This window comes from Staurois parvus, unplaced genomic scaffold, assembly GCF_062004578.1.
Source record: "Staurois parvus isolate SC_StPar_1 unplaced genomic scaffold, SC_StPar_1.0 ptg000137l, whole genome shotgun sequence".
Classification (NCBI taxonomy): Eukaryota; Metazoa; Chordata; class Amphibia; order Anura; family Ranidae; genus Staurois; species Staurois parvus.
The window spans coordinates 10,842,681-10,914,769 of record NW_028317933.1 but is presented as its reverse complement, the minus strand read 5'-3'; the positions used below and the strand labels follow the sequence as shown (position 1 = coordinate 10,914,769).

The 72,089-nt window shown below is 42.8% G+C and overlaps 1 protein-coding gene across 1 annotated transcript; it reads right to left on the bottom strand.

The window, feature by feature from the left end:
- Positions 1–50,709: 50,709 nt before the first annotated feature.
- Positions 50,710–69,752, bottom strand: AAR2 (AAR2 splicing factor). The gene is made up of 5 exons (XM_089673345.1): positions 69,717–69,752; positions 64,488–65,031; positions 60,424–60,641; positions 53,550–53,779; positions 50,710–51,257 (listed from the first exon to the last, which is right to left on the bottom strand). Exons 2-5 carry the CDS (start codon positions 65,027–65,029, stop codon positions 51,036–51,038), a joined length of 1,212 nt encoding a protein of 403 aa, XP_089529471.1. The 5' UTR covers positions 65,030–65,031; positions 69,717–69,752; the 3' UTR covers positions 50,710–51,035.
- Positions 69,753–72,089: the final 2,337 nt, after the last annotated feature.

The following is a 72,089-nucleotide window of genomic DNA, read 5'->3' as shown; positions in this document are numbered from 1 at the left end:
TCAGTTCCCCCACCCAGTGTCAGAATGCCCGCCGCAGTCCTGCTATAAGTCGCTGATCGCTGCCATTACTAGTATAAAAAAAATTTAAATTCCAGTATATATACCGCTGTACAGAAATGCAATATGTACAATTTTTTTCAGTGCTGAAAATAAGCAGCATGTGCTATTTTATTCAATGCTGCATACAAATGCCATATGTGCTATTTTGTCAGCACTGCACAAAAAATGCAATGTTTCTTCTATTTTTTTAAAATTGCTTTGCAACATGCAACATATTTTTTTAAAGCTCACAGTGAACTGAAGCACTAGAGCATAAAGCAAATTGCATTGGGGTAGTGTTGGGCAATGCAAATAACAGGCCGGGCAAGAAAGCAGACGGGAAGAGACTGTGAATGGAGTGGTGGGGAGCACCCAGTGAGTGCTGGAGTATGGGGAGCACTAGAAGGAAGCCTTAGTGATTACCAGAGTTTAAAGTGATTGTAAACCCTGATTTTGTAAAACAACTCATTCAGTTTAAAATAGAAATGAAAGGCAAACATTTGTGTATAGATATAAAAAACATTATAACCGCTTCCCGTCTACCCTATAGCAAAAATACTGCTACAGGGCGGCATGGGTGCGCAAAATCACGTATATATATATATATATATATATATATATATGTGATTTTGCATTTCCGGGTAGGGGGCGTGCACAAGCCGCGCGCTCGCCCTATCCGTGCCACCATTCGCAGTCGCAGCTGTCAATCACCGGGTCCCGGCTGCTGATCACTTACCGGCGCCCGGTGATTTCCGAAATCTCTGACGGGGGTTGGAGAACTGTTTTGTTTACTAACAGTTCTCCTCCCTGGCAGCTCACGTACACTGCTTTGGATGGCTGTACACAGCCATCCAAAGCAGTGTGCTTACAGTGAAGCACACTGACAGGGTCCCCTATGTAAAACACTCCCAACACACAGTTAACCCTTTGATCGCCCCTCATGTTAACCCCATCCTGCCCAGTGCCATTAGTACAGTGTCAGTGGGTTTTTTTTTAGCAGTGACACCAAGGGAATGTCAGTGACACCAAGTCAGTTCCCCCCAGTTTCAGAATGTCCACCGCAGTTCTGCTATAAGTCGCTGATCGCCGCCATTACTAGTAAAAATTTTAAAAAATTTAAAAATTCCAGTATCTATACCGCCAGTTGTAAACGCTAAAACTTTCATGTAAACCAATTAATTTACACGTATTGGGATTTTTTTTTAGCAAAGACATGTCGCAGAATACATTTTGGCCTAAATTTATGACGAAATGTAATTTTTAAAAATATTTTACTGGACACAGTCAAAAATACTGTTTTTTTCTCAAAATTGTCGGACTTTTTTTTTGTTATAGTGCAAAAAATTAAAAACGCACAGGCGATCAAATACCACCGAAAGAAAGCTCAATTAGTGGGAAAAAGGAACATAAATTATATTTGGGTGCAGCGTTACATGACCGCGCAATTGTCAGTTAAAGTAAAGCAGCACCGTGACTTAAAAAATGGCCTGGTCAGGTAGGGGGGTAAATATTCAGAAGGGAAAGTGGATAAATACTTTTACCCCTTTATTATAAGTGATCACATTCTCTCTGTTCTCAGCTGCACAAGGACAAGAGCGTGGAGAAACAGCAGCACACTGCTCTTCCCAGTAAAAGGCTGTGCAAAGGGGGACGTTTCAGGACCAGTCTGATCATTCTCAGAGAGCTAAACAACTGACCATGCTGTGCTCTCCCACCTGGTGTGGTCAGATTTTAATAGGAAAGCAGAGGGACTGGCAGGAACGCCAGGGATTTCACACAAAGAAAGCAATACAGAGAGAACAGGATACTTTTTTTTATACAAGTACATGGCGCAGCAGACACATATCAGAAATATGGAATGTTTGGTTTACATATACTTTAAGGCAGGGCTACTAGCCAAGACTTAAGAGTTACTCGCCACCAGTTGCCCCACCCAACCCCTACCCTGCCCCATCCCTAAACACGTACTCGTAAATTATCTCATGAAATGGCACTGTTAAATGTTTTATGCAGAATAAAGGGAGGGAAGGGAGGAAAGAGGATAGAAAAGGAAGAAAGGGAGGAAGGAGGGAAGGAAGGAAGGAAGAAAGGAAGGAAGGAAGGAAGGGAGGGAGGGAGGGAGGGAAAGGAGTGGAGGAAGGAAGGAAAGAAAGGGAAGGGAAGGAAAAGGAAGGAAGCTAGTTAAGGAAAGAAGGAAGGAAAAGAAGGGAAGAAAGACATGGAGGGAAGGAGGGAGGGGACTAAGAAAGGAAGGGAGGGAGGAAAATAAGGGAAGGAGTGAAGGAAGGGAGGGAAGGAAGGAAGGGAGGGGAGGAAAGAAGGAAAGTTAGACTCACATAAATTGTTCCCGGCTCACATGCTCAGTCAGAAGCATTATAGAGCTGTTGGCTGCTCTGTGTACAATTTCACACCCACACATCCTCTTCTGAGGTCATGGGGTCAATTACAAGCACCGATCTTCCTGTATGGCTTTCAGTGAAGCAGCTGGAAGCTGCCTCTCCTTCTCTCCCTCCCGCCGCTTTCAGCTGCTTCATTGAAAGCCATAAGGAAGATCAGTGCTTGTAACTGCTCCTCCAACCCACCCCTAGTCCCGGCGCTGCTCGCCCCCATGTTATTTCCACTTACCCAATGCAAGCGGGCGAGTGGAAATATTGAGGGCTGCTTTAAGGCTCATCAGAGGCTAAATGCTGTTCTGTATCAATGAAACACAGTAACACTCTTTGCTGTTGTTTTGACTGAAAGTATTCTTTTTAATGTTGCCATTAGAGATGAGCGAATCGAACTTGGCGAAGTGGAATTCGTTTCGAATATTAGGAAAAATTCGATTCGCACCGAATCCGAAAATTAGCAAACTTCGGATGCACGAATCGAATTTTTCCCGATCGGCCGATTTTCATCCCTTCTACAGCCGGCAAAAAGTGTCCCTGCAGAGAGCTCCGCTATTTCTGACAGTTCTCTGACAGTTCCTTCACATTTACAGCGGTTGAAACATTGTATCTATTTGTTTCCATTTAGGATACAGATGTTTTTATTCGGAAACAAATAGATACAATGTTTCAACCGCTGTAAATGTGAAGGAACTGTCAGAGAACTGTCAGAAATAGCGGAGCTCTCTGCAGATACACTTTTTGCTGTACTGGAATTCTTCTTATTTTCATCCTACTTCTTCTTCTTCTTCTTCTTCATCCTCATCCTCTTCTTCTTCTTCTTCATCCTCATCCTCTTCTTCTTCTTCTTCTTCTTCATCCTCATCCTCTTCCTCTTCTTCTTCTTCTTCTTCTTCATCCTCATCCTCTTCTTCATCCTCATTCTCTTCTTCTTCTTCTTCTTCTTCTTCATCATCCTCATCTTCTTCATCCTCATCTTCTTCTTCTTCTCCTTCTTCATCCTCATCTTCTTCTTCTTCATCCTCATCTTCTTCTTCTTCATCCTCATCTTCTTCTTCTTCATCATCCTCATCCTCATCTTCTTCTTCTTCTTCTTCATCTTCTTCTTCATCTTCTTCTTCTTCTTCTTCATCTTCTTCTTCATCTTCTTCTTCTTCTTCTTCATCTTCTTCTTCTTCATCATCTTCTTCTTCATCATCTTCTTCATCATCATCTTCTTCATCATCTTCTTTTTCATCCTCATCTTCTTCTTCTTCTTCTTCTTCATCCTCATCCTCTTCTTCTTCTTCCTCATCCTCTTCTTCTTCTTCTTCTTCTTCTTCATCTTCTTCTTCTTCATCTTCTTCTTCTTCTTCTTCTTCTTCTTCATCCTCATCTTCTTCTTCTTCTTCTTCTTCATCCTCATCTTCTTCTTCTTCTTCATCTTCTTCTTCATCTTCTTCTTCTTCTTCATCTTCTTCTTCATCTTCTTCGTCGTGCCCCGTGACTGCCCAAATGAGTGAAGTGTGCGGTGATTCTAAGATCGACGGCACTCATCTGCATGTCATACTGACTGACAGTATTATTTCTCTTCCCCAGCAGACTCCAAGGGCATTTAAATTAAAGGTACAGTGTTCTGCACTAATATAAAGGCTCTCTGAAGCCTAGAAACCCTTTTAATAAGTTAAATTCGCAGCGAATAAATTCGCATTGAATCAAATTTATTCCGCAAATTCGGCGAATCAGCCGAATCGAATTTTTGAATAATTCGCTCATCTCTAGTTGCCATATTTTATGCTAGCCAGAAAATAATAGCGAATAACTTTTAAGCTGTATGCACAAAATATCTGATGCCACCAGACTGCCTATCACGAAAAATGCCCAAAGGAATCTATAATCCTCTTTTTTTCCTTCAGTATAGGAGAATCGTTCTTGATGAAGAGATTTAAAAGTATTTAGGGAATCGTAAGTGGCAGAACAAGCGAAAAGAAGGAATTCTGGGTAAGAAATTAACTCTGAGAGATGTAAATCTCTACCTGGCCACGACCGTGCCATCATTTCCCATAATTATAAAAAGGATCTTATATGCTAAAGCTAATTAATACTATATTAATAAGTATAATTCTTATGGATATCCAGCTCTGAGGAACACTTTGGGGCATATTTATAAAACAGTGAATGTGACAATCATTGAATATGCATAGTTGGTAATCATTCTCTATCATTTTATACACATGCATCAGGAAGATTCAGCTGCAGTGAATTTTTGGAGAATGTCACATCCGCTGCTTTATAAATATTCATCTGTACATGTATGTATAGCTCTCATACATACAGCGTGTGTTTGTATATATATAAATATATATATATATATATACATATATATACACACTATATTGCCAAAAGTATTGGGACACCTGCCTTTACGTCAACTTTAATGGCATCCCAGTCTTAGTCCATAGGGTTCAATATTGAGTTGGCTCACCCTTTGCAGCTATAACAGCTTCAACTCTTCTTGGAAGGCTGTCTACAAGGTATAGGAGGGTGTCTATGGGAATGTTTGACCATTCTTCCAGAAGTACATTTGTGAGGTCAGGCACTGATGTCGGAAGAGAAGGCCTGGCTCACAGTCTCCACTCTAATTCACCCCAAAGGTGTTCTATTGGGTTGAGGTCAGGACTCTGACCTGGTGCAGGCCAGCCAAGTTCCTCCACCCCAGACTTGCTCATCCATGTCTTTATGGACTTTGCTTTGTACACTGGTGCGCAGTCATGTTGGAAAAATAAAGGGCAATCCCCAAACTGTTCCCACAAAGTTGGGAGCATGAAATTGTCCAAAATGTCTTTGTATGCTGATGCCTTAAGAGTTCCCTTCACCTGAAAAAAAAAACCCACACTATAATCCCCCCTCCACCAAACCTTACACCTGGTACAATGCAGTCAGGCAAGTACCGCTCTCCTGGCAACCGCCAAACCCAGACACATTCATCAGATCGTCAGGCAGAGAAGCATGATTGGTCACTCCAGAGAACACATTTCCATTGCTCTAGAGTCCAGTGGCGGTGTGCTTTACACCACTGCATCCGACGCTTTGCATTGTACTTGGTGATGTTAATCTTGGATGCAGCTGCTTGGCCATGGAAACCCATTCCATGAAGCTCTCTATGCAATGATGTTGTGCTAATCTGAAGGCCACACAAAGTTTGGAGGTCTTTAGCTATTGACTCTGCAGACAGTTGGCGACTTATGTGTACTGTGAGCTGTGCATGCGCTGACCCCGCTCAATCATTTTACGTTGCCTACCACTATGTGGCTGAGTTGCTGTTGTTCCCAGTTGCTTCCATTTTGTTATAATCCCATTAACAGTTGACCGTGGAATATTTAGTAGCAAGGAAATTTCACGGATGGACTTATTGCACAGGTGACAACCTATCACGGTACCACGCTTGAATTCCTGAGCTCCTAAGAGCGACCCATTCTTTCACAAATGTTTGCAGAAGCAGTCTGCATGCCTAGGTGCTTGATTGTAGACACCTGTGGCCATGGAGGTGATTGGAACACCTGAATCCAAAGATTTGGAGGGGTGTCCCAATAATTATGGCAATATAGTGTATATATATATATATATGTGTGTGTGTGTGTGTGTGTGTGTGTGTGTGTGTGTGTGTGTGTTTGTGAATATAATCTCTCTCTCTCTGTGCATATATATATTTTTCTATTTCTGCAAACATAAGATGAAGTCAAAAGCATCAATAGACCACAAAGCTAAAGTTGAGTTACTCATAGGTCAAGAAGCAGGAGAATGTGTTAAAAAATAACAATTGATTGCATCCAACGGGTGGTTTGACGAGGCTCAAGGCCTTGAGGAAGATGGCCTGAGCCCCATTAAAATGTCAGACACAATAAATAGTTATTTTTGAACACATTCTCCTTCTTCAAGACCTGCAACTTTCACTTTATATACATATTGTGTATACGGTATATATCAGAATGCAACATATCAGGGAAACTACTAAATGCACATCTGAAATAAATATATTTTGCAAGAAACATGTAATTCTGTTCATCCAGTCCAGGGTTAGTTGGTACAGTTGGTATGCTCACTGCTCTCCATGGCAATTAAGAACTATAGTTTGGTTACTAACCCTCCCCCAGACTAAGGCTCGACAATGAAGGAGACATTCCATAATAATGAGCCCATCAATTTGCTCACTCTGCTCACCCTTTTTGTAGTGTGGTCTGTAATAGTTCACAGAGCTACCCCTTGTCTCTCCCATACTGCAGGGCAGGGGTTACAAACTGAGATAATACACAGATTCTGGAACTTTCCTTAGTTGCATATTAAAAATAAATTTGGTTATTTTTTTTACTTATATATAACTGGATAAAATGGTTGTCAAGTTTAAGAGTCCCTGTATGAGATATACAGTATTTACATTATGTGCACTTGGGTATGTGCACTTGGATATGGATTGTAAAAACAAGACAATATTGAGCCTTCTGCAAAAGCGGTCCACTTATTAGCTGCATGGTCTGCCGTTGAAATGACAGACCAAAGATCAGTTTGGGGAACAAACAATTTTATCCACAAATATAATGATTTAGCACTAGGGTGCAGACATGAGATGGGTTTTCAGTCAACGTGAATGATGGCTCTCCTATTGACCTAGCATTAGGTTTAGATCAAGCAACCTTTGACCTGTTTGCTGTGGACAGATACGATGATATGTACACTTACTTCCTACAATCTCACATAAGTTTTAACATGTTAATGCCACTTTAAAAGTCATTTTTATTATATTAATACTTTTGGCTTTTAATAAAATAATAGCTGATGATCTTGCCATGAAGGTCTTGAATCAAGCACTTCTTGTAAAGGGTGACAACCATCTGTCCCAGTTTCGAATTTGTGGTCCTGCATTATCACCCTGCCAAGGGTCATCTGTTGGAGACCACCAGACCAGTTTATATCACCAGTTCAACCCAGAAAGTTTAATCATACATGAGTGGGAAACTGCCATTTTCACCACTGCTGTTCTTTTTTCATGATTGACTATATGGAGGACCACACACCTGCCATGATATCTGGGGGGTGGTAAGATGGAGTGATCTGCTCCACTCTGTCATGTATTATTGACCCTATGACTCTGTAGCGATGTTTAGGTTACCACACCAATTCAAGTAATCAGGCATACAATGTGCCATGCTCTTAAACAGAAAACTGAATCCAAACTGGACCCCTGGTGACAAGCGTGAACTGTTAGATAAATTATGTGGCTGCATGATTGCAGCTGTCTAGGCTTAAGCACTGATTACTTGCCTAGGGTGATGACTGTGGCTGCCTAAGATCCCCCAAGGGTTAGCCCTTGCATCATACAGGGATATGAGCTATATCTAAAGCCTATTATTTATTTATTATAAGTACTTATATAGCACCGTTAATTTACACAGAAGATTACGTATGTATATATTGTACATTTACATCAGTCCCTACCCTCAAGGAGCAACAATCTAAGGTCCCTAACTCACATTCATACATACACACACTAGGGCCAATTTAGACAGGTGCTATCTAACCTACCAGCATGTCTTTGGAGTGTGGGAGGACATGCAAGCTCCACACAGGTAATGCCATGGTTGGGATAGAAACCAACAACCCTAGTACTGCTAGGCAGAAGGGATAACCACTTAGCCACTGTGCTGCCCATCCTCTGTACTAGGTTCCACCTATAGATAGCTGTAGGAAGTGTTGGGAGAATGGATCAGACTTTTGGTGGATCGGACTTTTGGCCCATAACCAACCTTGTGTTGTGACCACATCCCTTGGTCATAATAAAATGTTTATGGGTACTACAATTGACCATTTCAACACACATTACACAGGCATGGTCAACTGTTGTCACCATCAAGAAACCCATGCTGAGAAATGCCATACATACAGTACATCCTTGGAGTGCATGTAGACAGGAAGATGTAAAAAAGGGTGACCATACCTACCAACTTTTTGAGATGGGAATGAGGGACACCTATTGGCAAAAGTATGCAGGCATGTGACATACCCCCTGCCACACTCCCTTAAAGGAGAATTGTACAAAAAAAAGATTAGTTAAACCCACAAGTGCTTTTTTAACCACTATTATTACTTTATACTGGCTTTTAAAATGTAAAAATACAGTAATTTGGAAATTGGATGAAAGGTTTAGCACTGGGAAACACTTTTTGAAAGATAAATATTGTATTTTATATATGACTGTATAGATCAGACCAAAATGAGGGACAAATGAAGAGGAAAGAGGGACAGAGGGACTTTGCTCCAAATCAGGGACAGTCCCTCAAAATCAGGAACAGTTGGGACCAGGGGCGGACTGACCATTTGGAAACTTGGGTCAGTAGGGGGCCCCATGAGATGCCCCTGGTACCTTTTTCATAGGCTTTTTTGAGTTTGGGCAAGGACACAGGGGCCCCATGATCCCCTATTGCCCTGGGGCCCCATGAGTTGTCAGTCCGCCCCTGGTTGGGACCTATGGGTGACTATAAGTTATTTATTAATAAAGATGTGAGTTATTTACAGTGCCTTGAAAAAGTATTCATACCCCTTGAAATTTTCCACATTTTGTCATGTTACAACCATGACGTAAATTTATTTTTTAGGGATTTAATGTAATAGACCAACACAAAGTGGCACATAATTGGGAAGTGGAAGGAAAATGATAAATGGTTTTCAAAATTTTTTACAAATAGATATCTGAAAAGTGTGGTGTGCATTTGTATTCAGCCCCCCTGAGTCAGTACTTTGTAGAAGTCCCTTCCATTGCTCTCAGCCTCCTCCAAATCTTCAAAGTTCTTTTTTTTCTTTTACTGTTGAGATTTCCTGTTAGAGGGTGGCTATGTTCATTTTCCACTGTAGGTAGGAACGTAGCCACCTATTCTTGCTCACTTCTGAGATGGACTACGGGACAGGACTGTGGACTATGGGACTATGGATTATGAACTATGGGATGTGTTGTATGCATAGAGCTGTGCACATGACAACATCGCTTGTTCCAAACAAATGTAAGTGAGGGGGAAAAGAGAGTTTCAGGAACTTATAAAGGAAATTACAAAGAGGCAGAAAAACAAAGAAACACAATCATGAAAAATAGATCACAGGGCTATTAAAGTGTTACTAAACCCAGGACTATATCTGGTCTCCTATCGTACACAGAACATGGAAATAAAATTATTTTAGTAAATATAAATTGCTAAATACCTTTTCTAATCAGCAGTTAGAGCAGTCTTGTGACTTCTATCAGTGTCCAGCAGAGCACTGGTTAAAGCTTGTAGGAGGAGTTTTCATTCTCCCCTGAAAGTCCTATCAGACTGCAGGACCTGCTTGCTGCATTTTTGGTGCATATTAAAAAAACAGCACCAAAAACACACCTCCCCATTGAAATTAATGGAAAATGCATCAAAAACACACTGTGTTTGCATTTTTGGTGCCATTTTTTGAATCATATCCATTTTTCACAGGTGCAGGCAACCAGAAACACATCAAAAACGCAGTAAAAATGCATATGCGTTTTTGCAATGGAGCAGTGTGAAAGCAGTATTAGTGTCACTTTAATAGTTCCATATATTTATTACATAGTTACATAGTTAGTCTGGCTGAAAAAAGACAAAAGTCCTTCTAGTTCAACCAAAAAAAAAGTTATAATCCTACACCCACAGTTGATCTAGAGGAAGGCAAAAAAAAAACCCAGCAAAACATGATCCAATTTGCTCCTGCAGGGAAAAAATTCCTTCCTGATCCCGAGAGGCAATCGGATATTCCCTGGATCAACTTTACCTATGAATGTTAGTATCCAGTTATATTCTGTCTTCTGTGTATCCAAGAAAGAATCCAGGACATTTTTAAAGCAATCCACTGACCTGGCCAGAACTAAATCTTGAGGGAGTCTATTCCATATTTTCACAGCTCTCACTGTAAAGAAATCTTTCCGTGTTTAGAGATTAAATTTCTTTTCCTCCAGACGTAAAGAGTGCCCCCTTGTCCTCTGTGATGACCTCAGGATGAATAGCTCTACACCGAGTTCACTATATGAACCACTGATGTATTTATACATGGAGATCATATCCCCCCTTATGTATTGTACATGGAGATCATATCCCCCCTTATGTATTATACATGTTGATCATATCCCCCCTTATGTATTATACATGGAGATCACATCCCCCCTATGTATTATACATGTTGATCATATCCCCCCTTATGTATTATACATGGAGATCATATCCCCCCTTATGTATTATACATGGAGATCACATCCCCCCTTATGTATTATACATGTTGATCATATCCCCCCTTATGTATTATACATGGTGATCATATCTCCCCTTATATATTATACATGGAGATCATATCCCCCCTTATGTATTATACATGTTGATCATATCCCCCCTTATGTATTATACATGGAGATCATATCCCCCCTTATGTATTATACATGGAGATCATATCCCCCCTTATGTATTATACATGGAGATCATATCCCCCCTTATATATTATACATGGAGATCATATCCCCCCTTATGTATTATACATGGTGATCATATCCCCCCTTATATATTATACATGGAGATCATATCCCCCCTTATGTATTATACATGTTGATCATATCCCCCCTTATGTATTATACATGGAGATCATATCCCCCCTTATGTATTATACATGGAGATCATATCCCCCCTTATGTATTATACATGGAGATCATATCCCCCCTTATGTATTATACATGGAGATCATATCCCCCCTTATGTATTATACATGGAGATCATATCCCCCTTATGTATTATACATGGAGATCATATCCCCCCCTTATGTATTATTCATGGTGATCATATCCCCCCTTATGTATTATACATGGTGATCATATCCCCCTTATGTATTATACACGGAGATCATATCCCCCCTTATGTATTATACATGGTGATCATATCCCCCCTTATGTATTATACATGTTGATCATATCCCCCCTTATGTATTATACATGGAGATCATATCCCCCCTTATGTATTATACATGGAGATCATATCCCCCCTTATGTATTATACATGTTGATCATATCCCCCTTATGTATTATACATGTTGATCTTATCCCCCCTTAATCTCCTCTTCTCAAGAGAAAATAAATTCAGTTCCTCTAATCTTTCCTCATAGCTGATCTCCTCCATGCCTCTTATCAGTTTGGTTGCCCTTCTCTGCACTTTCTCCAGGTCCCTCTCACCTTGTGACTTGCTACAGTTACAGTGCCCAGTCTAATCACAGGACATCCCAGGGATTCAGTGAAAACATCATCCCGGCTTAGACTAAGTCACCTTACTTGGAGCTGAAGGACAGCTTTTTAATGATTAAAGGTAAAGCTTTTTTGAAAAATGATACTGTTGCTGTATATTGACATGTCAGGGATGTATTCACGCAGAGCTGTAAAGTTACTGAATTATTGTGTTTTGTTGCTTTGATAACAATGTCTGAAAGGGGCATCATTATTTACAGTTTTAGCTAAACTGACTATACGCATTGACAATTCGACAGAATTTGGGTTATTGCAGAAATCTATTAAGCACTAAAATAAACACATAAGATATCTTCATTATTATACTATAAAATAAAAACAATGTGCTTTACTTTTTTCTTGATTTTTTTTCTTGATTTATCTGGTTTAATTTTTTATGTGTTAATTTTTTAGGTTTGTTGTTTTTTTGGATAGAGGCTGAGCAGCCAGGGGGTGAGTCAGCCTGGGAGTGAGGCAGGAGTTCACCTCAGGACAGGTTGGGAGGTTCTACAGGTCAGTGCTTTTGGAATTATCCCACCTTTCCAGAAAGTGGAGAACTTTCTGGAAGAGGGGAGGAGGTCCAGATCTGCATGTTTGAGGAACCTTGGCCAATCCCCTTGCAGGAGGCTGGGCATGGCGACCAGGGCAACCCTTAAATATGACAGAGCCTGGGGAGCAAGGGGAGTCGGTGGAAGATGGATTGAAGGAAGGCTGGAGTGTGGAGCCTGGGAGGGAATCCCAGGGAGGGGAGCCTACCTACAGGTTGGTTGCTGGACGGGAGGATCTCCACTGCCCAAAGTCTCCAAGGGAGGATATCCTGAGCAGCAGGGAAGGAGCCAGCCCAGTGAAAGGCCTGAAAGCAGCTACCAACCCACCACGCTGACAGAACAGGACAGTATGAGTATGAGTAGTCCTACACCTCTTGGGCCAGATAAGGGGAAGCCCAACTAGTCCTCATATGTGACTGCTTAACTGAAAGCTTCAGTGACCTCTTGCTCAGGGATACCCTTAGTACAGCTCATGAAAGAGGAGGATTCATCCAAGGTCTGAGCAGGCACACCAAAAAGGGACTGTAGCATTCTTCAACAAAGACTGTTGTTATTTTTTCGCTAGTCCACATTCTGTTGTTTAGAAGTTTGTCTTAAAGTTTCATAGTTCCTTGGGCATCCTATATACCCCTAGACCCCATCCAAGTTGTTAACCCCCTTAATAAAAACAACTAAAAACCAGCTCAAGGACTGTTTATAGACTCTAAGGGTGGAAATGCATGTTGCATGGCTGTGCAGAGCAAGGGGGACCCAAACAAAACTCAGCAGTCCCTAAAGGGGTAGTGCTACTTGTGTATATGGATGCATGTATGAATGCATATATTTGGAAGTATATACTGTATCTATATACAGTATAAGTAGATATACTGTATATATTTATTGTATATATGTTGGTGTAGACCAGGGGCGGACTGACAACTCATGGGGCCCCCGGGCAATAGGGGATCATGGGGCCCCTATGTCCTTGCCCAAACTCAAAAAAGCCTATGAAAAAGGTACCAGGGGCATCTCATGGGGCCCCCTACTGACTCCGGGCCCTCGGGCAGTGCCCGAGTTTCCAAATGGTCAGTTCGCCCCTGGTGTAGACACATTTTTATGAATATGATATTATATAATTTAAATATTTTATGTACATTTTACAGAATAATATGATCACAGTTTAATAATTAATATCAAGTTTATTATTAGCCCTGATGAAGTGGACACTGATCCCTGAAATGCATGGTCTATCCTTGGTACCTTCAATAAACAATTATATAAAGACTGCCATGGTATTGTACGATCCTTTTGGATACAGGCACTGTTAATCAGGGCTTTTTTCTCAGAGAATAAGTGCAGGTACCCCCCCATTTCAAGTCACCCCTTGTCTTTTGCCCCTGACCTGCCTTTGAGCACTGACCCTTGTCTCTGCCCCCTATCCACCTCTAAGTACTGCTCTTTTTAGAGAATACAGAGATAGATCGCCCAGCAGCCAGCATCAATAGACCCTCCCCCTCAACATTAGATCCCCAACCAATATAAGATCCCCATAGCAACAATAGATCCCCCACGAGCTACAATAGACCTCCCCAGCAACACTACACCTCCAGCTACATTAGATCCCCAGCAATCAGCATCAATAGACCCTTCAGCACACCCAAACCCCCTTTGCCAGTACATACATTCTTTTCTCCCCGCTGAAAAAAAAATGCCCTGGTGTTAATCTTGATGAAGTGGATCTCTTGCATTTATTTTGTTTCCACCTTATGTATATACAGATGGGACTATATGATATTTCTACATTGTCAAGTGAGCAGCCTGCAATTTCTACTAGACTGTAGCCGGTTCCCCTAAAGCAGACCTTTCCCCTATTTTACTAAAATTCACATCAGCAAGCGTTATCTAACACTGGGGGTTATTTACTAAAACTGAGTGAAAAATCTGGTGCAGCTTTGCATAGAAACCAATCAGCTTCCAGGTTTTATTGCCAAGGCTTAATTGAACAAGCTGAAGTTAGAACCTGATTGGCTACCATGCACAGCGGCACCAGATACTGAGTGCACCAGTTTTCGTAAATTTCCCCCACTGTGTTTTTCAAGTGAAATGATTTACTTACCTTTCTTCTGCCCAATTTCTGGAGGTATTGATGACTTAGTCCTTTCTGCACTGATGCATCCTGGGAACAGGATAAGGCTGCTTAGGCAGCTGCTTTAGGGCACCAGGACTGGGAGGGGTGGGGGGTTTCAGAAAAATCTAAATTCCAAGCCACTTGCTTGGGATTTGGATTTTTAACTCCTTCTCGCCACTTCTACACAGCAGTGTTTGTGCTAGGAGCGCTCCCAGCACAGAGACCAGGCTTTCACTGACAGCCCCGGGACTCATACAAACAATTGGGAATCAGGACTCCCAATTCCCAATCACCTGATCAATATGATAGCATCTGATTGGCTATCAAAGTGATCAGTCACTGTTCAGTCCGGCCATGTGTTTTTTTTCTTCTCTGAATGGAGAGAAATGTACATTCTATCTTTCCTTGCCAAGGGAGAAAAATGTAAACAAACTAAAGGGTGTAAAAAAATAATAATAATTTAAAAAAACAATAAAAGCTAGATCAAGGCTTCATCTAGGTCAGTGTCAGGGTCAAGGAAAGAGTCAAAGGTCAAGGTAAAGGTAAAAATGTCAGGATCCAAAGGTCAGGGTCAGTATATTTTGGGTAGGATTTAAAAAAAGAAGAAGCATTTTTTACATTAGTATCAGTGTCAGATAGTGTCAGTGTCAAGGTGTGTTAGGCAGCGTACAAAAAAGCAAAATGTGCACTGTTGTTTCTGGGCCATACTACGGGTACAAGCTACAAATAACATACACATATGGGGTATAACTGCAATTGTCAGGAGCAGGAGAATTGATTTTGGGTTGTTTTTTTGTGGTAAGTTATGGTAATAGCAAGAATTATACAGCTAAAATAAAAAATTATTATTTTTTTACTATTTGGGGCCAGTTTTCCTTTGATAATTAACCTCCCTGGCGATGTGATTATTTCAGATTTTTGGTGCTGAAAGCGGTACCGTTATTTTGCATGGAAATTTGGCATTTTATATTGTAGGCCTGTAATTTTTAGGAATAACTCACTGAAATCTGTCCGAACAAGAGTCTATTAAACATCCCGGGTAGGATAAAACTTGAAACACGAAATCATAAATTATAATTGAATAAATAATCGTAAAAAATAATAATAATATAATAATAATAAATTTAATTCAATAATATAATCAAACCAAAAACACTGAAATTTGAAATATAGCGCCAAGTTCGCACATCACTGAGCAAAGTCACAAAATCGTTTTCAGTGTCTGCTGACGAATTTCCCCACGAATCATTATCACTCAGTTCTGCAAGTGGTTCTAATTTACTATCGCTGTTCTCTAGCCGGTCTAAAACCACTTTTGACCTAAAGGGATGCTTTTTGGACGCCATGGACGTTTCTCAGTTTCCAGGCAGAAAGAACAGTAAAAATGCAGGCAGGGCACAGGACAAAGCACTCAGGACAAAATGTACGTAAAATGCTTTGATACAGTAATGTTTTACTATGTGATTTTAGTGATTTTAGTGAATGTCACTTTTTCTCATTTTCAAATTTACCGCCGTTCCGTCCCCCGTACGTCCCGACGCTCGCAGGGGACGGAACCCAGATGACATTGTAACCCGGATTACATTGCCGGGGACACTGCAGGAGGGACATCGCGGGAGCGCAGGACAAGGTAAGTGATCGAGGGATCGCAGAGCAACGCCGCATGGTAAGCCCGAGTGTAGCTCGGGGTTACCGCTTGTGGTACTGAAACTTTACCCCGAGCTACACTCGGGAATATCGCCAGAGAGGCTACAAAAAAATCAGGAGATATCCAATGCCATTTACTACCAAAAGAAAGCCCAATTTGTACCAAAAAAAAACCAAAGCAATGCATAATCCTGCCCCCACATTACACACTGCCGATTATTAGCAGTTCAGGACAACTCTAAATTTCAGTGCTGTATAGACTAAAATCCTTGCATCGGCCCTTGGGCCACATGCAACTCTCTGGCTCCTATTGTATGGCCCTTGAACGTAGTAGTCTGTATTTTAGTGCTTTAGAGCAGGGGTCCCCAAACTATGGCCCTCCAGCTGTTGAAGTACTACAAGTCCCATCATGCCTCTGCCTCTGGGAGCCTTGCCTGTGGCTGTCACAGTCTTGCAAAGCCTCATGGGACTTGCAGTTTCTCAACACCAGTAGGGCCATAGTTTGGAGACTAAGCTAGACTAGGTAGGGTCTGTCTGTCTTCTCTGTCCTCATGCATGCGGGACATTTTGATAATGCTGGTAACGTTACCTCTGTTAAGTCATGTTAAAAATGTGAGTTTTTCAGCGTTTTTTTAGTGTTTTTGCATTAGCGTTTAGTGGCCTTTTGCCACGTTTGTGTCTTTTTTACCAAAAAAACATACAAAGATGCCGGTTTGTGGTGTATTACTGCACTTTACCGCATTTTGCCGCTTTTTTCAGCATTAGAGTGTTTTTACAGCTAAAAAACTCACCTAGAAACGCACTAGTCCTGGGGTTTTTTCCAGCCAAAAAACGTTGATTACAGTCTATGTGTGCATGGGTACATAGGATAACATGCTGGGGAGTTTACTAGCTGTAGAAAAAAAACATCACAAGCCAAAAACAGCTGCTGTAAAAACGTCAAGTGTGCATGAGGACTAATGCTTCTAGTGCACACAGTGAGAAGCTCACAGTGTGCAGTGAAACCAGAGCAAGCAATTTCAATACAGAACAGGAGCCTGGGCAACTGGGTAAGAGGTAAGGCAGGAGCAGGGGCGGACTGACAACTCATGGGGCCCCCGGGCAATAGGGGATCATGGGGCCCCTATGTCCTCACTCACACTCAAACCACACCCAAAAAAGCCTATGAAAGGTACCAGGGGCATCTCATGGGGCCCCCTACTGACCCCGGGCCCTCGGACAGTGCCCGAGTTCCCAAATGGTCAGTCCGCCCCTGGGCAGGAGTTTACCTTTAAATAAACTTCCAAAAGTCCTTGTAAAAATGAGTTCATATTTGGAGAGAACCTAAATGCACCATGCACTTTAAAATGAAAGTCACATACAACTTCATTTGCTAATATCCAATTAGTGCAGTCTTTTTTCAGAACCTAACTTAAGAATCATAAAGGAAAGCTGACTCAGTCAAACACTTCTGTTGGCATCACCCAAAGGGAAACAGAGAAAATGCTATTAGCATGAACGAGATGCAGCATATTTAATTACCCTGTGCGCAGTATTAGCTGCCCTTTGTCCTGAGATGAAATCAGGCCCTTAATCCGACTTGTTTATTAGGTCCAGAAACGTTTTACCTCTTGTGTTTAAAAAAAACCAAGTCAATATTTACCTGTTATGATAAAAAAAAGGACACGGGGGAGATTTACCAATTTTGCTGCACAGTAAGGCGGTGTGAAACAGGAGCAGTGAGACACAGGATGAGAAAGGTTTACTATGAGTTCACAGCTTGAGTCAGAAATTGCCCTTTGCTGCTCAAACGTAGCCCTTATAAAACACCCCTCCCCCCCCCAGACCAAATAATAAAAGAAACCAAGCAGTATGGACGCTGCCATTGCTGAGCTCTGCTCACAAAACTTCTAATTGCCTTGATGTCATGCTGACCCCCTACCTTCAATAATTTGAGTCAGTCACCGGAAACTAGGAGGCAATTGAGAACTTGTGACTTTTCTCTGCATTTCTGATTTGAAGTTTTGTTTGGATCCCCAGCTTGAAGCGAAAGATCAGTATGTCAACCTAGGGACGAAGTTTGGAGGTTGGAGGATTATTGAGATGGCAAAGCGTGGAGGCTTGAGAGTTGGTGGGGCAATAGTGTTGAGGAAGAGGAGTTGTTGGAGGGGGTTATAGAGGCAGTAGAATTGTTGGTGGGAAGCGTGTGGAGACTGGAGAGTTGTTGGAGGAATAGTGCTGAAAATTGGGGAGTTGTTGAAGGGGCGTATAGAGGCAGTAGAATTGTTAATGGAAAGAGTGCAGAGGCTGGAGATTTGTTGAGGGGAAGACTGTGAAGCCTGAAGAGTTGTTGGGGGCAGAGTGTGGAGGATGGAGAAATGTTAGAAAGATAAGTGCTGAGGATGGAGAGTTGTTAGGTGGAACAGTGAGGAATCTGAAGTGGGCTTAGAGAAAAGAGTAGGGAGGCTAAAGAGTTGTCAGGAAGGCTGTGAAAGCTGAAAATTTGTTAGGAGGCAGAGTGAGAAGGCTGGAAAGTGCTAGAAAGATGAGTGTGGAGGATGGAAAGTTGTTAGGTGGAACAGTGTGGAGTCTGAAGAGGTCTGAGGGAGAAGAGTGAAAAAGCTAGAAAGTTGTCAGGGAGAGTGTAAAGGCTGGAGAGTTGTTGAGTAGAAGAGTATGGGGGCTTGCAAGTTGTTGGGGGGGAGGAATATTAAGGCTAGAGAGTTATTAGAATGACAAAGTGTGGAGGTTGGAGAGTTTTTTGGGGGAAAAGTATTAACACTAGAAGGTTGTTCGGGGGGGGGTATAAAAGTCAGAAAGTTGTTGAAGGGCAAAATATGGAGGCTAGAGAGTTTTTAGGATAGCAAAGTATGAAGGCTGGGGAGTTGTTAGGTGGAGGAGTGTCAGGAATGGAAAGTTGTTTGCGGGGAGTATGGAGGCAGTAGAATTATTGATGGAAATAGTTTGGAGGCTGGAGAGTTGTTGAGGGGAAGACTGAAAGCTGGAGAGTTGTTAGGAGGCAGAGAGTGAAGGCTGAAAAAATGCTAGAAAGATATGAAAGATATTATGAATAGAGTGTTGTTGGGTGGAGCAGTGTGGAGTCTGAGGAGGTCTGAGGGAAAGAAGTTGAGGCTAAAGAGTTGTCAGGGGTTGCAGAGTATGAAGGCTGGGTATTGCTGGGGGCACAGTGTGGAAGCTGTAGAGCTGCTGGAGAAGAGAGTATGCTTGCAAATTGTTGGGGGACAGAATATGGAGGCTAGAGAGTTTTTAAGATGGCAAAGTGTGGAGGCTGAAGAGTTATTGGGGGGAAGAATGTTGAGGATAGGGAGTTGTTGGAGGGAAGTATGGAGGCAGTAGAATTGTTGTTGGAAAGAGTGTGAAGTATGGAGAGATGTTAATGGGGAAGACTGTGAAAGCTGAAGAATTGTTAGGGAGTGTGGTGACTAGAGAAAGACTAGAAAGATACATGTGGAGGATGGAGAGTTGTTTGATGAAGCAGCGTGGAGTCTGAAGAGGTCTGAGGGAAAAGGGTGTAAGAAGCTAAAGAGTTGTCAGGGAGCAGAGTGTAAAGGCTGGAGAGTTGTTGAGGGAACAGTGTGAAAGCTGGAGAGCTGTTGAGGGAGAGAGTATGGAGGCTTACAAGATGTTGGAGGAAAGAATATTGAGGCTAGAGAGTTATTAGGATGGTAAAGTGTGTAGGCTGGTGAGTTGTTGGGAGGGGAGGAAGTGTTAAGAGTAGAAGGTTGTTTTGGGGGATGAAGGCTTGAAAATTGCTGGAGCAAAGAGTACGGAGGCAGTAGAGTTGCCGAAGAAGAGACTGTGGAGGCTATAGAGTTATAAGGGTGGCAGAGTGTGGAGGCTTGAGAGTTGTCAGGGCAAAAAGTGAGGAAACTGAAGAGTTGTCGGCGGGAGCAGAGAGCTGTTGGTGGAGTGTTGTTGGGGGAAACAGCGTGAAGGCTGGATTAATGTAGGGGTTATAGTGTGGAGCCTGGAAAGTTGATAAGGTGGCAGAGTGTGGAGGCTGAAGAGTTATTACTTCAGCTGAGTGTAAAGATTAGAAAGTTGATGGAGAGAACAGTGCAAGGGTTGGAGAGCTATTAGGACGGAATGTGGAGACTGAGGACTTCTACTGCCAATGCCAATCAGCATCCCTGTAACATTTACTAGCAGTCACAGTCAGCAGTATCATAACTAGCACCAGCAGTGACAGCCAGCAGTACTATTTCTAATGTTAACACTGACAGAAAGAAGATGTCACAGAATAGTACAGTAAAGAGGATGTAGCCTGCCCTCAAGTCTGGATAATGTGGAAGGTATTATTTTATGATGTATTGATCTTTTATTGTGTGTGTCATATTTAATGTGATCATTCTATGTGGCAGGCCATATGCATTCCTACGTTGTCCTACTGGTTTATTTGAATTTTCTCAATAAAAACCTTGGATATTTCCATATTTGTCCCATATGTCCAGGACAAATAGAGAAATATATGTGTTGATCCTCCCATATATCCAGTGGGCTCCTAAATTTAATCCAATAGATACATTTTAATGATTACACTAACTTGTATTAAGTCTTCTTGTGCATGGCGCATCCTTTTTTTTGTGCTACTTTGATTACAATTGGCAATTAGGGGGCTTAGGTATACAATTTAACAAAATTGTATACCTAAGCCCCCCCCCCCCCACATTCCCTGTAGACTAGCTTTAGATTGCAGCCAGCATGCTAATCCTTACAGTAGACGGGATGCTGGTCTCTTCAAAACAGGATCTGGTAGACACTACAGTCTTCCTACTGAGCACAGTGTAAAGCCTGTTGTGTGCCATCTGGATATAATGGCAGGGAGGATACAATGGTGGCTATGGATTACCGAGCTTCTCTTGTACTGTACACAGTTCGACCAATAGGTCTCATCTCCGAGGGATCGCCGGTGTCACTTTCTACACTGTTTAGCCGCTTGCCCACTGGATTAATCATCCCTTCCAGCCAGCAAGACCCTGATTAATAATTATCTGCTAATTAACTTGTGCTGGTAGCTGCTGCCAATTGTAATCAAAGTAGCACAAAAAAAAGGATGCGCCATGCACAAGAAGACTTAATACACACAATGCGATTAGACACAAGACATACACACATTAAAAAATATGAATACAGACATAGAAATCATTGAAAATCTAATTGGCTGTGTTTCTTTTTTTCTGCTCATACATTCATTAAATGCAAAGAATTTGTAGCATTTCTCATCTTTTTTCTCTTGATTCATTACTATGGGGTGCCTTTTAAGCCCTGCCAACTTTGTTGAATATTGCTGGTTTCCTTTGCTGATCTGTACACGCAAGTAGACGCTATGAGCATACTGTAAAATGGCTCATCATTTGATTGCATAAACCAGACAATGCTGCCACACAGCTGACAGTTTCTTTATTAAAGGGGTTATTTAAAAAAGTGGACGAATATAGACGTTTTTGTGAGGCCTAGATTTGCCAGCTGTTCCCTGACGTCATGTTTTTTACAGTACTTAAAATGTGATAGGTGGCGAGGCTAAATGCAAAGGAGGATTTTAAAGGATCAGAAACAACTAAAGCACTGAGCAAAGTGTTGGCGCTATATAAATCCTGTATAATAATAAAATAATAATAACACCTCCAGTGCAGAGGGACCCAGATCTAGGGTGGATGGGTGGGAAGACCACTTGTGGACGTTCATCCACCAATGGATCAAAGGTTGTGCAGCTTTTAACAAGGCTGGGGAAGCCCAACCGGTGCTGCAAAGTAAAACAAAAAGAAATCGCACCAACCTTGTGCATTACCTCAGTAAGCTGTGATTTTATTAAAATATATACTCACAAGCAAAGAAGTAAAACAAGCGTATAAGATCCTCAAGGGAACACTGAAGTGCAAAACCAGTGCGAGTCACATCAATAGAGGAGACTCTCAAAGTTCCGCTGAGCTCTGAGGAAGAAGGGATCCCCTTCGAAACGCGTCAGCGGAACTTTGAGAGTCTCCCCTCTTGATGTGACTCCCACTGGTTTTGCACTTCAGTGTTCCTTTGAGGATCTTATACGCTTGTTTTACTTCTTTGTTTGTGAGTATATATCTCATTTTAATAAAATCACAGTTTATCGAGGTAATGCCCAAGGTTGGTGTGCTTTCTTTTTGTTTTACTCTGCAGGATTTTAAAGGATATATGTATGGAGAGAACTATATGGGCGTTCCTGACCTTTGCTTCTGAAAATGCTACTCACTTGGCTGCCATGGTATTGCTTGGGTTTTGAAATTATTTTGATTCACTGACTTGGAAAAATTACAGGGATTGTAATCATGGCTTTATTCTGATGTTGGTTTGCTGTGTGCCTGGTCAGGATCCATGAACAGGAGGGAAGGAAGGAGGGAAGAGCAAAATCCTATCCCATCCCATTTGCACTGGTGAGAATACAGGAGAAAGCACAGCAGGTATTCTGTGTAGAATCACTGATAAAGTCAATATTTCATTACGTACAAATAGCAAATGCCTAAAACCAGATCAAGACCTGTGGCTGTAACATTCTCAGTTTTTTAAATACAAATGTTACTGAGATCTGGGTTTTCCATTAAAGAATTGAAAAGCCAGAATAGCAGAGAACCTGACTCAATACAGCAGGCACACTGGTGGTGAATCTTCTTTATAGGAGTGACTCCATGAGCATTTGAGGGCTAAAGATTACTGCACCCATCATTTGCAACTTTAAACCCAATTCCAGGCTTGGGATTGCCCCGATGGTCATAGATAATTAGTCGTTATACACAGAAACAAGGTATGTAATACATTAAAACACAGTGATACTTGTTTATATTAAGTTGTCATATTCCCCATGTATGTGAAGAAAAGGTCTTTAGTTTCCCTTTAAATAGTGTTATGTAGTGGGTATACGGCCAAGCAGGTTTACTCGGGTGGACCTCCCTCGTTGCATCCTGGAGTTCCAAAACATGTACTTTCCCAGGGACTCCTTGACCAATGGGGTGGAAGCACACTTAATTCTCCCCTGGGAGCCCTGGAAGGGGTTCAGCCTGGCCTAACTGGGCCACCATCCTTAAAGAAAACCTTCACTCCAAAACTCAAGTTTGTGCAAATGAAACCTTCCCACCTCCACAATGGTTTTTTTTTTACCATTTTTTTAATTGGCATTCAGCCCTAGCCTGCCCCCCATTCTCACCTATGCAAGATTGAAATGTACTACCGCCATAGCATCCTGGAATATCTACATCAGACATCCCAGGGTGCTTTGGTGTATATAGGGTGGGAGGAGAGTAGACTTGTTACCAGGGGGCCGACTGCAAGGAAGCCAGTTGGCTCTCTGAAGCCATCAGAGAAGAAGATGGTGACGTAAGACCCAACATGCGGTGGGTTACAGCAGGATAACACTGGATTTGTTGGCTGAGCGAGTTTACCAGTTGAGAACAACACGGGATTAAACAAAATGAACAAGGGGAGTGAAGTTCCTGACCTGTTGATTGTCTCCAGACAAGGGGACAACTCCAGACAAGTGCATGCCAGAGAATAGTCCCCCATTGGTACAGAATAAACACAGTCCACACCTTTAAGCAGGCCGTAGATGGATCAAAATTCAGTAGGTTCAGCAGGTTTTATCTATGGCTGTTCCCGTTCAAGAGGAGTTGATCTAATGATCAAACAGGACTGCTGGTAAATTTTAACTCGATCAGTGCTGCAGCCAATCAGCTGCAGAGCTGATCAGTGTATTCTGACTGTGAAGAGTCCCCTCTGTAAGAATACAAAGGTTCAGCGGGAAGGATTCCTCCATCTACCTCGGATATGTGGATCAGGGAATCTGTTTAGTTTCTTTTTTGTCAGCCCGCTGGCCATCTATGGCCGTCTTAACTCGGCAAACACTCTCCCTTGGCCCTCTTTCCCAAACAACTATCTCATGATATTTAAAAGAGGTATAGACTCCAGAGAGAAAGATATCATATTACCCCGGTACAAATCATTAGTAAGACCTCATCTGGAATACACAGTTCAGTTTTGGGCACCAATTCACAAAAAGAACATTGGGGAACTGGAGAAAGTACAGAGAAGGGCAACTAAACTGATAAGAGGCATGGAGGAGCTCAGCTATGAGGAAATATTAGAAGAGCTGAATTTATTCTCTCTTGAGAAGAGGAGATTAAGGGGGATATGATCAACATGTATAAATACAGTTGTGTTCAAAATAATAGCAGTCAGACATCACTAACCTGATCAATCACTGTTTTTGGTAGAAATGATATTTCTACATGGCAAATAATTTACTAGCAGGTGTAGAAGAGTAATAGAAATCCAACAGACCCAACAGTCATGACATGCATGCTGCTGATTCTGTGTAATTGAATCACTAATTGAAAGGGGCATGTTCAAATTAATAGCAGTGTGGAGTTCTATTAGTGAGGTCATTCATTCTTTGAAAAACAGGTGCCAATTATTGCCCTTATTTAAAGAAGGAAGGCAGCAAATGTTGTACATGCTGGTTACAGTGCATTTCTCTCTGAAATTATGAGGAAAATGGGTCATTCCAGACATTGTTCAGAAGAACAGCGTACCTTGACTAAAAAGTTGATTGGAGAGGGGAAAACATATAAAGAAGTGCAGAAAATGATAGGCTGCTCAGCTAAAATGATCCCAAATGCTTTAAAATGGCAACCAAAACCTGAAAGACGTGGAAGAAAGCAAAAAATTACCATTCGAATGGATAGAAGAATAGCCAAAATGGCAAGGACTCAGCCAACAATCAGCTCCAGGAAGATCAAAGAAGGTGTAAAGTTCCCTGTGAGTACTGTTACAATTAGAAGACGCCTATGTGAAGCCAAGCTATCTGCAAGAAGCCCCCGCAAAGTCCCACTGTTGAAAAAAAGACGTGCTGAAGAGGTTACAATTTGCCAAAGAGCACATTGACTGGCCTAAAGAGAAATGGCGCAATATTTTGTGGACTGATGAAAGTAAGATTGTTCTTTTTTGGGTCTAGTGGCCGGAGATAGTTTGTCAGACAACCCCCAAACACTGAAACACCGTGAAGCATGGTGGTGCAGGGATCATGATATGAGGATGTTTCTCATACTACGGTGTTGGGCCTATTTATCGCATACCAGGGATCATGGATCAGTTTGATTACATCAGAATACTTTAAGAGGTCATGCTGCCTTATGCTGAAGAGGAAATGCCCTTGAAATGGGTGTTCCAACAAGACAACGACCCCAAACACACCAGTAAACGTGCAACATCTTGGTTCCAGACCAACAAGATTGACGTTATGGAGTGGCCAGCCCAATCCCTGGTTCTTAATCCAATAGAAAACTTGTGGGGTGACATCAAAAATACATTTTCTGAGGCAAAACCAAGAAATAGAGAAGAACTGTGGAACGTAGTCCAATCATCCTGGGCTGGAATACCTGTTCACAGGTGCCAGAGGTTGGGTGACTCCATGCAACACAGATGTACAGCAGTTCTCAGAAACAGTGCTTATACAACTAAATATTCATTAAGTGATTCAAAGGAAAGCAAAATCTCCAAACATTTTTCAGTTTATATAGTGAATGTTTGACTTTGTAAAGAAGAATACAAACACTGCTATTTTTTTGAACAGTCTAATATTCACTTTTCTTAAATTTTTTAAGAGGAACAACACAAATTTGATATATTTTTCTTCATGTTTTGATTAGGAATAGAATGTGTAGTGTTCCCAATGAATTTGTGTAGATGGAAATAAAAGCTATTAGAAGGATTTTGAGCTTTATTCACTTTTTTCAACACACTGCTATTATTTTGAACACAACTGTACATCAGTGGTTCATATAGTAAACTCGGTGTAGAGTTATTCATCTGAAGGTCATCACAGATACAAGGGGGCCCTCTTTATGTCTGGAAGAAAAGAGATTTACTCTCCAAATATGGAAAGGTTTCTTCACAGTAAGAGCTGTGAAAATGTGGAATAGTCTCCCTGAAGAGCTGGTTCTGACCAGTTCAGCAGAGTGCTTTAAAACAGTTCTGGATTCTTTCCTAATTGCACATAATATAACTAGATACTGCCATTTATTTTAACACTTATAGGTAAAGTTGATCCAGGGATCAGGAAGGAATTTTTTTCCCTTGCTGGAGCAAATTGGATCATGCTTTATTGGGTTTTTTGCCTTCTTCTGGATCAACTGTGGGTGTAGGATTATAACTTTTTTTTTTTTTTAATGGTTGAACTGGATGGACTTTTGTCTTTTTGTCAGCCAGACTAACTATGTAACTAACTGTGGGTATAGGATTGTGTATATAGGATTGTATTTTTTTCCCTTTTATTGGTCGAACTAGGTAGCCTTGAGTTTTTTTTTCAACCAGACTAACTATGATTAGGTCTAATGTGTACATCTGTATAATACGCTATTGTTTTGATCTGAAGTTAGTAACTGGCCTTTCTAAGAGGGACAAAATGGGAGCTTTGATGATTGGCAATCATTATTAAATGACAGGATGTGCATTTTGATTGGCTGCACTTTGTGCCTAATCACTGCTTTTCTCCCTTCTTTAATAAATAATTCCTAATGTCCTTATTGCTACAAACAGTCCCAAGATGTAATGTTTTATGCCTGGAAATGACGCTATTTGTCATTATTGACTAACTGTACTGCATTATTCCCATTGCTTTATGTATGTATTGGTATTTTCACTCCTCATTATTAGTTGCCAGAATCAAAAGTGAGACGTAGGCACAAATGAGCACGTCGCACATATATCAAGATATTTTCTCTGTGTGATGTCACAGAGCTGCTCGCAGTGATGTCACAAGTTTGTTGGGAGCCTGGCTGGTAGAATGTAAAAGCAAGCATGGGGGAGGAGTGGGCGGTGACCAGGACATTAATCATCCTCAAAGCAGCTCTCAGCTGGACAGACGGGGGAGGGAAGTGAGTGTGCAGGTCTACAAGAATGTCTCCGTACATTCAATGCATGAGGCTGCTTGGCCTATGTACAATAGACACTTCCTATTTTTAAGACAGAGCCTTAAAATAGCATGTGCCTCTTTCTGCCATCATCCAAATTAGATGTGGCTTTTACTATTGGACACGGCGCTGTGTTTATAAAAGGGAACTGGCAAATACTACGTACTAGGATGATTCATAAAACATACAGGCTACCAATGCAAGCGTGACTTAATGTATTATTGAAAAGAACAATGCTCCTCTGTCATAGTGGGTAAGCCTGATTTTGCTAAAGGAAGCTTGTCATGAGAGATGCCCAATGGCTGGCATTGCAGACCTGCTGTTCGAGGCCTAGTGACCCGGACATCATGCTGACCCTCTGGCTTTAATACTTTGAGTCACTGACCCAGCACAAGTATGAAAATAAGGCCTAACCTTACCCAGACGTTCCTGATCTGCATACATGTTTCAGATCAGTCTCTCCAAGTATTGAGTGAATGTTTTCGGAGGATTTCCAATTCCTGTGATCCCAACACCCCTGCGTAGACCTCCTTGGCCTCTCTGAAGACTACACTGAACCAGGACCTTCTCCAGTACAGCCTAGTCAGGACCATCTGCAACCTGCATTTGAGTCACTGACCCAGAGCAAGTAAAAATTACGTCTAACCTTACCCAGACTTTCCTGATCTGCATTCATCTTTTATATCCATGTCTCTGAGTATTGAAACCAATATTTCACCTGTCAGAGGATTTCCAATTCCTGTGATCCCGACACCCCTGCGTAGACCTCCTGGACCTCTCTGAAGACTACACTGAACCAGGACCTTCTCCAGTACATCCTGGTCCAGGACCATCTGCAACCTGCATTTGAGTCACTGACCCAGAGCAAGTAAAAATTACGTCTAACCTTACCCAGACTTTCCTGATCTGCATTCATCCTTTATATCCATGTCTCTGAGTATTGAAGCCAAGATTTCACCTGTCAGAGGATTTCCAATTCCTGTGATCCCAACACCCCTGGGTAGACCTCCTGGACCTGCCTACAGTCTGCACTGCATTGAAGCACTACAGCCTGGTTCAAGACCTTCAGCAGCCTACATTGGACAATGAAGTAGCATTAGCACACTGAGGAATATTATTGTATGATAAGATGACCAGATTTTCAAGTCCAGGGAAAACCTATTGATCACACCTACTTATAATGGATGGGGGAGGGGTAGAACTAATAGCTGCACACAAAGAATACCACGCAGATTGGTGTACATGGCCAAATTGCGCTGACAGTGGAAGGATTTAATGAAGTATTAAACCCAAAAGCAAACATTTATTATATTGTAGTTTACCATTTCTTAGTTGTGATGGCTGTATTAGTTTCCTTTTTTGGCTTTCTTCTGTTTTCATCTGTTGATTCAGCTAGCAACTTTGCTGTTTTTAAGGCGTTCAAGCTCTCCAGCAGAATGTATTAGCTTACATGGATGAAACCAACCATTTACCGCTGACAGGGGTGATTAAAATGATCAGCTTTTTATTTATTCCTGTAAAACTTTTATCCCAAAAGGAAAACAAATGTTTGCTGTAATTGATCATAAAGTGTTAGTTGGTGTTTGGCCTTAATAGTAGAATTACTGCTACAGGGCAGCAGGGCTGTGCAAAATGACATATATATATATACGTGATTTGCATTTCCGGGTAGAGGGGATGCGCCTGCCATCCTGCCTGCGCTGCTATTGCTGGCTAGGCATGTCAATCACCGAGTCCTGGTAGAACTGAGCAGAGAAATACACAGCAGCATATCTCCCTAGTAAAACACACATAGCACATTATGTAAAACAGCACACAGTTAACCCTTTGATCGCCCCAGATGTTAACCCCTTCCTGCCCAGTGTCATTAGTACAGTCAGTGCTTTTTCTTAGGACTGATCACTGTATTAGTGTCACTGGGAATGTCAGTGGCAGTTAGTCAGTTCCCCCCCAGTGTCAGAATGCCCACCTCAGTCCCGCCATAATTTGCTGATCGCCGCCATAACTAGTATAAATAAAAAAAAAATTCTAGTATATATACCGCCTTTTGTAGACACTATAAACCAATTAATTTACATGTACTGGGATTTTTTTTGAAAAGACATGTAGCAGAATACATTTTAGACTAAATTTATGAAGAAATTTGATTTTTGAAATTTTTACTGCATATGTTTTATAGCAAAAAGTAAAAAATATAGTTTTTTTCAAAATTGTTGGTCTTTTTTTGTTTATAGTGCAAAAAATAAAAATCGCACAATTGATCAAATACCACCAAAAGAAATCTCTATTTGTGAAAAAAAGGACATAAATCTAATATATGTACAGCGTTGCATGACCGTGCAATTGCCAGTTAAAGTAACACACCACTGTATCGCAAAAAAATGGCCTGGTCAGGAAAGGGGGGTAAATCCTCTGGAGGGCAAGTGGTTAATTTGTTATTTGTATTCAAATCTGCTAATACACTTAACACTCCTTCCACCTCAGACTGACAATGCTGCAGTCTGCTGTGTCACAGCTCATTCCTCCAAAGTTGTGTCTCACTAATACAGGAGGTATGTTGCTGGCCAGATCACCAGGTGAACACAGAATGAAAAAAGCCAACGAAAAGAAAACTGATGAGCCAGGAACATCAAGTCACCCTATCATATGGGACTTTTATAGCGATAGCTGTTTTGTGCAGCGCTTTATGATATAAAGTGAGACATAGTTACATAGTTAGTCTGGCTGAAAAATTCAAATGTCCATCCAGTTCAACCATTAAAAAAAAAAGTTATAATCCTATACCCACAGCTGATCCAGAAGAAGGTAAAAAACCCAGCAATGCACGATCCAATTTGTTCCTGCAGGGGAAAACAGAGACAAAACAGTTACAATACAATTCAGTACAGGAAGGTTAGGAGCACCCTGTTCCTGAGAGCTTACTATCTAAAATGGAGGGGCAAGTTATGGGGCTATTTTGCCCCTCCCTTTTAACTGTGTTGGGATGAGTTAATGTTAAAAGTTCAGTCACTAGGTTGAGGCGGGGTAGGCTTCCCTGAAGAGATATGTCGTTATCAAGGATTGCCTGAAGGGAGAAAGAGATAGCAGAAGAGGTTGGGGTAGTAAGTTTCAGAGGATAGGGAGGCTCTAGGGAAGTTCTGGAGGTGAGCATGGGAGAAGGTGTTGAGGGAGCTAGAGGTGAGAAGGCCTTGGGAGGAGTGGAGAGGGTGGTTCAGGTGACATTTTGTAATGAGGTTGGTTAAGGAGCCCAGGGTAGAGCTGTTGATGGCTTTATATGTTCTTAGTATTTTGAATTTTCTTTGTTGGGTGAGCAGAAAATAGTAGAGGGATTGGCAGAGAGGGGTGGCAGTCTCTGAGCCATTAGTAAGGTGGATGAGTCTGGCAGCAGCCTTCATGATAGACTGAAGGAGGGATAGCCTGTGTAGAGGTAGGCCAGTGAGGAGGGAGTTCCAGTGATGAGATTATCCTTCTGCGTCCCACTTACCCTAAGCATGTTCATAAACCCTGTGCAAACCAGAGGAGCCATGGCTAGCTCCACTACCGACTCCACTCAAAAGATAAAAGTGTAAACTCAGTCAGTTTTTTTTTCATTTTGAACAGAGCAGGGAAGGATAAAATCCCTTGTCACCTTTTACTACTGCAGTATCTGTGTCTCCATTAGATGTCCCACTTTATCTGTGCAGGTGACAATGGTTTCACCAGACAGGAAGCGAGTGAAAATCTATCAGTATTCGACATGGTGTCTAGGCGAAGCACTATAGAATAGAATTAGGGACTCCTTCCTCCTGTTGGTGATCCCTCTAGTAATGCACCCCTGACTATTTGCTTTCCTGATCACATTTACTGTACCCCCAGTATTGGCATTGGGAAGGGCATATACATTTATTTATTATTATTTATTTCAGGTACTTATATAGCGCCGTCAATTTACGCAGCACTTTACATATATATTGTACATTCACATCAGTCCCTAACCCTCAAGGAGCGTACAATCTAAGGTCCCTAACTTACATTCATATACTAGGGCCAATTTAGACAGGATCCAATTAACCTACCAGCATCTCTTTTGGAGTGTGGGAGGAAACCGGAGTACCCGGAGGAAACCCACGCAGGCACAGGGAGAACATGCAAACTCCAGGCAGGAGGTGCCATGGTCAGGATTTGAACCAACGACCCGAGTACTGCCAGGCGGAAGTGTTAACCATTTAGCCACTGTGCTGCCCAAATGTGTTAGTGTCACCAAGAACAAAGAACTGTTTACTTTTCTCATTTCCAGCAATCAGATTCCAACTGTCACAGTCAAGCTGTCATGTTCCAGGTGAAGTATTATTTCTAAATGGTGGCTGTGGAAAAAGAAATAATCTAGGGATATTCTGTAGAAGCCCAACGTCAAAAAGACTCTTCAGTTTTAGATATAGCAGTGAAAGCATTTTTTTATGTTGACCTTGTATTCATTTTTGGATATTTCCCCCATATCCTGTTCTCTCTGAAACCCATCAAATAGGAATCAAGGTACTGTCAACTTTAGGCGGAAGTTCACCTCTAAAGGAAAGTTCTGCTTTTCTAAAAAAAAACAAAAAAAAAAAACAAACGAAACCAGCGCTAAAATCTTCATGTTGACTAGAGGTACTGTAACTGTCATTCATTGAGGTGCAGCCCTTAGAAGATCGGGAAATCTTGGTACTGGTAAAGAAAAGCAAAACAGGGCACACTCTCTTCGTGCATTACCGTGGTGAAACACGAGTTTATTTTAAAGCATAAAAATGCATACTCACAAACCAAACAGAGATTTAGAGTCAGTGGTGACGGTAGACCCTTACTGAGGTAGGCTAATGCGTTTCGGGAGATGTACTCCCTTCTTCAGAGCTCTGAAATATTCCATAGGGAACACCTGCCTGGGGGATATTGCCTTCCACTGAAGAGTTTTCCTCTTGATTCCTGTTTTGTCTGGAGACAGGAAATGAAGCAAAATCTTCCCAACAGCACACAGACCAGAAAAAAAACCTTACAGCAGTTTTCAACTATTCCCTACAAAAATTCAAAACTGAAAAAAGGTTTTGCCTTTGGATATACTGTAATAAATACTAAACTGATTGGGATTTTTCACTGCCCTGCCATTTGTAATCCAACCCATCAGAATGGCAATGTTATACTTTGGGATTCATTTACATGTGTCAAACCAGAAGCGAGTTTTCAGCACAGAGCACTGTCTGGAATACAGTTTCAGTATACTGCATGTCATTGTAGAGACAGCCTCTTCTAAAGGGATTTTCACTTGCCAATTTCAAACTCTCCCAAGAGAAACATAATGCTTGTTGGTTAAGCCTTGAAGACAGATAGCCTGTTTAAAATTAGATTAGACAGATTGACATATTAAAATTAGATGAGACCGAGCCGGAGAGCTGGGTGGACATATTACATCAGTATTTCTCAACTTTATTACAGCATGTACCCCCTTATACCAAGTACCCCTATAGTGTAGGCATCTATTGACAATACCCCCTAAGGGGGTCTCAGTGATTTCCAGACAAATTGTCTAACTTAATAAAACATAATAACCAAAAAAAATTGTGTTGCACTGTCAGGATAACTTCCAATCCAATCTACAGTGTAGAAAAGAAAAATCAAAAAATAAAGTCCTATAAAAGTCCACCAAAAATGTGCAAAATCTTCATGCAGCAGCTGTGCACCAACCACCAAGTGATTATAATGCCGCTTACCAAATCCTCAGACCCCACAACTGGTCTAAATCAGCATTTAAATATAATGACAAATCCCGCATGGATGGATGGCTCCAGCATTCCTCCTCTCACACCTCAGCAAGCCTCACTCTCTCATGAATGGCCCCAAAAGTGGTCACTGGATCGCTTCTCATATACTGGTCTCAGCAGCAAAAAACAAATACCAAGAAAAGAGCAAGGAAATCCTATATTGAAGTACAGTTCAATAAACCAAGTGGGTACTCATAAAACAGATAGTATGAAAAGCATATCGCAAAGCACCACCAACTCTCCAGGCGGGCGGGATGACGTCACTGCTAAACTCTGCAGTACATATTTTTCGTCCGATGGGACATCTTCCTAAGGGCAACAGGACAGCCATAAAATATAGTATATTATGTATAATTTAAAAGGAAGGATATAATCAGGATAAACTTGCCACATTTTTATAGATAGATAGACAGATAATAGAGCAAGAGAGAGAGAGAAATAGATTATTATTATTATTATACAGGATTTACATAGTGCCAACAGTTTGCACAGCGTTTTACAAAATGATAGATAGATAGATAGATAGATAGATAGATAGATAGATAGATAGATGGATGGATGGATGGATGGATGGATAGATTGCCTCTCTGGAGATCAGGAAGGAATTTGTGTTCCCTGGAGGAGTAAATTGGATCATGCTTTGCTGGGTTTTTGACCTTCCTCTGGATCAACTGTGAGTGTAGGATTATAACTTTTCTTTTTTTTTTTAATAGTCAAACTGGATGGACTTTTGTCTTTTTTTCAGCCAGACTATGTAACTATGAGAGAGAATGAGAGGGAGAGAGAGAGAGAGAGAGAGAGAGAGAGAGAGAGAGAGAGAGAGAGAGAGAGAGAGAGAGAGAGAGAATAGAATGAGAGAGAAGAATGGATAGGTAAATAGACAGGCAGATTCATAGGAGATGGATGGATGGATAGTAGAGTGAGAGAGAGGGGGATGGATGGACAGGATAAACAGATAAGTAAATAGACAGGTAGGAGATAGACAGATAGTAGAGCAAGAGAGAGAGCATAAGGGATGGATAGATGAGGATGGATGGATAAATAGACAGAGTGATAGAAGATAGAAAGACAAATAGATAATGGGGAGTTACCCTGAATGAATAAAACAGAGCCACACTTTATTACATGGGAGAAGCTGTGATACACATAGATACGTCAGCATACGGCTACTGTGATTATTTTATATCTGGGACACCAGTGCGCTATGATGGACAGGTCCATAATGGTAACATTTTGCTCCCTACTGGATGTCCTTCTAATTACATTTACCTAAATGGATCAGAAGACTTAGAATCTAGGACAATCAGCATTCTGGGTTAAGGAGGACCTGTCATGAGTACATAACTATGCACTAGATTCTTCTTCCTATTCTCTAAATCCAGGCTTTCTCAACGGGTGTGCCAAGACATCCTGGGGTGCCTTCTGCATCATCAGAAGCACTGTCTTTAAAGTAGAACTATAGGCAAACATTTTTTTTTTTATTTTGGATAGAGTAAGGGAGGGTTATAACCCCTTTCAATTTTTTCTGTGTCCCATTGGGGAGATTTCCCTTCACTTCCTGTCTCATAGCTAAACCAGGAAGAGAGAGGAAATCCATGCAAATTAAGGGAATTCCTTGCGGACCCCCAGGCCAACCAAACTAGTTGTCACCATTGGAAAAATTCACTTGTATTACTTTTCTGGGGACAACCCAAAATCTGGGGTTTCTTTTACTTTCACTTTCATTGATAATAGCAAACAGGATAAATAGAGAGGGTGACTCTCTCTAAGGGGGGCACAGACAGCAATAAAACTTTACAGGTGTTCTGATCCACCTCTACTCTGTGCAAAAAAAAAAAAGCAGCCACAGCACAGAGACTGAGCTGTCACTGACAGCTCCTAAGGATAGGTCGCTGGTAAGGCTGGCTTTCAATCACGTGATCACTTGAACCTGCCCCTGTTTTTCCTTTGTGAGGTGAAATCGATAGATGTATCTTTTTTATTTTGTTGCCCACAAAAAAGGTCAGTTGAAAAAATTCAGGATAAAACATATCAGGGCTTGATCTGGGTTAGTGTAAAAGCTTGCTTGGACTGGTGGCAGCCCTTGCCACCCCTCTAAAAAGCGAACCATGGTGGACCACTTTTCAGAGGGCAGTTGACAGGTGTCTGGGAGGTGAAATATCACCTCTTTACTGCCTGTTTTAAACCTGAAAATCCTGTAGGGTAGTTGTGGCGTGTCCCCGTTCACCTGAATGGGTCACCTTCTGTGGTGGTATACCCTGCTGTTGCAAAAACTGCGCAAAACACAGTGTAATACGCAGTTCAACCATTTTGTAGGCACCTCCATCTTGGTATGGAGTATATATTGTGTCTCTCATTTCTCATTCTCCTTCCCCATCCCTTCCTGAGAGGCACAGTGACAGATGTGTGTGTGTTAAAAGTGTCACTGGCAGGTAGAGCAGCAGGGGGCCCAAGGCTACAAAGCCCCCCAGGAGAGACAGAGACTAGCTGCCCAAGGACCTGTGTAATTTCTCACTTCGTAACCCAGATAAGGCAGCTTTTCCCAGGAACTGAAAGAGATTGTAACCTCATAAAACCTAGCAGCATAGGTGACAGAATTAAATGAACATTCCTCAAGTCAGTTTGTCCCCTGTGTTTCATATCATGGATTATGACAGATGTTGGTTCTAATTCAGAGTCCGCCCGACGATCCCTCCCTAAACAGAGTTGGTCAGTTACTCAGAGCCACCCCCCTGCTGGGGGACTTTAAAACACAGGCTAGCAGGCCTAAAAAGTTAAGTTGAAGACTTCTCCCATTTTTTCCATCGTAACAGCGGGAGATCAAAGCACCATTCTGCTCTGCAACTTGGATCTGCTTACATCAAAGGCTTAAATGGCAAGTAACTTATCCCTGTAACTTCCTTCCTATTATCTCTCTGCTGTGCTATGGTTCTTTGTGTGTATATATATATATGTCTTAGTTACATCTTTTTCTGTATATATTTTATTGCACCTGTTTGACTCTTTTAGTAATAAATCTTTCTTTCTGAAAGTGTTAAACTGTTTCTAAAGTGCTTAATTGCAATTTACGAATTCCTGATTCTAAAGAGATGCTACTGTGTTTGTTTAATCCTCTGCCCAATCGGCCTGCGGTGACCGTATTGGACAAACAACTTTTCGACCATTACAGTGTATATTTGATAAAGAGAGTTTCCCCTTTCTCTGTATAAAAAGGGGTGGTGGCAGTGTAAGGGTCAGTTGTGTAATTAACTTGACCCAGTAACAAGCGCATCCAGGCTGCAGGCACAGATTGAAATCCATTAGCTGGAAAACCGCTGTGTAGGATGCAGCTGGGTGTGTCATTGTTATGCACGTCACATCGCGGTCTGGATCGGCCGGTCCTTCGGTCACAAATTTGGTGAGAAGGTCTGGGGTCTGATGCCGCGATCGTGACATATTGGTGGCAACGGTCGTGAGATTGTCGCATGTTGGTGACGGCGATCTTGCGCCCGTGACACCTACCAGTCATAAAAGAGGGTATCATTTTTTCCATGGCATGCGTACAAGGAGATGTACATTCAGGTTCGCTTATTGGAGGCCTAAGAGGGGCTGGTAAAACTACAGCCTAACTTGCCATTTTACCACCCCCAGGCCACATGTGTACATATGTGTCCTTGGTGTCAGTGTGGTTTAGGGAGAAAAAAAATGTGTTTGTTTTTTCTAGTGTCAGTGCAAGTGTTAAAAAAAGAGCAAAATGCGCAATATTGTTTCTGAGCCCTATTGACGGCACAAACAACAAATAATGCATATGTGGTATATTCACAGGCATGTCAGAAATCAGAGAATTTATTTGGTTTTTTTTGGTGGTATTCGAATATAATGATACACCTAACCTTTAAAAAAATATATATTTTTGTTACTATTTTAGGCCAGGTAATAATAACAAAAAATTCAGGCAATATTTATTAACATTAAGGCTATGTTCACACTGCCCAATAGCAAAAACGCGGTAAAAACACATCTGCAATTTTGCTGTGTTTTTATTGCGTTATTGATGCATTTTCACTGCATTTGTGGAGCCTATTTCACAGGGCATTTTTTATGCATTTTTGCTGCGTTTTCAATGCTTTTCAATGGGGAGGCGCGTTTTTGGTGCCATTTTTTACAGCACAAAATCTGCACCACAAATGCAGCAAACGGGATTTTACTAAACACAGCGGATGCACCATGAATCAGTGTGAAGAGTTCCAGAGGATTACTTGGTCATACATTTTTCTTAAATGCAAAAGTGAATAAAAAACGGATCAGTGTAAAAGCAGCCTTATCACCAAATGAAGGCCCAATTTTTTCTGGAAAAACAAATTATTCATCTTGAGGTTTTGCATGCCTTTAAAGGGTGCTTAAAAAAGGCAGAAAAATGCTGATCTAAGGCCCTTATGGACACTGGGCATTTAGCCCCGATGCATGAGATTCTGGTGTTTAGGTGCGGGTAGAAGACACGGCACACTGTCCAACCACACTGCTGGCAGCCTGTGAATGTCTATGAGTGGCTGCCAGGTGTTGGGGCTGAATGGGGCACCAAAATCGTCTACTGTTTAGGGTGGGGCCAGAGGAAATTCCAGGCATTCACCCCTGGGTGCATACTGTCCGAAACGTTAGCTGCACTCTCATAGAGTTTTGTAGACTGTTGGCAGCAGGACTGTGCCTTCTGCCTGCACCTAATTGCTGGTGTCTCATGCACCGGGGCTAAACACCTAGTGTCAGGGCCTTCTTAATAGCAATGTGGGGCCCTGAGCAAAGTATTGCTCTGGGGCCCCTACCAAGCTTGCAGCAATTTCCACACCCATTCTCAAGAATTAAAGTATAAATAGTTGATAGAATTAGACATACACTCACCGGTCACTTTATTAGGGGATGGTCAGCAGTATCAAAAGCCGCAGAGAGGTCAAGTATTATTAATATTATTATTATTATACATTATAGTGGGGGACAGTACATGAGACAATACAGTAACAATACAATATATGAGGGGTTCGAGGGCCCTGCTCCTTGGAGCTTACAATCTAGGAGGGAGGGGATAGTGGTACAGGAGGAAATGGCTGTGGGGGATGGAATGGTAGGAGGAGTGGAGGAGATCGGCAGTTAGGTGAGGGCGGGTAGGCTTCCCTGAAGAGATGGGTTTTCAGGGTGTGCCTAAAGGTGAGGAGGGTAGGTGACAGTCTGATGGATTGGGGTAATGAGTTCCAGAGGATGGGGGAAGACCTGGAGAAGTCCTGGAGTCGGGCATGGGAGGAGGAGACCAGGGAGCTAGAGAGTAGGAGGTCTTGGGAGGAGTGAAGAGTACGTGTTGGGTGGTATTTGGGTATAAGGTCGGTGAGGTAGTTTGGGGCAGTGTTATGAATGGCTTTGTACGTCAGTGTTAGTAGTTTGAATTTTATGCGTTGGGCAATCAGAAGCCAGTGGAGGGAATGACAGAGGGGGGTGGCAGATGCGGAGCGGTTGGTAAGATGGATGAGTCTGGCCGCAGGGTTCAGGATAGACTAAAGCGGGGATAGTCTGTGATGAGGTAGGCTGGTGAGAAGGGAGTTGCAGTAGTCGAGCCGTGAGATAATGAGGGAGTGAACGAGTTGTTTAGTAGTGTCTGGGGTTAGGAACGAACGGATGTTGCGGAGGTGGAGCCTACATGATTTTGCCAGCGATTGGACATGGAGTATGGAGTAGTGGCCATTAGTTTTAGCAGGTAGTAAATAGTTGATAGAATTAGACATACACTCACCGGCCACTTTATTAGGTATACTTGTTCAATTACTTGGTAACACAAATTGCTAATCAGCCAATCACACGGCAGCAACTCAATGCATTTAAGCATAGACGTAGTGAAGACAACTTGCTGAAGTTCAAACCGAGCATCAGAATGGGGAAGAAAAGGGAATTAAGTGACTTTGAACATGGCATGGCTTTTGATGCCAGATGGGCTGGTCTGAGTATTTCAAAAACTGCAGATCTACTGGGAGTTTCACACACAACCATCTCTAGGGTTTACAGGGGATGGTCCAAAATAGAGAAAGTATCCAGTAAGCGGGAGTTGTGTGGACAAAAATGCCTTGTTGATGTCAGAGGTCAGAAGAGAATGGGCTTACTGGTCATTCAGATGGTCGGGTTTGCATAAACAACATGAAAGCATGGATCCATCCTACTTTGTATAAACAGTTCAGACTGGTGGTGGTGGTGTAATGGTGTGGGGAATATTTTCTTGGCACTAGCAAGTTGCACCTAATAAAGTGACCGGTGAGTGTATATTTATTAGTAGCAGAGACGGACTGACCATTCAAGCACTCGGGCACTGCCCGAGGGCCCGGGGTCAGTAGGGGGCCCCATGAAATGCCCGTTATCTTTTTGTAGGCTTTTTTTGGGTATGCTTTGAGTGTGGGCAAGGATACAGGGGCCCCATGATCCCCTATTGTTCAGGGGCCCCATGAATTGTCAGTCCGCCCCTGATTAGTAGTTTCAATAAAATTAATTTTAAACAACAAGAAAATATGCCGTAAATCAAAGACTAATCAACAAAGGCACAGTACGGGGGGGAGGCAGAAGGGCACAGCATGGGGAGGATCAGGATCAGTACAGGTTCCAAGATGCTGCCCAGGATACAACCATCCAGGGACTGCCGGCAAACCCGGGACAGTTGGCAAGTATGATGTAATGCAAGAATATCATGGGGCACCCATGCAACTGAGGTCCCTGAGCACTGCCCATGCATTAAGAGAGCCCTGGCCAGTGTGCATGGTGCCTAACCAGTACTGTCATGACCAACACAGGCAGCATATCACTGACAATATGAAAAATAGAACAAGTCAAAGATGCCCCCAGCCCCTAGAAGGGGCTAAATGTGTCTGTGCTGCTGTGCTCCTGAAAAGCTGCTGTGAAAAGAGAGAAATCAAGGAGGGAGACGAAAACAGAGACTTAGAGTGGCAACTCCACGTCATTTACTTTCTCCAGTGATATCTCTGCATCACACTAACAAGAGCAGACACCATAGCCACACAATGCACGCCAATGCTGAAAGAGACAGTCTGCCTATTCTGCATCACTACTCCTAGAACTAATGACTAGAAGAGCAAGGAACACTGATCTGGGAAGGCAGTCTGGAATGTTTTATAATAGGCAAAAATGTGTTACTGGCAAGCAGCTTTCCTATACCGTATGGCCAAATACAGCTGACCCACTATATAGCCCACTATATAGCCAAAAGCATATATACACCCCTACAAATGATTGAGTTTAGGTGTCTAGTGACGGGTAGTGTTAATGTTGGAGCATACTAAGACATTCTGACAATTGTGCTCTTTCGGCCTCACATCAACAGTTTGGGGAAGTCCATATCCAGCATGACTAAGCCCTTGTGCATACAGCCGGCTCCATAAAGACATGGCATGATGAATCTGGTGTAGAGGAACTCAAGTGGCCTGCACAGAGACCTACCTAAAATTAGACTTCTTCCCACCCAATTTGGCACATTGGGCAGCAAGTGTCTTCCATCGACCTCTGTCAGTTGTGGCCGATTCAACCTCGTCTCATGGGATCTTGATGGCTTTCAGGTCTATTTTTAATTCCACAAATACTTTTTTGAAAGAAAACAAATACATGACGGCCCGAGGGCCACAATAAATGTTACAGTAGAACAAGGAAGAACACTGAAGATATATTTTGTTAGGCCATATCAGCAATAGGAGATGTATATTCAGATCTGCTTATTGGAGGCCCAAGAAGGCAGGCTGGTTATAGGCAAGGAACATATCCCTCAGAGTTTAGAGCAATTTCCCAAAACAACAAACAGTGTCATGAGCCAAAGTCCTGATCATATAGGGCAGGGGTACTGAGTTAGGGTACTGGTCCGGTCAGGAAAATTCTCTTCCAGCGGAGGTCCGAGTGTCATGTCGGTGCTATGACTTAGATCCTTCACATCACAGTTTACCGTGCACATCACAGTTCCGCCTCCCACCCTCATTCCCCCACTTTTATATCACACACCGACCCATCACAGACCCCCCCCCCCCCAATAACCGACTGCTCCATCACAGACCGTCCATCACAGACCCTCTCATCATAGGCTCCCCTCATCACAGAGCCCCTCTTATTACAGACCCCCATCACAGACCCCTCTCATTACAGACCCCCCTCATCATAGATCCCCCCTCATTACAGACCCCTCTCATCACAGACCCCCCCATCACAGACCCCTCTCATCACAGACCCCCCCATCACAGACCCCTCTCATTACAGACCCCCCCTCATCATAGATCCCCCCTCATTACAGACCCCTCTCATCACAGACCCCCCCATCACAGACCTCTCTCATCACAGACCCCCCTCATCATAGATCCCCTCTCATTACAGACCACTTTCATCACAGATCCCCATCATCACAGATCTCCCCTCATTACAGACCCCCCTCATCACCGATCCCTTCCAATCACAGAGACCCCATCAAAGACCCCCCCCCCCTCATCACAGATCGCCCCATCACAGTCCTCCCTGCATTTTACAGATTCCTGTCCCTTTCATAATATCACAGCACTCCCCTCTTCCACCTGTCCCCCCCCCCCCCACTGTCCAGCCTTATTCAGACAAGACAGAAAGCACGGCAGGTCTGGACATAGGGTGGGACTTTTCATGTTAAAGGTGGGTAAATAATTGCTTGGACTGCCCCCGCTGCCTAGCAACCAATCAGCTGCAACCAATCATTCGCTTCCTAACATGAAAAGTCCTGTCCTATGCCCAGACCTGCCGTGCTTCTCGGAGTGAGTAAGATAGGACAGTGTGGGGGGCGGGGGGAATGCTGCAATGTTATGGAAGGGACAGACCTGCTGCGCCTCAACTGATGAGCCCTTCCTTGAGGATAACAGAGGCTGCGGCAGGCAGGAGAGATGGCGGCAAGAGGATATTCAGGCAACTATTTGGTGAGGCTGTGGTCCGGAAAGGAATGTTTCTGGGTCCGGATCCGGACCGTGGTCCGCCATTTAGCGATTCCTGCTATAGGGGATGGTATAGGGCAGGTATCCATCACAGAAGCAACCTTACGTACAGGGATCTGGCTTCAGGCCTGTTTTTATGGTTTACCATCAGATTGCCGGTGGTCTTTCTTGTTTCTGCTTTCATCTAGGTCAGGGGTCTCCAAACTTTCTAAACAAACGGCCGGTTGATTGTCCTTCAAACTTAGGGAGGCAGAGTGGCCAGTTGCAGTAGAAAATTACCCAGCATCAGTAAGAGTAAAAAAATCACAAAGTGCCCATAGTCAATAGAAAGAGAAATAGAACCCCATCATTGCTATTAGTGGGAGGAATAGTACCCCATCACTGGTAATAATTGGAGTGTGTAATTGTTTATATTAGTGGGAGGAATGGTCCCCATTGCTGGAGTCAGTGGGAGGAATTGTTCCCCATCACTGGTGTCAGTGGAAAGAAAATTGCCCCATTGTTGGTGTCAGTGAGAGGATTTGTTCCACACTGTTGATGTCAGTAAGAAGAATGGTTCCGCACTGTTGGTGGCAGTGGAGGAAATAGTTAAACAAATAATATATAATTGCGAGCGCACTAAAAGCTGCTAAGCACTCAGGTAACCAATAAACCCTCAAGCAGACAGATTATAATATAGCGCAGAGCTAAAATATATATGGACCACTGAGAACAATAAAATATAATAACTGTATAAAATAGTTTGTATAGTAACTGGTGTCATAAACGTGAATCCTGTATTCAACTGGAACTTGGTGCTTGTGCAGTCAAAAATGAGAAGAATGCGCACTCACCAGAGCGCATAATAAAATGCGCATTTGTATGTAAATATCCTGATGTCACTGAAGGTCATCCAGGTCTGGACAGGAATGGAGTAGAATCCCTCACTGAATGTGCCTGGGTCCTGTAGCATCTGAGGAAGCCAAAATCCTTTTGGGAGAATGTGCTCCCCTGAGTAGAAGCCAGCTACCCCTCTCTTTTGGCTTCCTCAGATGCTATCGGACCTAGGCACATTCAGTGAGGGATTCTACTCCATTCCTGTCCAGACCTGTATGACCTTCAGTGACATCAGGATATTTACATACAAATGCGCATTTTATTATGCGCTCTGGTGAGTGCGCATTCTTCTCATTTTTGACTGCACAAGCACCAAGTTCCAGTTGAATACAGGATTCAAGTTTTATGACACCAGTTACTATGCAAACTATTTTATACACTTATTATATTTTATTGTTCTCAGTGGTCCATATATATTTTAGCACTGCACTATATTATAATCAGTGGAGGAAATAGTGCCACATCATTGGTGTCAGTGGACTGAAAATTGCCCCATTGTTGGTGTCACTGGAAGGCACAGTGCCCCAAGGGCTGGATAAAGGCAAGCAAAGGGCTGCATTTGGCTCACGGGCAGCAGTTTGGAGGTCACTGATCTAGGTGATGGTGTCCAGCACATCTCATTTTGGGTATGGTTGATTGGGTAGGTGCAGGATATGTCCAGCTAGTCTATAGCCTCTGATCGGTGACAATATATTCTAGCTTCTGCATATCAATGCTTACTACTATTCATGTGATCACTGATTGGCCAATCAGTGATCACATGATCAGGACCTCACACTGAGGTCCCGTACAGTGATCGGTGTTCCGCTGTAGGATCATGGTGCCACGCGCTCCCAGTGAGTGCGCACAGTCCAAAATGGCTGGCGCTGTTTATGAATGGCAACCGCACTGCCCCCGACCGGCCGTTTATATACATGGGCCAGACGGGAAGTGGTTAAAGGACACGTGATGTAAAAACTGCACCAAAACCATTTTGGGTATGGTTGATTGGGTAGGTGCAGGATATGTCCAGCTGGTCTATAGCCTCTGATCGGTGACAATATATTCTAGCTTCTGCATATCAATGTTTCAAAATTTCCTTGTTTGTGATACAGTCACTGTAGGTGATGCTCAGAATTTTCTGTAGGCCCTTCTGGTGAGATGGGTCCAGGGTTTGAGTGATCTTCCAAGTTTTGTTTGCGTATAAGACAGTGGAAATAACAATCATAGTGTACAGGCACATCAGTTGTAGCGAGAGAAGGTATAGATCAGATTTGATGTAAAAACTGGATCATGCCTGCTGCGTTGCCAATCCATCACTGGACATCTTTCTCCATACCTGCATCACATCCAGACATAACACTTCCAAGATAGGTAGAGCGCAGAACCCAGACCGCAACCAAACTGAACACCTTTGGGATGAATTGAAGAATTAAGAGCCAGGTCTTCTCGTCCAACACAATCACAAATGCTCTTTTTGGCTAAATTAGTATAAATTGCCATAGACTACCTCTAAAATCTTGTGGAAATCCCTGCCAGAAGAATGGAGACTGTAATAACTACAAAGAATAAGGACAGGAGGGGGGCATGGAATAGGATGTCCAGCAAGCACGTCCAATCATCACTACCGGACAAAGCTCTTCTGGCTGGAAAGGGCACACATTTCTACAAAAGCACTCCAAAATCTTTTGGAAAACCTTCACAGTGAAGGCAGTTAAACTCCTACAAGGAGTAGGCCAACTCTATAATACTTAGGCTACCTTCACACTGATCTTCTGCAAAAACGCATAGACGTTTTTACCATGCTTTTGCTGCGCTTTCTGGGCGTTTTTTAACCACTTCATGTCCGGACACTTTTACCTCCTTCCTGTCCAGGCCAATTTTCAGCTTTCAGCGCTATCACACTTTGAATGGCAATTGTGCGGTCATGCAACACTGTACCCATATGAATTTTTTAGCAAAATTTATTCAGTTATCTTTTTAGTAAAAAAAAACCCAAATTAGTTGATAACCAAAAATTATAATTTTTAAAAAAATTGTTTTTACATTTTTATTTTATTTTTTAAGTTTTTTTTTTAACATACTGTCACCCTAGCAGTACAGTGTCACCATAGAGACACTGTACTACTTGTGGGGGGGTGATTAAGTTTTTTTTTTTTCTTACACGGATTGCTTTTACACCCATAAAGTCTGTAAAAGCAATCATTTCTCCTTCTCCCTGGCTGCATTCTTGCAGTCATTGTGAAATACTGTGTGAGCTGTGATTGGTCACAGCTTGTCACATGGTACAAGGCTGTTGTGAATAGCCTTGTACCATGTGATCTCTGTGATCATTCACAGACTTCACACGTAGTAAGCAATGATGTGACATCTTGCTTACTACTATTCATGTGATCACTGATTGGCCAATCAGTGATCACATGATCAGGACCTCACACTGAGGTCCCGTACAGTGATCGGTGTTCCGCTGTAGGATCATGGTGCCACGCGCTCCCAGTGAGTGCGCACAGTCCAAAATGGCTGGCGCTGTTTATGAATGGCAACCGCACTGCCCCCGACCGGCCGTTTATATACATAGGCCAGACGGGAAGTGGTTAAAGGACATGTGATGTAAAAACTGCACCAAAACCGCTTTTCAGAGGCGTTTTTAAGGTGCTATTCATGCGTTTTCCATTGATTTCAATGGGAAGAGGCTTTTTTTTTTTTGTTAACTCCCCAAACATACCCCAAAGATGCTGCATGCATTTTCACACTGCTCTGCAAGCGCAATGCCTCAGTGTGAAAACATACATAGATATGCATTCACATACACAGGGAAGCAGTTTTCTTGAGCTTTTCAGGCGCTTTTTTTAACGCAAAATCGCTTGAAAAACTCAGTGTGAAAGCAGCCTAATGGTTTTGGAATGTATCCAGCAAGTTCATACAGTTGTGGTTATGTGCCCACAAAATGTTGACCATGTATATGCAAGAAAGTACTATCATTTTATGCATTGTTATTTATTTTATGTACTGGTATAGCCATATAAAGGAAATAGTTGGGCATGTACAGTCTAGTTTTCCATTCTTTATTTTCTTTAAGTTGATAAAAAGCATATGAAATACAGCTGATCATAATAAAATATTGCTAGCGTCTGCTTAAAAACTGCAGCTTACTGGGTGCTTTTATCACGAAGCGCAGTGATCACTGCCCTCTAAGCACACTTTTTAACCGTACTGCATTTCAAAACTGCCCGTCTTTTTATTGTTGATCCTTTTTCAATTGTAAAAGCGCAATGGGGCCTAAATACACAACGGGTTACATGATGCCACTTTATTTTGTAAATAGGGCAAATATGTTTCCGCTCCGTTATACAGGTCATGAAAACGTCTTTTGCTTTCTAGGCACACCGGCGCCCTCTGGTGAATCGGAAAAGAAAAACCATGTTTTTTGTTATTCAGACTATATTCAGAACGGATTAAGAATTTCTGGAGCAGAAATGTAGTATATTTTCTGGCAGAAAGACGGTCACTCCATGCTTTGATTATAATCTTTTTATTAAATATAATGTCGTCTATACAAATTTTGGTAAGAAAATGTTCTGGTAGGAGCACTAACCTAAAAAGAAGACTATACGGTGTATGTGAGAATTTTATTTTAGATAAGTGTATCAAAAGCCAAATCTTATTTTTTTAAATTTTCGATTGGAGTGGAAAGGGTAAGAAATTCTGTCAGTATTTACTGCTCTGTCTCCTTTTGAGTTGTATCAAACTTCCTGTCCCGGTACCAACAACTCAGAGAAATTGGGACAAAGATAGCAATGAAAAGCTAAAGGTGTGCTAGCCTTTCCTTAGGCTTCATTCACACAGGCAATTTAGACCGATGCAAATTGCATCGGCAGGAATCTTCTTTCTCCTGCTCCAGTTGTGAGTGGCTAGGTGAAGCCACTGGACCCATTCACTATAAAAGGTTGCCTGTGGCCGCAGCTATTCGTGGCTGTTCACAGAGGCAGCAATTACCTGCGATGATCACTGCTGCACACACTTTGTGCGAATAGCTGCGGCTGCTGGAAACCAGCCATTATAGAGATCAGAGATGGTGGCTGCACCTAGTCGCTCACAGCAGCAGCAGGAATCAGAATTCTGAACCTGCAATTTGCATGGGCCTAAATTTCCAGTGTGAATGTAGCCTAAGGCTGGCCATACATTATACAATTATCTGCAGATTTTTGGTTTAGATTTACCAAAAACCATATAATAGGAGGACAAACCTAAACAACACTTTCAGTTGTATCCAATTAGGCAGGCCCTTGCACTACATAGTTGAAGGTAAATCTAAAGGAAATTGGGCAGAAAATCTGCAGATAATTGTATAATGTATGGCCAGCCTTACTTTGGTAAGAAAAAAAAAAAGTCTGTGACGCAGTTTTTCTTCCAAAACAAAACCAACATTTGTAAGGAGTTACACATCTGGTTTGCAAATAAACATTTTATACCGGATAAAGAATTCCCAGAGCACTATGGATTAGCTGACGAGCAAAACAGAAACCAGGATTTGTCCGATTGGAACCTTGTACTAAGCTGTATGATAAAGGATGCCTCACCACTCCGACTCATTTGACTGACACTAATAGATTTCTTTTAGCAGAACTGAAATAGATGGCCATATGGAGAGCAGAGCGCCACCTGCTGGCTGGATACAAAACCACATCAATTTAATATACTATTTCATATTTACCTAAAAGAAAAAAAAAATTTTTTAGCCCTGGCTTTTACAGCAATTATGTACAAATAACTTTACATTCTTTACAATCTCTTTCCAGTACAATTTACAGATATTCTTTACAAGGTTAGTTTAACCCAAACTAATATTTGGCTGCAGAATGACATGGGCAATGTGACAGCCAGGTTCCACTGTGTTTCAACGGTGCTGACAACAGCGCCTGTGAGAATGAAGTCTGTAATAAATGGGTAATGGCTTTCCATGTCACCCTATATAAATTGCTTTCTTAACATACATTTTCTCCCTTCATGCAGCCAAACAAGCCTACTTTGGCACTCTTATTAATACCTTGACATCCAGTCCTTGTGGTCTCATCCCTACTTTTAACTCTCTACTTTCTCCACCCCCACCCAGTAACTCACTCACTTCTTACGAGATTGCAAACAATTTCAAAAACATCTATCCCACTTAGCATACCTTGTACTAAACCTCCCTCAACACTTTCCTCTTTTGACGTTGCTACTATTGAAGAGGTCACTAAAGTTTTCTCAGAAGCCCGTCTCACCACCTGCCTCTTGGATCCTGTCCCCTCACAACTACTACAGTCACCCTCTTCTTCTTTCCTATGCTCCCTCACTCACATCTAAAATCTCTACCTAACAGTGCCTTCCCCACCCCTCTAAAGCATACACAGATCACTCCCATACTTACAAAGCCCTCGCTGGACACCACTAACCTGAGCAACTTAAGACCCATCTAGACTCTTGGAATGCTTAGTCTACAATCGCCTGAGCTCCTACCTCACTGACAACAACCTTCTTGACCCTTTACAGTCTGGCTTTCATTCACTACACTCCACTGAAACTGCCCTACTAAAACTCACTAATGATTTACTACCTTCTAAAACTAATGGCCACTACTCCATACTCTTACTGCTTGACCTCTCTGCAGCATTTGATACTGTTGACCATCCCCTCCTTGGCTCTTGGCTTTCAAGACTCTGCTCTCTCCTGGTTCTGCTCCTACCTATCGCAGCGCTCCTTCAGTGTTACCTGTAACTCTGGCTCCTCCTTTCCATTCCCTTTCTGTAGGGGTCCCTCAAGTTTCTGTCCTTGGACCCCTTCTATTCTCCATCTACACCTCCTCCCTTGGTCACTTGATAAACTCGCATGGCTTTAGGTACCATCTCTATGCTGATGACACACAAATTATCTTTCTACTCCTCACCTCACCCTTTCATATGTAACATATTGGCATGGATGTCACTCTACTTCCTCAAACTAAATCTTTCCAAAACGGAGCTCATACTATCCCCTCCAGCCCGTGCCCCCTCCCCTGACTTCTCCATCAAGATCAATAATACAACCATCATCCCTCCCCTCATGCCAGGGTACTAGGTGTAATCCTAGACTCCCACCTGTCCTTTCAGCCCCAAATCCAATCACTGTCCAAATCATGTAGACTTCACCTCCGCAACATCTCCAAGATACGCCCGTTCCTAACCTCTAAAACCACTAAGCAACTTATTCACTCCCTTGTTATATCTCGCCTTGACTATTGTTACTCCCTCCTCATTGACCTACCTCATCGCAGGCTATCCCCTCTTCAGTCTATCATGAATGTTGCTGCCAGACTCATCCACCTTACTAACTGTTCCATATCTGCCACCCCTCTCTGCCAATCCCTCCACTGGCTTCCCATTTCCCGACGAATAAAATTCCAAACATTAACAATAACGTATAAAGCCATTTGTAACTCTGCCCCAAATGAAATCACCAATCTGGTCTCTAAATTTCACCCAAACCGTCCTCTCCAGATCACTTGTCTTCTCCTCCCATTCTCTAAGACTTCTCCAGAGCCTACCCCATCCTCTGGAACGCTCTACCCCAATCTATCCGACTATCGCCTATGCTGCCCACTTTTAGGCGATCTCTGAAAACCTCTCTCTTCAGGGAAGCCTATCCTGCCTTCAGCTAATAACGGCATCTTCTATTTCTCCTATCAGTTCATCCCCCACAGTTATTACCTTTTGTACCACCAGCCCCTCCCTCTTAGATTGTAAGCTCCAAGGACCTTATGGGTCTGATGAATGAGCTTACTGCGCATGCTCCGAAACACGTTACCACCCCCATCCCGTCACATCCGATGTTGCGCTTCATGCCTTGTTTTGGATACACAGCCATCTCTGCTCCGACTTCCTGAGTCTGACGGACCGCGTTGCCGCTGGACGCCCCATTCTTTATATCAGGAATATCGGCTACCACATGAGCCTTTTAAAATGTTAATCTTGTAAGTGTATTTTACTATTTGTGAATTATTAAATTGCCAATATTACACTTAGAGGCGCCTTCCTTCTTTTTATGTTAACTTACCTTTTAACTATTAAAGCTGTCATACAGTCTACATTCAGAGGCGCTGTGCTCCTTCTTCATTAGAGTCTGCTTCCCTCTACTGCAGCTTGCCCTGTTATTAAGACTGCTTGCCCTTCCCTTCGCTCTTGGATTCCACATCCATTGGATTTCATAGAGACTATATGGACTGCTTATTCCATGCTCCTTTCTATTTTCTTGGTTTGAGTATTAATGGATTTTATTGGCAAGAATATTAAATTTATTCTGGTAACTGAAATGAACGCTCAAGTGCTAGAGACGTGTCTGCTCAAAAGCTCCTCTCCTAAATGCGGTGTTTTTTTTTTTGTTTTTTTTTCTGCCCGTTGACGCGCCTCTTCTAATATGCCTGTAAACACCCATGTCTGACACACAGGCTAACATAGAGGTGCACTTACAGGCAGAAAAAGAAGACCTAAAAATGCCGCTTTTACAGGCATATTAAGCCCTATGTACATGAGCCCTTCGTAGACACAGACAGATATTTGTCAAGCTATAACAGGAAGTGGCTGAACAAGGCCCTTCCTGGCAGGATCAACAGATATTATTTTAATGAGCTGCATATTGAAAGGATAAGTTCACCTTTTTTAAAAAACAATAGGAAATGCACATCTTTTTGCAGATAAAATGTGCATTTATTATTTTTTTTACTTGGAGCCTGGAAAGCACGGCATCCGCAATCAGCAGATCACAGGGGCCATGCAGCACTCAATGCAGACTTGTCAGTGTATCTGTCTGCTCATACCTCATACAGGCAGACACTAGCTGACGGGAAGAGACAATGAACTACCAGAGTGCTGAAAACAGCACCATAGTAGTTAATTGAGAACTACAAGCCAACAGCCACAAAGGCTGCCGGTACTTGTAGTTTCCCAGTCACAGGCAGCAGCAGCTGCAGGAGTGGGAACATGTTCCACCCTAAAAACAGTTGGAACATGTTCCCAAAGATGAACTTATCCCTTAAAGATATTAGAATTCTCTTGAAATTATATTAACATGTTAAAGAGAAGAGCTTGGGTGTGTGTGTGTCTTGAGTGCAGTGTTTTCATACTTTTAAGAGGAGCTTAGATAGGATTCAATAGTGAAGCCACAAGATAAAGAACAGAATAGACATATCATTTAATAAAACTTAATCAAATAAGTTGAAATCAAAAGTCGGTGTGCCATTTTCCAGCAACCTCTAAAAAAGTGTTACCCAATATACAGTAATGCCACTGACTAGGAACCATAACAGCAGACTTTGCAGGCCCAAACTGAAGCCCTGAGACACATAATAAACACCTCTGCCAAAGATCCCTGTCTACAGCTCTGACCAGTTTCTGTGCATGCTGCCTCTCCATCTGTACATTGCAGCAGAAGCCACATATTGCTGTACAACCGATCATTAGTGTGGTGTGATGTCTTGTTTGCTGTATTACAGACTATGAAGGGAGGGCGGTCTCATTGTTTCCTTCTAGGGTTGTGTTTTGGTCTCCTTTCTCACTTTCCCAATCCTCGGGGAGCTGGACAACAACTGGAGCACAGTCCAGAGGCTCCTCTTCAAAGTCCCACTGAAATTTCTTGGTAAGATGGGCTCGGAATCGGATGGCTCTCTTCTTCAGGTCTTTATTCTTAGACTGAGAGCACAAGAATGAGAACAGAACCTGGAAAGAAAAACAATTAGGTACACATTACATCAAAAGAGAAACTCTATGTTCAGCAGCTAATGACTTATATGCTATACTATGACATTGTTAAACCATCTTTTCTGTCACTTTAAAATGTCTTATTGGGCCAGTTTAGTTCAAATGAATGCTTACTGCTAGAGAACAGTCCGGCCGCTGTGTAAGCCATCATATACCGCAGGATCTTGTGCTGCATACAGTAAGCTATGCTGTCTTCTTGGCTGAGCCCAAACACACTTCCCTTCTGTGCCCAGAAATAAACAAAAATCGGTCCTAAGGCATCTCAGCCATTCCGGAACAGCCTTGTATTTTTATCAATGTAGACAAGATGTTCTCTGGTTGGCCTAGATGAGAGGCAGGTAGATGAGCCAATCAGAAAATGCTTTGTAGGACTTGGCAATGAAGACGATACAGCCTACCGTATGCAGCACAAGCAGTGTATTACAGCCTCCACAGTGGTCAGACCATTCCCAGTGAAGTGACTGGCCTCAGGTGATACACAGATATGACACGAATTCTACTACATATGTTTTACCTGTTTATCTACAGTCTTCTCAACATACGATAAAAGAGCTAAAATTTATAAAGCTTGTCTGAGAGTTCAGAAAAAAGAAGACGGACCGCTGAAGTAACACTCTGCAGAGCTCAGCGAGGAGAGCACTGACAGCTGATTGGAGAAAAGGGAGACACCCCCTCCACTCAGCAACAGAGCTGAGGCTGTCAGGCTGCTAGAGGTCCCTCCCGTCACCAGTTTTCTCTTGGTGTCAGGAAAACTTATCAGACGTGATTCATGTGGGTAGCAGAGGAACAAAGCAGCAGACTGAAATGACACTTAGAGCTTTTAATTACAACTACACACTATAGAGGGATATGCTTTGTTCATATTTCATGTCTAAGGATTACAACCACTTTTAAAGAAAAATGTTAGCTTTCTATATAAATTCAGTTGCCTCTAAATCAAAATCTGGTGATTTTTTTGGACTATTTTTCCCTATTGCAATGCAGAAGCACACATTATGTGTGTTGATGCGCTATTCAATTTGAATGGGCAAATCAGTGCACAGTTCCTCAAAAAACATCAGCTGCAGTTTTAGCCATGATGGGGTGTATTGGCGTGATTTCATTTTGCAAGAACCTTATATAATGAGTGTTAACACATAACAAAATTGTCATACTGGGTAATGAGTTGTACAGACGTACTGAGTTTTCATATTGAAGAATAAGCAGCGAGAGACATTTACAAAGGCACCGTCACCACTCCCTGAAAGGACAAGGTGGCAGTTTCACTTTAACCTCCCTAGCGGTATGATTATTTCAGATTTTTGGTGCTGAAAGCGGTACCATTATTTTGCATGGAAATATGTAGTTTTTTTTATTGTAGGCTGTAATTTTTAGGAATAACTCACTGAAATCTGTCCGAACAAGAGTCTAGTAAACATCCCAGGGATGATAAAATTTGAAACACAAAATCATAAATTATAATTTAATAAATAATCATAAAAAATAATAATATAATAATAATACATTTAATTCAATAATATAATCAAACCGAAAACACTGAAATTTGAAATATAGCGCCAAGTTCACACATCACTGAGCAAAGTCGCAAAATCGTTTTCAGTGTCTGATGACGAATTTCTCCACAAATCATTATCACTCAATTCTGCAAGTGAATCTGATTTACTATCGCTGTTTTCTAGCTGATCTAAACCCGCTTTTGACCTAAAGGGACGCTTTTTGGACGCCATGGACTTTTCTAAGTTTCCAGGCAGAAAGAACAATCAAAATGCAGACAGAAGAGGACAAAGCACTCGGGACAAAATGTATGTGAAATGGTTTGAAACAGCAATGTTTTACTATGTAAAATTCGTTTTGAAAAAAAATGAATTTTTTTTTAAATTTTCAAATTTCCCGCCGCCCGTACATCCCGACGTCACAGGGATGGAACACAGAAGCCGGATGCCGGCATCAGCCAGAGATGGCCGGGGACGCTGCAGTGGACACATCGCGGGAGCGCAGGACAAGGTAAGTGCTGCAGGGACTCCCTATGCAGCGCCGCATGGTAAGCCCGAGTGTAGCTCGGGGTTACCGCTTTTGGTACTGACATTTTACCCCGAGCTACACTCGGGAATACCGCCAGGGAGGTTAAAGCCCTGAATTGGTATTGCAAGCTTAATCTATTTCAGTACAGAGACTACAAGAGATTTGACATTTCAGGAGGTTTTTCAGCAATGACAGCCTTTCACTAGAGGTGTACCATAATGAATTTACCTGCAAAGTGCTGGTCAGGAAGTTGTTCTGAGACACAATGTCTATGAAGAAGTCTGTGGGCACCTGGGACAACTGGTGATACAGGACGGAGATAAGCTCACTGTACAGATCTGGGTGCTGTAGGGAGTAGGTCTCTGCTCGACACAGAAGGTCCAGCAAACCCTTCCACTGCTCAAACCCTTCATATACATTTCCCAGGAGGAAACACACAAAGGCAAACTGCAGTTCAGCTGAGGAAAAAACAAAAACAGATTATATGCATACATTTAAAAAAAAAAAAAAAATGTTGGATTGTTCTGTTCTGGGAGATAAGAGTACAGGGAGCAGCTGCAACTGCACTTTTATGAAGGTATTGAAAACTAAACTTCATTTGTAAATAAATACACATGAAATATACAGAATACTGGATTATCAAAAGGTTTGGTTTTTCTGTTCATCCAGTTCTAAGATTTACACAGCACTGCCACACAGCAGAGCAAGATGGAGGATACCACGTATAGGTAAGAAAAGCGATGGCTTGCCGACTGTAAAGAAGCATCAGCCAACTGATGAGGTCATCCCTCTGCTCTCACTTCCTATCAGCATGTTCATTGTACACACGTGTATGCAGCGCACCCGATTGGCTCCTAGAAGTAATTCCCCTCTCTCTGTGGCTATGTATTGTTGCACAGGGGAATGCAAGAAGCAAATATCAAGTCAAACTTAGGAACTTGCATTACTTTTGTGTGAAAAAATAAATTTAATGATATTCTGTATGTTTGTGAAAGTTTTCATTTATCTAGATCAGCCTTTTTCAACCAGGCACCCTGGGGTGCCTTGAGGGTTCTTCAGGGGTGCCTCAGCAAAATGTCTAAAAATTGCCCAAAATTTGTATACCAGCCAGCAGGTCGAACAAGCGTTTTAGCTACACGAAGCCACTTTTTTCATTGTGCACCATGACAACCTTCTAGGTGCCGGTGACCTGACAACTAATGACATCATTAGTTGATAAGGAGGATGTCAGCTGCCTGCACAGCATCCTCGTTTGACCCTCCCCCGCCCGTTAGTTCTGGGGTCTCATAGCAGCTCTCAAATGCTGTAGAGTTAGGAACTAAAGAATATCGGGGTGCCATGAAGAGTCTCTGCATCTTACGCATGTATTTGAAAATGTGTGCTAACTAAACCCCTGTTTTTAAAGCATGCGGTTAGGCTAATTTGGTTTGTTTGCAGGCTGGTTGGTAAGTAGAGCTGGGAATTTTTCTCTTTTATTGTTTGACATGCGTCGCCCTTCCATGTGCTCCTTGCTGTGAAGGCCAGTTATAGACTGGGGCAGTGGCCATTTTTTGTACTGTTGAATTGTTGGTCGAGGGGGTGCACTAGACACCCTGGCTGCCATTGTGCTATATGCTGAGTGTCCAGTGCGCGCCTGTACCTTTAAGGAGGGGTGGGCTCCCTCAGGTTCACCTGCCCTCGGTCTATCCATTAAATACATGAGCCTCTACTATGGGGGCTTTCAAAATTTGTAGTTAGGAACTGCAAATGTGTGCTAACTAAACCCCTGTTTTTAACATAATGTTAGACAGGCTAATTCGGTTTGTTTTCAAGCTGGCTGGTAAGTTGAGCCAGGAATTTTTCTCTTTTGTTGTTTGACATGCGTCGTCCTTCCATGTGCTCCTTGCTGTGAAGGCCAGTTATAGACTGGGGCAGTGGCCATTTTTTGTACTGGGGTCACATTAATTCAGTTAGCTGAGGGAGAAGAGAAACATTGGCATACTAGTCAGTACCAGTGTGCACAAGTGTATTTGCTTTGGAAGAATAAATCACCTCTAACGTTGGGTGTCCTACATGTGTGGATGTTGCTGCGTAATATAAAACTGTTAGAAGAGTTTTTTTACATCTTAGAATGGGGTACCTCAAGACTGAACATAAATATAAAGGGTGCCTCGACTGAAAAAAGGTTGAGAAACACTGATCTAGATCATGATATAGTTAGTAGTTGGTCACATTTAACAGGATTCGTTAATCTGTAATGTTGAAGACATTGAACATTACAGAAGTTGTGAATCTTCTTAAGTATTACAAAACAAATCCAGTTAAATGTGACAAACTGCTATCAGCCATATAATAATATAGAACACATACTGAGCTGCAGTCATTTCTGTCTTTAAATCTAACAGGACTTACATAGTTAGTCTGGCTGAAAAAAAAAAAAAAAAGACAAAAAGTCCATCCAGTTGAACCATAAAAAAAAAAAAAAAAAGTTATAATCCTATACCCAGAATTGATCCAGAGGAAGGCAAAAAAACCCAGCAGAGCATGATCCAATTTGCTCCTGTTAGGAAAAAAATTCCTTCCTGATCCCCCAGGAGGCAAATTGGATATTCCCTGAATCAACTTTACCTATTTTATATCCAGTTAAGCTTTAACCACTTCAAGTCCGGACAGTTTCACCCCCTTCCTGTCCAGGCCAATTTTCAGCTTTCAGTGCTATTACACTTTGAATGACAATTGCGCGGTCATTCAACACTGTACCCATATGAATTTTTTAGCATTTTTTTGAGACAGATAAAACTTTATTTTGGTGGTATTCACCACTGGGGTTTTTGTTTTTTGCTATATAAATGAAAAAGTCTAAAAATTTGGAAAAAAAGTGTTTTTCTTATAAAATTTTGCAAATAAATAAAATCTTTCTTCATAAATCTTGGACAAAATGTATTCAGTTCTCTTTTTAGTAAAAAAAAAAATAATAATAATAATTATATTATATATATATCTATATATATTCATCCCAAAATTAGTTTATAACCAAAAATTATAATTTTTCAATATTTTTTTTATATTATTATTTATGGTTTTTTTTTTAACATACTGTTACCCTAGCAGTACAGTGTCACAATATTGTGACTAAGTGATTTTTTTTTTCTTTTTTACGCTGATTGCTTTTACACCCAATCATTTCTCCTCTCTGGCTGCATTCTTACAGCCATTGTTGTGAATAGCTTGGTACCATGTGACCTCTGTGATCATTCACAAATTTCACATATAGTAAGCAGTGATGTCAGAAGTGACATCTTGCTTACTAATATTCATGTTATCACTGATTGGCCAATCAGTGATTACATGATCGGGACCTCACACAGAAGTCCCATACAACGATTGTGGTGCTGCGTACTCCCAGGGAGCGCGTACAAACAGGGAAGTGGGGAGGACGTGTATAAACGGCTAACCGTCCCTGCACTGCTCCCGTCCAGCCGTTTATATACATGGGCCGGACGGGAAGTGGTTAATGAGGTGGGCAGCACAGTGGCTAAATGGTTAGCACTTCCGCCTGGCAGTACTAGGGTCGTTGGTTCAAATCCCAACCATGGCACCACCTGCCTGGAGCTTGCATGTTCTACCTGTGCCTGCGAGGGGTTTCCTCCAGGGATTCCGGTTTCCTCCCACACTCCAAAGACATGCTGGTAGGTTAATTGGCTCCTGTCTAAATTGTCCCTAGTATGTGTATGTATGAATGTGAGTTAGGGACCTTAGATTGTACGCCCCTTGAGGGTTAGGGACTGATGTGAATGTACAATATATATGTGTAAAGCGCTGCGTAAATTGACGACGCTATAGAAGTACCTGAAATAAATAATATGCAAAGTGCAGTAAATCAGAGAATCCAGTCATCTTTAATTGCTCAGATGGGTGTAGACAGGTGATCAGACTGGTTGATACGCATCACTACACTTACACTGTATTACCAATCCAGAAAAAGGTTTTCTGCCTTTGAAGCTTAAGTGTAAACTCATCCTCGCCCCTCGCGGCTTGGCTGAAAAGTGGCTTGGCTTTTCTCACCCCAACACAGATTAGCCATGCTGAATCAAAGCAATGGATTACTAAGGTCGGCTTTCACTGTGCTGACAGAGTAAATAGCAATGCTGAACCAGCTCAGCAGGGCTCCAAAAGCAGGAAAAGCCATGAAAGTCAGCAAGAAGGGCCAAGTGGTCAGATAACTGCCATTCTCTCTGTCCCTAGTTATCAAAGCTCATATATTAGATGCAAGAGCTGTGAAAATGTGGCCCTCCACAGGGGCTGGTCCTACTACACTGTGTGCACAAGGCAAGTTGTATTTTTGAGACTTAATCTCACTATTGAACAATGCAGCAGTGTTCTCAGTCAATCCAAAATGTTAATGAACCTCAAATCTGAATATTTAAGTAAAAGTGATATTTTGGATTTCTTAGGAGAATATTTATGTGTGCAGAATTATTGGACAACTATTAGTGTGCACAATTATTATGCAACTAAATGAATGATGGAAATTTTCCCATCTCACTTGTTTATTTTCATCTGTTAACCACTTCCGTGCAGCCCTATAGCAGAAATGCTGCTACAGCGCGGCACGGGTGCGCAAAATCACGTATATATACACACCTGATTTTGCAGTTCTGGGTAAGTAAGGGGCGCACGCCCTACCCATGCCACCATTCGCAGTTTTGGCTGTCAATCACTGGGTCCCGACCGGTGATTCTCCGCTGGCACCTGGGGATCTCCAAGTATTGCTGACGGGGGAGAGACCTGTATGTAAACAATACAGATCTCTTCCCTGTCAGCTTCCTGCACACTGCATGCAGAGCCATACAAAGCTGTGTGCTTACAGTGTAAAGCACACACAGCCCACATAGCAAAACAGCACACAGTTAACCCTTTGATCGCCCGACATGTCAACCCCTTCCTGCCCAGTGTCATTAGTACAGTGTTAGTGTTTTTTATTAGCACTGATCACTGTATTGGTGTCACTGGGAAAGTATTGGGATTTTTTTTTTTAGCAAAGACGTAGCAGAATACATTTTGTCCTAAATTTATAACAAAATTTTATTTTTTTAACTTTTTTACTGGATATGTTTAATAGCAAAAAGTAAAAAATATAGTTTTTTTTTTCCAAAATTGTCGGTCTCTTTTTGTTTATAGCGCGCAAAGAAAAAAAAAGAAAAAAAAAAAGAAAAAAAGGGACCAATATAGCCACCCTTCTTTTCAATAAGGGTCATAGGCCTCCCATTCATGGAATCAGTCTGTTTCTTGAGCTGTTGATGATCAACTTTTTGTGCAGCAGCAACCACAGACTCCCAGACACTGTTCCAAATAGGGTTTAGGTCAGGTGAGAAAGGGGGCCATGTCATCACTCTTTCATCTTTAAGGACTTTACTGGCTAGCCATGCAGTGGAGTATTTCAATGCATGCGTTGGCACATTGTCCTGCATAAATATCAATCTTCTTGAAAGATGCAGACTTTTTCCTGTACCAATGCTTGAATAAAGTGTCTTCTAAAAACTGCCAGTAGGTTTGGGAGTTGATTTTGAGTCCATCTTCAACCTGATAAGGTCCAACTAGCTCATCTTTAATAATACCAGCCCATACCAGTACCCCACCTCTACTTTGCAGGCGCCTGAATTGAAGTGGAGCTCTGTACCCGTTATTGATCCAGCCACGGGCCCATCCATCTTGTCCGTCAACATTCACTCTCATCTCATCAGTCCATAAAACCTTCGAAAAATCTGTCTTCAGATATTTCTTGGCCCAGTCTTGACATTTTAACTTCTGTGTCTTGTTCAGTGGTGGTCGGGTTTCAGCCTTCCTTACCTTGGCCATGTCTCTGAGCACTGAACACCTTGTACTTCTGGGCACTCCAGGTAGGATGCAGTTCTGGAATATGACAGCACTGGAGGATAATGGGTTCCTGGTAGCTTTCACGCCTGATTCTTCTCAAATCTTTGGGAGTTAATTTGTGTCTTTTTTTCTTGCAACCCTGTTGACTATTTCCAATAAAATGTTTGGTGGTTCTGTGGTCACACCCCAATATCTTAGCAATCTTAAGAGTGCTGCACCCTTCTGAAAGATGTTTTACAATTTTTGACTTTTCAGAGTCAGTTTTTTGGTCCATTTTGCCTAAGGCAAAGAATCTGCCTAATAATTATGCACACCTGGATATAGGGTGTTGATCTCCTTAGGCCACACCCTCCCTCATTACACAAATATCACCTGATATGCCTAAATCTAATAAGCATTCAAGTTTATACAGTTTGGAGTTTGACAATATGCATAAAAATGATGATTTGTTAAAAATAATCACTTGCCTAATAATTGTGCAGTGCAGGCTCAGTAGATATCCTATTACAAGGGGGGGGGCACAAAGTCCAGCAGTCTATTTCTCCCTCTGTAAAGCAATCTACGGTGGATGGCTTTTCAGAAGGTGTTAGAGCAGTAGATACAAGACTTTTGGGGGGCTGCCTCCTGAACATTTGTTTTTTTTTTAGGCTATTTTTTTTTTCAATCCCAAGGGGGATTTTGTATTGAAATACCATGTACCAAGCCTTTGGCTCACAGTTGCAGCGCACACTCATTGACCTCAGTAGGTGAGTTTGACAGGTGGTATCATCTGTCAAACTTGACAAGCGGAGTTTAATTTTCCATGGCCACAAAGCATCACTGGCACTGCATGAGTATCATCCCCTCTGGCTGCCTTGGTAGATTTTAGATGGGCAGTCAGTAAAACCACAGCTAAATCACCTGTTTTACCACTCCTTTGGGGTGTATGTGAAAGGGGACAAACGTCTTACTATTTATAGTGGATATCACAGAAAGTTGATTTCAAAAGTTATTTAAATGCCTTTGGGGAACAGGAATATAATTTCCCGTTAGAGCAAACCAAGCCGATGGATGTGTGACTTTTTTGCCCAGTAAAAGTGCAGCCCCCTTGAGCTTGGGGCTGCATGGAAGGTCACGAGATTTAACAAGTTTGCCAGCAATTAAACAGCCCAGTGTATGTGTTTGTGAACAAAAGAGACATGACCAGCACACCTAACTGGAAAGGGTGCAAAGGGCAAACTCTGCAGACACAAACATTTTCACTGACCTAGTATATAAAAAGGCTTTTCTGGGTAGAATTCATCTATCAGCTGCCCTAGGGCATAGGACAGGTCCATGCTGTGCTGTGTGACTTCAGCGGGAGTAGCATTCTTTGGGTACATTTTCTCCGGAAGTGTGCTAAAGCGGATCTCCGTTCCTTCTTTTTGTTTCATCTGTGGAAGTCTTGACATGCCCTCCTTATAGTTCTGACACATCGTGTCGTATCTAAACATGGAGTAAATATATCAGTGTGAAAGTATATCACGTCACCCTTCTATAAACAGCTACAAAATTCTGAACCATCAAACATCCTTTCAGGTCGATGCTGTTGCAAAAAGGAGGCCATATCGTTTAACCATTTTAGACCTGAAGATTAATTAAAACTCCCAAAACAAATATTTTCTTAATTCAGAGACCCAGTAGAAAAAAAATGGTTGCATTTTAAAATATAACACAATATTTGCACCATTTTTTTTACTAAATCTATATTTACAATTAAAAATATGCTTGAATTAATTTTAGTGCACACAAACACAATATAAAAAAAGATGAGCTTGCATCAAGTAAATACAGGGGTTGCACAAAAATATGGAAACACTACATGATGTGCAGGTGTTAAAGTGACGATGTTTTGCCCTGAAAGCGGAAGTGATTTAACATTCTTTTGCTTTCGCTGTGTGATGAGACACCTAGCTAGCAGGTGGGAAGCCTCAGTTTCATTATTCATTGCGTGCGTTGCTAGTAATATGGAGTCATGTCAGAGCTTACTGAGCTTCAAAGAGGGCAGATTGCTGGTGCCCACTTAGCTGATGCCTCTGTGACTGAAGTTGCCAATGTATATGTTGTGTCGCAAGGTACAGTAACAAAGGTTATGACGGCATATACAGTTTCCGGGAAAATGTTGTCTAATAAGTGCAGTTGATATGGTCAACTGACCGAAAGACAAAAAGGACATTGCGCAGGATGGTGACCCGGAAAACCACTGCTGCAAAAGTGGCTGCAGAGCTCAATCTCAGTCTTCCAAAGCCGTATCCACAAAAAACAGTGCAGAGGGAACTCAATAAGCAAAACATTCATGTGTGAGCTGCAGTTGCCAAACCACTAGTGACCGATATTAATGCTTAGAAGAGGAGAGAGTGGTGCAAAACCCATAAATTGTTGACAATCAATGGAAGACTGTAATATGGCCTGATGAATCGAGCTTCACACTGTTCCCAACACCGGACGTGTTTACGTGTGGCAAACACATCCCAAACTCAGGGGTGTATTTACCACAAGGCAAACAAGGCACTTGCCTAGGGCGGCATTTTTCAGGAGGGGCAGCACCTCTCCCCAGAAGAAGAGATGGAAGAAGGGACATGCGCGCCATGGGAACCAGGTGGGATCTGAGAGAGGCTGTAGGCTGCTTGATGGTCTATGTAGAGCCCGACTCTCGTTCTCAGGGATGCCCGGAGCTGTGAAGATGAGTGTCTTTCTATCTATATACAGTATGGGGGGGGGGGGGCAGGGGTGTTGCTGGTCAATGTCTGGCTCTTTCTGCGGGACGGAAAAGGGGGGGGGTGTTGATCAGTGTCTGCGGGGGCAAACGATTTTTGTGTTGCCTAGGGCATCACAAAACCTAAATACACCACTGCCCAAGCTTACAACCAGGACTGTCTTGTGCCAAAAGTAAAGCACGGTGGCGGCACAATCACGGTTAGGGAAGCCATATCTTGGTATTCTGCAGGCCCCATCATCAGCTTGAAAGGTAGAGTCACTGCCAGGGACTATGTACACATTTTGGCCGACCATGTACACCCCATGGTGCAGACACTGTTTCCCGTAGACAGTTTCATTGGAAGATCTCCCCTCTATTTCTTTTCTGGGGACAAGCCAAAATTTGGGATTTTCTTTTACTTTCAATGATAATGGTAAACAGAACAAATGCAGAGGGTGAATCTCCCTAAGGGGGGCACAGACAACAATAAAACCCATTAGGTAGCCCAACCCCTTTCCACCCTGTTCAAAAAAAAAAAAAGTTTTGCCTTTAGTTATACTTCATTGTCGCAGACTCGGCACTTTCCTGGCCAAAGAGGCAAGAAATCGACAGCTTTATACCTTGAAGTGTTCAATGTTGACCACTTCCAGGTTCATTCATCACAGGTAAGATTAGCACCTTATGCAGAAAGTGATAGAAAGCCACCTGAATCACTTCTACTACATAGCCGGCAACCAGGAGTAAAAAAAAAAAAAAATGCCAAAGTGCCTTAGCAGCTGGGAAGCCGTTTTAATGTTGGCTCTGCCCCCATTGTAATACTTACATCATCAGCAGCAAAAGGTTTAAGGATTTTAACTGAATACATTTTATTAAAGAATCTGAAAGTGCCCTGTGTAGAGCAAAGTAACATGTTCATCTAAAAATGTAAGTTCAGTCTAAACATTTTTTTTTGTTTTTGGATACAGTGGGAAATTGGAACCCCTGTTGGGTTTTTAATGTTATTTAGTTTGAGGTGATTGTAGCCGTATTAGTGCATTTGCGACAGAAACCATTGAGTACTGTCCGTGATACTTTTTTTATTTGCACTAACATACAATTTTGAGGACAAGCTTTCGGGGTATGTCCCCTTCTTCAAGGTCTAAGCAGTACTACTCAAAGTTAGCAGAATGTTAGAAGAGATGCACTGTTGATCTGTGTTTCCTTTGTGATTAGGTTGGTTAACTGCTTCTTTATGCGGCTATATGCAGTATCTTCCCTTTTGTTTGAGTTGATTGTAGCCGTATTAGTGCATTCTAACATTCTGCTAACTTTGTGAGTAGTACTGCTTAGACCAGCAATGGGCAAACTACGGCCCGCGGGCCGTATACGGCCCGGCGGACCTTTTAATCTGGCCCGGCGGACCTTTTAATCCGGCCCGGCGGACCTTTTAATCCGGCCCGGCGGACCTTTTAATCCGGCCCGGCGGACCTTTTAATCCGGCCCGGCGGACCTTTTAATCCGGCCCGGCGGACCTTTTAATCCGGCCCGGCGGACCTTTTAATCCGGCCCGGCGGACCTTTTAATCCGGCCCGCGAAGCGTGACAAACATCGGCTGTCAGAATGTGTGTAGGTGGGGCAGCGTGAGGAACGTGAGGGGAGCTAGGCTCCTCTCACAGTCCGCCCTGAAGACCGGAACGGCGCGGGAACACGGCGAGAGGAACGCGCGGAGCAAAGGTAAGTGAATTAACACAGGGGGGACTTACTATAGGGGGGAATAGTACTATGGGGGATGAAATACTATATGAGGGATGAATATGGGGGATGAATTAATATGGGGGATGAATTACTATAGGGGGGATGAATTACTATATGGGGGATGAATTACTATATGGGGGATGAATTGCTATGCCTACTATGGGGGAATATTACTATACTTACTATGGATGACACATACACATCATTCATCTACTCTTGGTCCGGCCCCCGGGTCCAATATATGAACCCATTGCGGCCCTCAAGTCAAAAAGTTTGCCCACCCCTGGCTTAGACCTTGAAGAAGGGGACATTCCCTGAAAGCTTGTCCTCAAAATTGTATGTTAGTGCAAATAAAAAAAGTATCACGGACAGTACTCAATTGTTTCTAATGTTATTTCGGGATTTCCCCTTTCATGTGTATCTTCTTTCACTCACCCATTCATTTCAGCCATCAGGAACAAACAAAGGAAGACCTTTGTAAGCTACAAGAGGCAAGTCAGGATGGCGGCAGACCTGAGTTTGTATGACGTGCACTTCTGAGCTGCAAATGCTGAGGCATACACGTTTACTTTATAATACACTTAATAGTATGAATATCCATTAATCATCATACAGATTATTAGGAGAATATTCTCAATAGGCAGGCATCACAAACCGCTCTTATTACAGATATTGAGAAATGAAACCAATATGGTCATGATCCTCTCTATTGCAAATGCTGGACCAAACAGGTTAATATTAAGGGCTCTGTCCAAGTCTTCATATTTAAATGCCGTTCTAGTTGACTAGGCGAGTATGAAAAAACAGACTTTAGACCCAGCTAGGCCAGGCTCCATAGACTCCCATGCTTTCATATTTACCTGGGCAAGTTGTGCTTAGCCCGATCCTCTGTGTGGGTCATCTTCTCAGTAGGAAGGACCTCTGGGAAGGAGTATATTGTCCCACAGGCAGGCTGCAACCTTAGCATGTCCTCTTTAGTAATGTGGCTTGTTAAGGATACCCAGAGACGCATGCTTTCATAAGGATACGGCCCCAGGAATGGATCTAAGGAAGGAAGCTCTTCCCGTAGATTTTCAGCCTCCTCTTGGGAGGTAGCAACCATCTCCTCTGTTTGAGCATCCAATCGCAGGAGGTGGATGGCCCTCTGCTCCAGGAAGAAGAAAATGCCAGAACGTGGCCCAGTTTCCCCAGCAGCTCCCCTCAGCCTCTTCACACTATAGTGGATAAAGTGGAGTCCTGGAGGTACCATCTTCACCCCTCGGAAACGAGGACCAACTTCCCAGCTGTTTAAGTCTATACCGAATTCCGAACCTTCTGGAACACCCAAAATCACAAGTGTGGCTTCTTCAAAGAACAGCTGCCGGGCCAGATCAGGATCCATTTCTGTAGAGGAGCCCGCCATTTCTTCACAATAACAAAAAATGAAGTTAATTACAATGCAAGACAAGTAATGCCACTCAAGTTCTTCTATTTGGAGGATCAATAAACATTAAAACACAAACTTTCATGCATTTTTGAACCTTTACAAGAAAAATAAAGGAAGAAATATTCCCTTCCTCCCATGTTAAAGTGGACCTAGCATTAGATATATTTTCTATGTTAAGTGCATGCATGCCAAGTAATGTGGAAGTGTAATATTCTTAAGCGTGGGTTTCCTCTGGGTACTCCAGTTTCCTCCCACATTCCAAAGACATGCTGGTAGCTTAAATGGTTCTTGTCTAAATTAGGCGTAGTATGTGTATGTATGAAGGCAAGTGAGGAACCTTAGATTGTGCACTCCTTAAAGGTTAGGGACGGACGTTAAATGTACAATATATGCAAAAGTACTGCGTAAAATTGACAGTGCTATATAAGTACCTGTAATAAATAAATAAGTGGGCACACACAGAAAAGCAAACATAATTTTGCACAGTGAACTGGACATATCCCTATAGATCAGGCATTACTAAATGGCGGACCATGGTCTGGATACGGACCATGTCATTGTCCCCTCCGGACCATCACAATCCCACAATTTAGGAGCAGGTTCTTTCCCCCTTTTGACGATCTCATCCGAGGAGAGGATACCACTGTGTGAAGAACAGGGGAAACTACTGTGCAGTATACATGTGTGTGTATGTTTGATGGGGAGCGGAGCAAAACACTGTGTGGAACAGCAGGGGATACCACTATGCGGGAGGCGGAGGACACTACTGTGGGAGTTCATGTGAAGGGGGCAGAGGATACTACTGTAGGGGGTGATGTGAAGGAGGGCAGAGGATACTACTGTAGGGGGTGATGTGAAGGAGGGCAGAGGATACTACTGTGGGAGTTCATGTGAAGGGGGCAGAGGATACTACTGTAGGGGGTGATGTGAAGGAGGGCAGAGGATACTACTGTAGGGGGTGATGTGAAGGAGGGCAGAGGATACTACTGTAGGGGGTGATGTGAAGGAGGGCAGAGGATACTACTGTAGGGGGTGATGTGAAGGAGGGCAGAGGATACTACTGTAGGGGGTGATGTGAAGGAGGGCAGAGGATACTACTGTAGGGGGTGATGTGAAGGAGGGCAGAGGATACTACTGTAGGGGGTGATGTGAAGGAGGGCAGAGGATACTACTGTAGGGGGTGATGTGAAGGAGGGCAGAGGATACTACTGTAGGGGGTGATGTGAAGGAGGGCAGAGGATACTACTGTAGGGGGTGATGTGAAGGAGGGCAGAGGATACTACTGTAGGGGGTGATGTGAAGGAGGGCAGAGGATACTACTGTAGGGGGTGATGTGAAGGAGGGCAGAGGATACTACTGTAGGGGGTGATGTGAAGGAGGGCAGAGGACACTACTGTGAAGGGGGGACTGGGATCTACAGTGGGGATCTTGATGTGAAGGTGGACTAAGGACACTGATGTCAGGGATGGTTTACACCAAGTTACTGTGCAATTCAGAGTGATGTCATTTTCAGCCCATTCATTTGAATAGGGTGAAATTTCACCAGATGACACAAAAAAGTGCATGCACTACTTTTTTCGAAAAATCACTGCACCAAATCACATGATGCTGCGGTACTATGCAATCTGGTCAGACAAACACATTGCGTTTGCGATCTGCATTTGGGGTGTCGTTAATAAATTGACACCCACTGCAGATTGCACAGGCAGTGCATTTTGAGCACCGTGTGGTAAATGCACACAGAATGCACCTTTCCCGCACTGCATTCTGGTGTGAACCATTCCTAAGAAATGACTTGTGAAATAGGAGAGGGCTGTAATGTGAAGGATTGAAGTCATCACACAAACATTCAGGACCTCTGCTGGAAGAAAATTTTACTGATTGGAACTTTATGAATTTTAATGAAGTCCATTGAAGGCTATAGAACCAAAAATGCAACTTTTGCATTTAAAAAAGTCCCTGACCCTTTCCAGAAAACGTGGAGATGTGAACATGTCCCATAGGAAATCATGTTAAATGGACTGTAGTTTGTTTCTATAAAACACAAAACACTGTGGGAAACGCTTAGGTGTGAACCTAGACTAAGGTCTTCCAACAACTATGTAGTACAAGGAGCTGCCAGTTTAGGTAGGTCCTCATATTATATGTTTGGTAAATCTAAAGTTGTTTGTACAAAGATTGTTTGGTCAGATTTCTATCATGTATGGTGACCCTTAGGGTTTGTTTAGATTTGTGGAAGCCCTTGTTGCCCTTTAAAAAGCAATCCACAGTGGGTTGCTTTTCAGTGGGTGGCTGACAGGCAATATGTCACCTCCTCAGCACCTGATTTAACCCTTAAAAGCCCAAACCACTGCACACATTGCATGCAGTTGCAGTGCAGCCCCAGTCATTTGAATTGGTCATGTTCAGCAGCTGTACTGCCCACCAAATGTGACAAGGCCTGTGTACAACTCCGTCTGGTCACTGTGTTGGGTATGGTGGAGGCTGTAAAACTTCATCTTGACCACCTATTTTTACTGGTAGTTGGTTGTTCTAAGATTGTCTGGTCAGATTGTAATGTGTATGTTGACACTTGCGAATGGGGCCATCCTAACCAACCCAGCGGGGGGTTCCCAGTGATTAGTTGCAAGTGGCAACCCTGTTGAAAGCAATAGAAAGCTGCCAGCTCCTGCAACTAATCACAGCTATTTGCCTTTAATTGTTCATGGAGAGATTACCTGGAAATTACATGTCCTGAACACAGACTGTCCAGGGCCCATCATTTGCAGGCAGCAGCTCCATAAGTGATTACATGCAAGTGGCCGCAATTAGATGTGGGAGCCGTCAGCCTTCCATTACTTTCAACATGGCTGCCACCTGCAGCTAATCGCTGGGAATCCCCGCTGGGTCTATGTAATCACTACAAGTGTGAATGGGGGGGGGGTAAGCTGGCCATACATTTTATTTATGTATTTCAGGTACTTATATAGCGCCGTCAATTTACGCAGCACTTTATATAATATATATAGTCAATTCCCACCAGTCCCTAACCCTCAAGGGTCGTACAATCTAGGGCCCCTAACTCACATTCATTCATACATACTAGGGCCAATTTATGTGTTCGTTTATGAACCAGCGGTAAATGATCGCTGCTCAGTTCTCCGGCATTCTCAGAGAACACAGTTCTCCTGTGAATGCCTTTTGTGTAGTAGTTCTCCGAACGAAGGGAGAACAAAACGGTCTGCAAACGCTGGAAAACGGCTGATTTTACTATAATCTCGCGAGATTACAGTAAAAGATCAGTTCACTAAGCAGAGGTAAATTATCGCTGATTAGTTTGCAGTTCCTCCGATTCTCCAGCTCTGGGCTGGATAATCTGGAGGGAGAACACAGATCTCCAGTGAAGGGCTGAACATGTTCTCCGCTGATCTCGAGTGTCAAACTGTGAATGACCAGAGAATAGCTGCGATCCTCTGAATTGTAGCTATTCTGTGTCATAAACGGACACCTTAGACAGGAGCCAATTCACCTACCAGCATGTCTTTGGAGCATGTGAGAAAACCGGAGTAACCAGAGGAAACATACGCAGGCACAGGGAGAACATGCAAACTCCAGGCAGGAGGTGCCGTGGTTGGGATTTGAACCAGCGATCCTGGTACTGCCACGTGGAAGTGCTAACTCTTTAGCCACCGTGCTGCCCATGGATTGAAGTTCAGCAGGGACACATTTCCATCCCCATATGGCCACTGTGGCTGAACAGAAGTAGATCTACTGATCATCCTCTCCAGTTCCCTGGTCTCCTCCTCCCATGCCTGTCTCCAGGGCTTCCCCCATCCTCTGGATCTCACTACCCCAATCCATCAGACTGTCACCTTCAGGCGCACCCTGAAAACCCATCTCTTCAGAGAAGCCTACCCCGCCCTCACCTAATTTGCTGATCTCCTCCGCTCTTCCTACCACTCCACCCCCACAGCGATTTCCTCCTGTACCACTATCCCCTCCCTCCTAGATTGTAAGCTCAAAGGAGCAGGGCCCTCGAGCCCCTCGTGTATTGTTACTGTACTGTCTCGAATTACAATGTACAGCGCTGAGCAAACTGTTGGCGCTATATAAATACTGTATAATAAATAATCTTCTGTCCAACCGTGTCGGAGTTTAGTTGCTCGATCAGCCCTGCAGGCAATAGGCTGATCTGTGTATTCTGACAACGGGGCAGTCTCCCTGCTTTCCCAATACAATGACACAGCGAGGGAGGATTCCTTCATACACAGACAATGTGTGGATGGGGAAACCAGGTTCCCTTTTCACTCAACCCACTGGCTGAACAATAAAAACTGACATCTATGGCCAGCTATAGTCTGGTGATACATCTTTGTGAATGGAGCCTACTGGATGGCAGAGACCATCATACAAAGTGCACAGCAGGCCTAGAGCAATGCTCCATCTGTAGAGGACTCTTCTCCCTCTCTCCATAACTAGTACAGAGGACAGCCAGAGCCCTTCCCTGGAGGGGGCAGCCAGAGCCCTGCCCTGGAGGGGGCAGCCAGAGCCCTGCCCTGGAGGGGGCAGCCAGAGCCCTGCCCTGGAGGGGGCAGCCAGAGCCCTTCCCTGGAGGGGGCAGCCAGAGCCCTGCCCTGGGTGCACATCCTGCCACTCACACACGGTGCAAATACTCAGCACTCACCTGTCTGCAGCTCCACTTCCGGTGTCCCACATAACTCTTCCCCCAGAAACATAGCACGGATATCCGGGTTCCGCCTCTACACTGCGCCTTGTAGCTGTGTGCTGAGGAAGGATGTCATGGGGCAGATACAGAGCTAGAACACTGCCATAGAGAGTCACACCGAATATGACACACAGATGTGAGTGTTTCAAGAAGAAATAAAGAATAAATATATATTCATGGAGGGTTATACACTACCAAAATAAATTCTAGGAACACTTTCTAATCAGAGTCTAGCATCAAGTCAATGAAACTCCTGGGATAGTGATCTGGTCAGTGAAGTAGCAGAGGGGGTTGTTAATCAGTTTCAGCTGCTTTGATGTTAATGAAATTAACAACAGGTGCACTAGATAGGCAACAATGAGACGACCCCCAAAACAGGAATGGTTTTACAGGTTGCGTTTTGCATCTAAAATCTGCCTAGCAACAAGATAAATTTAAAAAATGGGAAACAACAGCAAAATGCATCAAAAACACATAAAAAATGGAAGTGCAAAAACGCAGTGCAGGAAAACCTCAAACACAGCCTGCATGGTGTGAACCTCACCGTAGGCAGCCTGTCGTCTCATTATAGCTCCAGGTGATTCTTTCAGGATGGCTGCCACGTGTGCTGAAAGCTGCATTTTCCATTTGTGGTGCATTCTTAAAACCTATGTACCATTGCGGCAAATCAGCAGCTGTAGTGCCAGGCATACATGGTGATACTTGTTGCTGATCTATCTGTGCTCAAAGGAAATAGATATTCAGTTTGTGTGTGCCGCAGATATTAATTATAGCACAGTGTCCTCAGTACTGTGTTCAAAGAACTTTTTTGAAGGGTGCTGGCTAGCTCTTCCTTAGGGATCGTTCGTACAGGTGGTGGGAGGGTGATTAAAATAGGTGGTTGAGCCACGAGTTTACCACCCCCATGTCATGTTTGGCAGACAGTACTGATGCCTAATGCAACTCATTCAACCATGTGTAATGTGTGAGATTGTGGCATAGTTGTGTGGGCTTTTCAGGGTTAAAATAGGTGATGGAGAGAGATGACATATCGCCTCCCTGGCACAGGTTAACTAGCTTCTGAAAAGGGATCTACTGTGAATCACTTTTCAGAGGGGTGACAAGTGCTTCAAGTGTGAATGAGCCCTTACTGTTGTAACTACATATCGTGCCCAAGCCCTCCTTTGTGTACATCTTTTACAGATCTTCAGTGCGCTGGCTTTGCCTGCATAGAAGCTTCTCATGGGGTAGTACAGATTCCTGAGAAAGAAGACATTTGGCACAGAACTCACAGAACCCCACGGAGGCAAAAAGAATAATAGCCTTCCTTCAAAGGTGTTCTTATCTGCTAAGCATACCACACATCCTCTTTGCCATATCACCATATTAGCTATGTAGGATGTGGCACCTACAGACTTGGCTGCTGTTAGAAACCAGGGGGCCCCATGCAGCCAACCTGACAGCACCCCCCTCTCCCCCCCCCAAAAAAAAAACCCACAGATTACTAGGCTTCAGTTATGAATGAACACAGTGAGTGATCAGTGCCAATCACTCATTGTGTTCATTCAGGAAAGGAAGGGACTAGTAAATGTAACATATTTACCGGACCCTTCCCCCACTCTCCATACTGAAGAATCCTATTGTGTGCCTGCAGCTGCCAGTAGGAAGGAGAGGATGAAATCTGGCAGCATTTTGGGGTTGGGTGCAAACAGGGGGGCCTGGAAAGCAGGGGGAAACCTAAGGTGCACAAGAAGGGTGATGGGTACTGCATGGGGCAATCATTGGAACTGATCCCGTGTGGCTCTCTCTCTGCAGCAGATTCCAATAAGCCCCCCACCCACAGACCCCCACAACCACAGCCCAGAGTTGTGGGAAAGAGACCCCACATCAACATGGGGACAAGGTGCTTTGGACAAGCACCCCCCGATGTTGAGGTCATGTGGCCTGGTATGGTTCAGGAGGGGGGGAGCTTGCTCATCCCCCCCCTTTTTCATGACTTGCCGGGCTACATGCTTGGATAAGGGCCTGATATGGATTTTGGGGGGGACCCCCACGCCGAAGGGCTTGGTATGGATGGAGGGGGGGGGGGGGGACTCCACACCGTTTTTTAATTATTTTTTAATTGCTGGCAATTATTTCTTTTACATTCAGCTGTCAGTGGGGAACCTCGCTGACAGCTGAAACATGATTTTCACTACTAAAATACTGCATGACTTCATAAAATAACTCATGTGGTATTTTAGTAGAGTTTTTTAGTGGATTCAAATGTTTAATAACAAAAAATTGCTATGCGGTATCCTACTCGGATGTGGTAAGATACCGCTTACAGATGTATAGTGCAACAAAAGTAGT

Coding starts and splice junctions, on each gene's coding strand:
- AAR2 (XM_089673345.1), bottom strand. CDS start 65,029: ATGGCGGGCTCCTCTACAGAAATGGATCCTGATCTGGCCCGGCAGCTG. Junction 60,642..64,487: donor GCTAAGCACAACTTGCCCAG/GTAAATATGAAA, acceptor CTCCATGTTTAG/ATACGACACGATGTGTCAGA. Junction 51,258..53,549: donor TCCTGACCAGCACTTTGCAG/GTAAATTCATTA, acceptor TTTTCTTTCCAG/GTTCTGTTCTCATTCTTGTG.